This window comes from Pristiophorus japonicus, unplaced genomic scaffold (genome assembly GCF_044704955.1).
Source record: "Pristiophorus japonicus isolate sPriJap1 unplaced genomic scaffold, sPriJap1.hap1 HAP1_SCAFFOLD_1489, whole genome shotgun sequence".
Lineage (NCBI taxonomy): Eukaryota > Metazoa > Chordata > Chondrichthyes > Pristiophoridae > Pristiophorus > Pristiophorus japonicus.
In genome coordinates, this window is record NW_027251164.1 from 1 (window position 1) to 62748 (window position 62748).

The 62748-nt window shown below is 48.0% G+C and overlaps 1 protein-coding gene across 1 annotated transcript; it reads left to right on the forward strand.

Annotated features, from left to right (window-relative positions):
* Positions 1-33: 33 nt before the first annotated feature.
* Positions 34-39075, forward strand: LOC139242830 (radial spoke head 1 homolog; the record flags this gene model as incomplete). Its single annotated transcript, XM_070870514.1, has 4 exons — positions 34-165; positions 10608-10679; positions 24252-24351; positions 38297-39075. Coding segments are annotated over 4 exons (756 nt in total), but the record flags the coding sequence as incomplete, so codon positions are not given.
* Between the last annotated feature and the right edge of the window lie 23673 nt (positions 39076-62748).

The window sequence follows — 62748 nt, forward strand, 5'->3', positions numbered from 1 at the left end:
TCAATGTATTCATTGTTTATCCTCACTAGGCATGGTCAGGGAGTCTATGTGTATGCCCTTGTAGGCTCCAAGTATGTGGGAACCTGGATTCATGGAAAGCAGCTTGAGGCCGGAGAGCTCATTCACCTGAACCACCAGTACCAGGGCAATTTCCTCAATAACAATGTAAGTACCGAGCTCCGCCATATATCGCGACAGTGTCTCTCCTCACCACACACCACAGTTCCCGGAGCAAGATGTGGGCGTTGCTAACCAGACCAGCATTTATCGCCCAGATGGTGGTGGTGAACTGCCGTCTTGAACCGCTGCAGTCCATGTGGTGTTCTTTGTAGCGGTTTGTTACAATTGAGTGGCTCGCTGGGCCATTTCAGAGGGCATTTAAGAGTCAACCACATTGCTGTGGTTCTGGAGTCATATACAGGCCAGACTGGGTAAGGATGGCAGATTTCTTGAGTGAACCAGATGGGTTTTTACAACATTTGGAGAGTTTCATGGTCACCATTACTGATGCTAGCTGTGGTGTTCCACAGGGATCGGTGCTGGGACCACTGTTTAAATAAACAATTTGAACTCGGGAATCAGAAATACAATTTCAAATTTTGCAGACGACAATAATTGGGCGGTATCGTTACAACAGAGGAGGACTATGACAAAATACACTAATAAACTTGCAGAATGGCCGTATAATTGGCAAATGAACTTAAATATAGACAAGTGTTTAGGTAGTACATTTGGTGGGAAAAATAAGGAGGCCACATTCTCTAAATGGGGTTGAGGAACAGAGGAATCTCGATACACAAATCACTAAAAGTAGCTACGCAGGTTATTTAGGCCATAAAAAAAAAACAAGCACCAGGGTTTATTTCCAGAGGGATAGAATTGAAAAGCAGGGAAGTTATGTTAAACTTGGATCGAAGATCGGTTGGACCACACTTAGAGTACTGGGAACAGTTGTTATCTCCATATTATGAATAGGATATACAGGCTCTGGAGAAGGTGCAAATATTTCTGAGAATAATACCAGAACTGAGAGGTAATACCTATCAGGAAAGATTGAATAGGCTGGGTATTTTTTCTCTAGAAAAAAGAAGACTGAGGAGTGATCTGATAGAGGTCTTTAAAATTATGAAAAAGTTTGATAGGGTAGACATGGAGAAGATGTTTTGACTTGCAGGTGAGACCAGAACTAGGAGCCATTAATAGAAGGTAGTCACTTGTGTGGAGGACGAATTCATGGAATGTATACAAGACAGTTTTGTAGATCAGTATGTTGAGGAATCAACTGGGGAACTGACTATTTTAGATGTAGTATTGTGCAATGAGAAAGGGTTACTTAATAATCCTGTAGTAAAGGGACACTGTGGGAAGAGTGGCCATAATATGATAGAATTTTATATTAAGTTTGAAAGTGATTTAGTTAAATCCGAAACTAGCATCTTAAATCTAAACAAAGCAAACAACATAGGTATGGGGGCAAGTTGGCTAAGGTAGATTGGGAAACTACATTAAAAGGTATGAGCAATGGCTGGCATTTAAAGAATTAATATATAATTTACAACAAATGTACACTCCTTTAAGGCACAAAACCCCACGGGAAAAGTGGTCCAATCGTAACTAACGAGAAGTTGAAGATAGAATTAGATCAAAGGAAGATGCTTATAATGTTGCCAAAAAGAGCAGTAAGCCCGAGGATTGGGAGCATTTTAGAATTCAGCAAAGGAGGGCCAAGAAATTGATAACGAAAGGGAAAATAGAATATGAGAGTAAACGAGTGAGAGACATAAAAACAGACTGTAAAAGTTTCTATAGATATGTAAAAAGGAAAACATTAGCGATCTTACAGGCTGAGACAGGAGAAATTATAATGGAGAATAAGGAATTGGAAGAGAAATTAAACAAATACTTAGTATCTGTCTTCCCGGAAATAGTGGAAAACCAAGGATCTAGCAAGAATAAGGAACTGAAAGTAATTAGTATTAGTAAAACAATAGTACTGGACAAAATTAATGGGATTGAAAGCTGATAAATCCCCTGGACCTGATGACCTACATCCTAGGGTTTTGAAAGGTGGCTATAGAGATAGTGGATGCATTGGTTGTCATCTTCCAAAATTCCAAAGATTATAAAATGGTTCCCACGGATTGTATGGTAGCAAATGTAACCCCGCTATTTAAAAAAATGGGGAACTTCAGACCAGTTAGCCTGACATCAGGTGTCGGGAAAATGCTAGAATCTATTCTTAAGGATGTGATAACAGGGCACTTAGAAAATAATAATAGGATTCAGCAGAGTCAACACGGATTTATGAAAATATGTTGATGTTTTTTGAGGTTGTAACAGGCAGAATAGATAAGGGGGAACCAGTGGATGTGGTGTATTTGGATTTTCAGAAGGCATTCGATAAGGTGCCACACACAAGAGGTTATTAAACTGAATTAGGGCTCATGAGATTGTGGATGATATACTAGCATGGATTGAGGATTAGTTAACGGACAGCAAACAGAGAGTAGCAATAAACGGGTCATTTTTGGGTTGGCAGGCTGTAACTGGTGGGGTGCCGCAAGGATTAGTGCTTGGGCCCCAGCTATTCACAATCTATATCAATGATTTGGATGAGGGGACCAAATGTAATATATCCAAGTTTGCTGATGATACAAAGCTAGGGAATGGAAGTTGTGAGGAGGATGCAAAGAGGCTTCAAGAGGATATAGACAGGCTAAATGAGTGGGCAAGAACATGGCAACTGGAATATAATGTGGAGAAATGTGAAGTGATTCACTTTGGTAGGAAAAATAGAAAAGCAGAGTATTTTTTAAATGGTGAGAAATTGCAAAATGTTGGTGTTCAGAGGGACCTGGGTGTCCTTGTACACCAATCACTGAAAGTTAACATGCAGGTACAGCAAGCAATTAAGGAACCAAATGGTATGTTGGCCTTTATTACAAGAGGATTTGAGTACAAGAGTAAAGACGTCTTACTGCAATTATATAGGGCCCTAGTGAGACCACACCTGGAGTAGTGTGTACAGTTTTGGTCTCCTTACCCAAGGAAAGATATACATGCCGTAGAGGGAGCACAACAAAGGTTCACCAGACTGATTACTGGGATGGAAGGATTGTCCTATGAGGAAATTGAGTAGACTAGGCCGATATTCTCTAGAGTTTAGAAAAATGAGAGGTGATATTGAAACATGTAAAATTCTTACAGGGCTTGATAGGATAGTAGCAGGTGGATGTTTCCCCCGACTGGGGAGTCTAGAACCAGGGGTCACAGTCTCAGAGTAAGGGGATGGCCATTTAGGACTGAGATGAGATTAAATTTCTTCACTTAGAGGGTGGTGAATCTCTGGAATTCTCTGCCCCAGAGGGCTGTGGAGGCTAAGTCGTTCAGTATATTCAAGACAACCTGCCCCCACCTCACAGTACTGATCATCAAGAGCCACGACAAGATCTTGGACAGCTTGGGCCTCTTTCCATACCTTGGGAGCCTCCTGCTGGCGAGGGCAGACATGTCTTCAGTGTGCCAGTGCAGCCTTTGGTCGCCTGAGGAAAAGGGTGTTTGAAGACCAAGATCTCAAACCCGGCACCAAGCTCATGGTCTACAGAGCAGTAGTGATACCCGCCCTCCTTTATGTTTCAGGGACATGAACAATGTACAGCAGGCACATGAAAGCACTGGAGAAGTACCACCAACGCTTCCTCCGCAAAATTTTGCAATTCCATTGGCAGGATATGTGTACCAATGTCAACGTTCTCTCTCAGCCCAACATCCCCAGCATCGAGTGTCATGTATCTCACACTACTGTATATAACTGTATCTTACCATGCTATACATGACTGTAACTAGAGATGACCTGTAACCACAAGCTTACCTTACCACCAGGGGTTCACTTGCAGGAGACACTGGATACCTGTCCCAGACAGGTATATAAGGACAGGTCTCAGGCAAGTGTGGCATTCGAGAGCTGTGTAATAAAGGTGCAGGTCCTGAGTGACCTTGACTTCATTATGTGCCTCGTGAGCCTGTACTGCAGGGACAGGACTTTACAGTGGTGACGAGTTACGGGATTACAGAATCCACAGAATGGCGACCAACGGCTCAGATGAAAAATACAATGCTGGAGATAACTGGGAGGACTTTATAGAAAGGCTCCAGCAAAACTTCGTAACCAAAGACTGGTTAGGCGACGATAAGGCAGACAAGAGAAGAGCCCATCTCTTGACCAGCTGTGGCTCGAAAACATAAGCCTTAATGAAGGACCTGCTGGCACCTGAGAAACCAGCAAGCAAGTCGTTTGAAGAGTTGAGCACACTGGTAAGAGACCACCTGAAGCCAGCGAGCAGCCTACACATGGCCAGACACAGGTTCTACAACTACAGACGCTGTGTGGACCAGAGCGTACCCGACTTCATGGCGGAACTTCGGAGGTTGGCTAGCTTATGTGAGTTCTCCGATGAACGAAGGAGAGAAGTACTGAGAGACTTTTTTATTGAAGGAATAGGCCACGCAGGCATATTTCAAAAGCTCATAGAGACTAAGAACTTGACCCTAGAGGCAGCAGCACTGGTTGCTCAGACATTCTTGGCAGGAGAAGAAGAAACGAGGTTGATCTACACTGCGGGTACGACAACTAACGAAACATCGGAACAAGGGGTTCACAGCGTGAAACAAGCCGCTACCCCCACACACAGACAAAGGCAGGAGAGCAGGCCCTCAACAGCAGGCAGTGGCGCCAGAAGCCAGCATGGGGCACATGAACGGCCGTTCACACCTCATCAACCCACAATGCGAGCAATCAACTACAAACTGAGAGAAGCTCAAGAGAGATCAGCCAGACGCAGCTCATCCTTTGGAAACAATGGAAGCGGTCTGTGCTGGAGATGTGGGGGAAGGCACTCATCAAGGGGGTGTCGATTTCAGCATGCTGTTTGCAGAAACTGCAACTATACAGGGCATCTGGCCCGCATGTGCAGAAAAATGGCAGCTCGGCTGGGATACGAATCGGAAAGCGGAACAAAAGACAGTGGGAACACCGAGGTACAGTGGGTCAACACGATCAATGGCCACTGCTCTTACAACAAGACGCCTCCAATAATGATGAGGGTCCTACTCAACCGGATACCCGTCAACATGGAGCTGGATACGGGAGCGAGTCAATCTCTCATGAGCGCTCAACAATTTGAACAGCTGTGGCCGCACAAAAGAGACAGACCAAAACTCACAAGGGTCGACACCAAACTAAGGACCTATACCAAAGAAATCGTCCCAGTCCTTGGCAGCTCCATGCTCTCAGTCACACACAAAGTGAACCGACTTCCCCTGTGGATTATCCCCGGAGATCTCCCAGCACTGCTGGGGAGAAACTGGCTGGCAAAACTAAACTGGAAATGGGATGATGTTCATGCCATGTCGTCAGAGGAACGGACCTCCTGCTCAACAGTTCCAAGTCAATTTGAACATCTCTTTCAGCCAGGTGTGGGCACCTTCAAAGGGGCTAAAGTCAAAATTTACATCACACAGGATGCTAGACCGGTCCATCACAAGGCTAGAGCTGTGCCCTATGTGATGAGGGAAAAGATTGAACAGGAACTGAACAGGCTTCTGCGAGAAGGCATTATCTCACCTGTGGAATTTAGCGACTGGGCAAGTCCCATCGTTCCAGTCATGAAGCCTGATGGATCCGTACGAATCTGTGGGGACTACAAATCTACCATAAACAGAGTCTCCATACAGGACCAATACCCACTGCCCAGAGCGGAGGACTTATTTGCCACATTGGCTGGAGGAAAACTTTTCTCAAAACTAGATCTCACATCTGCGTATATGACGCAAGAATTGCCCGACGAGTCTAAGCTACTCACCATCATCAATACACATCGAGGCCTTTTCATGTTTCCAGTCGAATGGACAAGGGAGAATCAGTTGATGTGGTGTATTTGGACTTTCAGAAGGCTTTCGACAAGATCCCACACAAGAGATTAATGTGCAAAAGTTAAAGCACATGGGATTGGGGGTAGTGTGCTGATGTGGATTGAGAACTGGTTGGCAGACAGGAAGCAAAGGGTAGGAGTAAATGGGTACTTTTCAGAATGGCAGGCAGTGACTAGTGGGGTACCGCAAGGTTCTGTGCTGGGGCTCCAGCTGTTTACATTGTACATTCATGATTTAGACGAGGGGATTAAATGTAGTATCTCCAAATTTGCGGATGACACTAAGTTGGGTGGCAGTGTGAGCTGTGAGGAGGATGCTATGAGGCTGCAGAGTGACTTGGATAGGTTAGGTGAGTGGGCAAATGCATGGCAGATGAAGTATAATGTGGATAAATGTGAGGTTATCCACTTTGGTGGTAAAAACAGAGACACAGACTATTATCTGAATGGTGACAGATTAGGAAAAGGGGAGGTGCAACGAGACCTGGGTGTCATGCTACATCAGTCATTGAAGGTTGGCATGCAGGTACAGTAGGCGGTTAAGAAAGCAAATGGCATGTTGGCCTTCATAGCGAGGGGATTTGAGTACAGGGGCAGGGAGGTGTTGCTACAGTTGTACAGGGCCTTGGGGAGGCCACACCTGGAGTATTGTGTACAGTTTTGGTCTCCTAACTTGAAGAAGGACATTCTTGCTATTGAGGGAGTGCAGCGAAGGTTCACCAGACTGATTCCCGGGATGGCGGGACTGACCTATCAAGAAAGACTGGAACAACTGGGCTTGTATTCATTGGAGTTCAGAAGAATGAGAAGGGATCTCAAAGAAACATTTAAAATTCTGACGGGTTTAGACAGGTTAAATGCAGGAAGAATGTTCCCAATGTTGGAGAAGTCCAGAACCAGGGGTCACAGTCTAAGGATAAGGGGTAAGCCATTTAGGACCGAGATGAGGAGAAACTTCTTCACCCAGAGAGTGGTGAACCTGTGGAATTCTCTACCACAGAAAGTTGTTGATGCCAATTCACTAAATATATTCAAAAAGGAGTTAGATGTAGTCCTTACAACTAGGGGGATCAAGGGGTATGGCGAGGAAACAGGAATGGGATACTGAAGTTGCATGTTCAGCCATGAACTCATTGAATGGTGGTGCAAGCTCGAAGGGCTGAATGGCCTACTCCGGCACCTATTTTCTATGTTTCTATGTACAATCGATGCCCATTCGGCATCAGGTCGGCGGCTGCTATATTCCAGCGCAACATGGAGAGTCTGCTCAAGTTTATCCCGGGGACGGTTGTATTTCAAGATGGGCACGGGCAGGGACACCGACTCCCATCTCTGCAATTTGGAGGAAGTACTAAAGCGGTTGGATTGGGTAGGCCTAAGAGTTAAGAAATCGAAGTGCCTGTTTCTCGCGCCCGATGTTGAATTTTTGGGCAGAAGGATTGCCGCTGATGGAATCCGCCCAACAGAGTCCAAAACCGAAGCAATTCGCCTGGCACCCAGGCCCCGGAATGTCTCGGAACTGCGCGCCTTTCTCGGGCTACTCAATTACTTTGGGAACTTTATGCAGAACTTAAGCAAGCTGCTGGAGCCTCTCCACGTGCTACTCAGGAAGGGGTGCGATTGGGTTTGGGGGGACGCCCAGGAACGCGCCTTCAATAAGGCACGCAACCTTCTGTGTTCCAACAGTGTTTTGGCCTTCTTTGATCCAGGTAAAAAGCTAGTTCTTACATGTGATGCGTCAGCGTACAACATGTCAATAGTGCGGGTAAATTACAACCCATAGTTTATGCCTCCAGGTCACTTTCGCGGGCGGAGCGCAGGTACGGAAAGGTGGAAAAGGAGGCGCTCACGTGCGTGTACGGTGTCAAAAAGATGCACCAATACCTTTTCGGGGCCAAGTTCGCATTAGAAACCGACCATAAGCCCCTCACATCCCTACTATCCGAGAGCAAGGCCATAAGCGCCAACGCCTCGGTGCGCATTCAACGGTGGGCACTCATGCTGGCGTCTTACGATTACACCATAAGGCACAGACAACTGTGCCGACGCGCTTAGCAGGCTACCCCTGGTGACCACGGAAGGGTCTGATGAACAGGACTGTGAGATGGTCATGGCAATCAATGCCTTTGAGTACACAGGTTCGCCCATGATGGCTCGCCAAATCAGAGCCTGGACAACCAGCGACCCCACGATATCCCTAGTAAAAAGATGTGTCTTAATTGGCGACTGGGCAGAGGCTCGCGATGCCTGCCCCAAGGAGATCAAACCTTTCCATAGGTGCATGCATGAGCTGTCACTACAAGCAGACTGCCTGATGTGGGGCAGCTGAGTAGTTATGCCTCTGCGAGGCAGAGAGGCATTTGTCCGGGAGCTCCACCGCGAGCACCCAGGGATTGTTTTCATGAAGGCCATAGCCAGATCCCACATCTGGTGGCCTGGTATTAACGCGGACTTGGAGCTCTGCGTCCAACGGTGCACCATTTGTGCCCAACTCAGTAATGCCCCGAGGGAGCCCCCCCCTGAGCCCCTGGCCCACCAAACCGTGGTCGCGGGTGCAGGTAGACTATGCGGGCCCATTCATGGGCAAAATGTTCCTTGTAGTTGTAGATGCATTTTCAAAGTGGATCAAATGCACCATTTTAAACTTGAGCACCACCTCCATCACTGTGGAGAGCCTTGGAACCATGTTTGCAACGCACGGAATTCCTGACATATTGGTCAGTGATAATGGTCCGTGCTTCACCAGCGCAGAATTCCAAGATTTTATGAGTTACCACGGCATAAATCACGTTAAGACGGCACCGTTCAAGCTGGCCTCCAACGGCCAGGCAGAGTGAGCAGTGCAGATCATGAAACAAGGCATGCTCAAAATACTAGGTTCCACGCTGCAGGGCTGCCTGTCGCGACTGCTGCTGGCATACAGATCTCGTCTGCACTCATTGACTGGGATCCCCCCCGCGCAACCATTGATGAAACGGACCTTAAAGACAAGGCTCTCATTAATCCTCCCAGACATGCATGAAATCGTTGAGGCAAAGCGCCGTAAGCAGACTGATTACCATGATCGAAATTCAAGGGGGAGGTGGAATGAGATAGGTAACAAAGTGTTTGTGCTAAACTATGGCAGGGGTCCCAAATGGCTTGCAGGGACAGTAACAGGCAAGGAAGGAAACAGGCTACTGGTGGTACAAATGGACAATGGCCAAACCTGCCAGAGGCATGTAGACCAAGTCAAAAGTAGATTTACCAACAACACTGCTGAACCAGAGGCAGACTACAATGTGGAACTCACACCACACCTGGTGGACAGACAGGTGGAACAACCTGAGGAAAGGGCAATCCCAACAGACAGCCCAGGCGAGACACCAACAATCATACTGAACGAAACAGACAGCCCAGGCGAGATACCAGCAATCACACCGAAAGAAAAACAGACACCAAGGCAAACGACTGAACCACAACTAAGACGCTCCACGCGAGAGCATAGACCACCTGAGAGACTGAACCTATAAAGACAATAAGACCTTGGGGGAGGGTGATGTCATGTATCTCACACTACTGTACATAACTGTATCTTACCATGCCATACATGACTGTTACTAGAGATGACCTGTAACCACAAGCTTACCTTACCACCAGGGATACACTTGCAGGAGACACTGGATACCTGTCCCAGACAGGTATATAAGGACAGGTCTCGGACAAGTGTGGCATTCAAGAGCTGTGTAATAAAGGTGCAGGTCCTGAGTGACCTTGACTTCATCATGTGCCTCATGTGAGTCTGTACTGCAGGGACAGGACTTTACATCGAGACATTGACCATGCTCGATCAGCTCTGATGGACTAGCCACGCACTAGACTACTCTACTCCGAGTTTCATCACGGTAAACGAGCCCCAGGAGGGCAGAAAAAACGCTTCAAGGACACCCTCAAAGTCTCCCTGAAAAAATGTAACATCCCCACCGACTCTTGGGAATCCCTGGCCCAAGACCGCTCAAAGTGGAGGAAGAGTATTTGAGTCTCTTCATCGGTAGTCGAGTACAAACAGCGGAAGGAGTGCAAGACAAATCAAGTACCACACCCACCCGTCCCTCCAACCACCGCCTGCCCCACCTGTGACAGAGACTGTAGATCCCGCATTGGACTCATCAGTCACCTGAGAACTCATAGTGTGGAAGTAAGTCCTCCTTGACTCCGGAGGAACTGCCTAAGAAGGAGAAGATTCAAGACAGAGATCGATAGATTTTTGGACATTAAGGAATATGGGGATAGTGCGGGAAAGTTGGGGTAGAAGATGAGCCATGATTTTGTTGAATGTTGGAACAGGCTTGAGGGGCCGAAATACCCACTCCCGCCCCTATTTCTTATGATCGTATGTACTAATAAATCCAATCGGGAATTCAGGAGAAAGTTCTATACCCAGAGGGTGGTGAGAATGTGGAACTCGCTACCACAGCGAGTGGTTGAAGCAAAGAGCATAGACGCATTTAATGGCAAGCTAGATAAGTACAAAAGGAAGAAAGGAATAGAAGGATGTGTTGATAGGTAAAGAGGAGTGGGAGGAGGCTTGTGTGGAGCATAAACCCCGGCCAGGAGCTGTTTCGGTGCTTTAAATTCTATGTAAATTTGTAATACTTTGTTGAGTTTATTAAGATATATTTTGCTTCATTTCTGCAGCCTACAGGTAAAGGGAAATACATCTTTGACTTTGGCTGTGAGCAGCATGGTGAATACCTTCAGATCGAACAGGTAAATCCCAGGAAGGAACAGTAGTTGACACCATTCCATGGCAAAGCTAGGTATTTACAGCTGGGACTAACTAGTGACTTGCACAGTCGCCACTATATGTGGTCCTGGGTCAGTAAATGTCTTGTGTTGTCCAGTGATGTGTTGTGAAGAGGATCGGGAAATTAAACCAGTCCATGATTGTTGTGTATGCAATAATTGTTAGACTGAATACTGTTTAACTCCAAAAGGTATGACCTTGGCTCTGCTTTATTAAGACCCAAAGTGACTAATATACAAAATGGCTGGCCTTTTATACTTGGGCTGCACACACGTGCATGCAGCCCAATGGCCTCCAACAGTGACGCCATCTAGTGGCTAGTGAATCCAAAAGTACATACATGACAATACTCTCCTCTGAGATATTAACACAGTCTTTTACAAATTGAGACGGTCCAGTGTTTTATGCTCCCGGGTTGAATGTCTTAGTTCAACTCCAGCCTTGGGTGAGTGTTCAGAGTCTGTTGTGATTGGTGGCTGGGTGGCTGACCTGGTGGGAGTGGCAATGGCCATGTCAGGGATTGAAAGTCCATTTTCATTGAACATGTCAGTGATTGAAAGTCCCGATTCACTGATGACTGGGGGTAGGTTGGTTGGTCGTCGATTGTCTCTTCCTCCGACTGTTCCGGTTCGTCTGTGTGCCGCAGCTTTGTCTGATCCATATGTTTTCTGCACGTTTGTCCATTTTTGAGCTTGACAATAAATATTCTGTTGCCCTCCTTGGCCATGACAGTACCAGCGATCCACTTGGGACCCTGACTATAACTCAGGAATATACAGGATCATTTACAGAAATATCTCGTGACACAGCTGCGCGATCGTGATACCCTTGCTGACTTTGTCTTCTATATTCAACATGATTATTCAAGTCAGGTGTACAAGAGATAGCTTGGTCTTAAGACCTCTCTTCATCATTAGTTTAGCAGGCGAGACCCTGGTAAGCGTGTGTGGTCTTGTCCTGCAACTAAGCAATATGCATGACAGGCGGGTCTGCAGTGACCCTTGGGTTACTCGCTTCATACTCTGCTTTATGATTTGAACAGCACATTCTGCTTGTCCATTGGATGCAGTTTTGAACGGTGCTGACCTTACATGTTTGATACCATTGAGTTTCATGAACTCTTGAAACTCCTGACTGGTGAAGCGCGATCCGTTGTCGCTAACAGTGATGTCGGGCAGACCATGTGTCGCGAACATGAAGCTGAGATTCTCAATGATAGCTGTGGATGTGCTGGATGACATGATTATACACCCCAGGAAGGGACCTGCAAAGTCGATGTGGATCCTGGACCATGGTTTGGACGGCCACGACCACAGACTCAGCGGCGATTCCGCTGGTGCTTTGCTGAGCTGCATGCAAGTGTTGCACTGATGCACACATGATTCCTCAGTCAATTCCCGGCTACCATACATGAGACCTGGCGATGGCTTTCATCATTACAATGCTGGGATGTGTGCTATGTAGCTCACGTACAAATTTCTCCCTTCCTTTCTTGGGCATAACAACATGATTGCCCCACAGTATACAATCCGACTGAATCGACAGTTCGTCTTTGCAACGAATGTAAGGTTTGGTCTCCTCGCACATTTGCTTGGGTATGGCAGACCTTTGAGGATGCAACTCTTCACCACTGATAAAATCGGGTCCTGGCTGGTCCAGGTCTTAACTTGTTGAGCCATGACAGGCGATCCTTCACTGAAAGAAGCATCCATAACTAACAATAGGTCCGCCGGTTGTGGCATTTCCACCTCCGGTGTGGGCAACGGCAGATGGCTCAAAGCATCGGCACAATTCTCGGTGCCAGGTCTATAGCGAATGACAGTCATAACCGGATAATGTCAGCGCCCACCTCTGGATGCATGATGAAGCATTGGTATTGATACCTTTGTTTTCAGAGAACAGTGAAATGAGCGGCTTGTGATCTGTCTCCAGTTCAAACCGAAGACCAAACAGGTACTGATGCATCTTTTTAACCCCATACACACAGGCTAGTGCTTCTTTCTCTACCATGCTGTAGGCTCTTTCCACTTTAGACAAACTTTTTGAAGCATACGCAACTGGTTGTAATTTACCTGACTCATTAGCTTGTTAGAGTACGCAACCAATTCCATATGACGAAGCATCACAGGCCAATACTAAACGTTTACATGGGTAATAATGTACCAGCAGCTTGTTGGAGCAAAGCAGATTCGTGGCTTTCTCAAAAGCTCTGTCTTGAGACGCACCCCACACCCAGTTGTGCCTTTTCTTAGCAGCATGTGCAGTGGTTCTAACAAGGTGCTCAATTTAGGTTGGAAGTTACCGAAGTAGTTGAGTAGACCCAGGAACGAACGCAGCTCCATCACATTCTGCGGCTTGGGTGCATTCTTGATGGCCTTGGTTTTCGCGTCCGTGGGCCTCATGCCATCAGCAGCAATTTTCCTCCCCAGGAATTCGACCTCTGGTACCATGAAGACGCACTTCGAGCATTTCAGTCTGAATCCCAGACGATGTAGAACCTCTTCTAGGTTGTTCAGATGTTCCTCGGAGTCACGACCTGTGATCAGGATGTCATCTTGGAACACGACGGTTCTGAGAACAGACTTCAGTAGACTCTCCATGTTCCTCTGAAATATTGCTGCAGCCGAGTGAATTCCAATAGGGCACCTGTGATAAATAAACAGTCCTTTATGCGTGTTAATGCATGTAAGTCTCTGACATCTCGACCAGCTCTTGTGTCATGTAGGCCGACGTCAAGTCCAGTTTGGTGAACGACTTCCCCCCCCACTAGCGTTGCAAACAGCCATCAGCCTTCGGTAATGGGTACCATGTTGATCGTAGCCTTGTAGTCTCCACAGATTCTGACAGTGCCATCATTTTTCAGCACAGGAACAATGGGGCTGGCCGATTCATTAAATTCAACCAGTGATATGATCCCTTGACGCTGGAGTCTGTCCAGTTCGATTTCGACCTTCTCCCTCATCATATACGGAACTGTCCGAGCTTTATAATGGACGGGTCTTGCATCCGAGTTCATGTGGATCTGCACCTTGGCTCCCGTGAAGTTGCCGATGCCTGGTTCAAACAGCGAGGGAAACTTGCTCAGTACTTGGGCACATGTATCTTTCTCTGACGACAACGCCTTGATGTCGTTCTAATCGCATCTGATTTTTTCAAGCCAGTTCCTGCCGAAGAGCATTGGGCCATTGCCTGGGACAATCCTTCGCGGTAACTCGTGAACCGCACCGTCATACGACACTTTAATTGTGGCACAGCCAATCACCGTTATGAGTTCTTTGCTGTACGTGCGCAACTTGGCATTGACTGGACTCAGCCTGGGCCTCACCGCCTTAGTATCCCACAACTTGTCGAATGCCCTCTGGCTCATTATCGATTGACTCGCCCCCGTGTCCAGTTCCATCGATACCGGCACCCCATTAAATTTCACGTTGATCATTATCGGTTTGCTCTTAGTTAGGAACGAGTACAGTCCATACACTTCCTCCACTGGTATCTCGGATTGCGTATCCGGATCAGCTGTCGCAGCACGCTTGCTCACCTGCGGACACTCTCGCTGGAGATGCCCCACTCTCCGACAACTATATTGCTTAAATCGGCACTGCTGATGCCGGTGATTTCCCCCACAATGCCAACGTGGAGAAATCAGATGCATTCCCGCTGGCGGACTTTGGGCAGCCACAGATTTCATGTACGCAGGCGGGTAGGATCTGCCATGTGCCGCTCTGTTGAACGCCGAATCAATGATTTTACAGTACTTGCCAAGTTTCGCTTTTTCACTGATACCTGCTTTGGACTTCGATTCATCGTCATGCATGACTGAGCAATCATGATGGCCCTGTTCAAGTCCAACGTCTCCACTGCCAGTGGTTTGCGTAGGATCACCTCGTGGTTGATGCCGATTACAAAGAAGTTCCGCAGCATGTCTGCCAACACAGTCCGAACTTACACGGTCCCGCTAGACGCCTCAGGTCGGCAACGAATTCCGCCGCATTCTGACCCTCTGAGCGAACGTGCATGTAAAATCTGTATCTCGAGATGATGATGCCTTCGTCTGGCTTAAGGTGGTCCTGTACCAGTGTACACAATTCTTCATACGTCTTCTCTGTTGGACTCACAGGCAGGAGTAGATTCCTTATCAGACCATAAATTTTTGGGCTGCAAACCGTGAGGAACACCGCCCGGCGCCGATCTGCGTCACCGACCTCCTCCATTTTGTTGGCCACGAAGAACTGGCTCAAACGGCTCACAAAATCTACCCAATCTTCTCGTTCCACAAATCGGCCCAACAATCCAATTGTGCTAATTTTTGCATGCAAAGGTTCTTGTTGCCTCATCGCCAAATGTTGTGTGTGCAATAACTGTTAGACTGAGTACTGTTTAACTCCAAGAGGTATGACCGTGGCTCTGCTTTATTAAGGCCCAAAGTGAGTGATATACAAAATGGCCAGTCTTTTCAGTGATGCCATCTAGTGGCTAGTGATCCCAAAAATACATACATGACAATGATATAAACACACAACCCCATTTCAGGAGGCTGGGAGTGAGCGGGGCAGGAGACCAACAGCGAGAGGGGCAGGGAGAGTGGGCGGAGCGGGGGGAGGCAGTGAGCGCGGGGGGTGGGGGGGTGGGGCATACAGTGAAGGGGGGAGGGCAGTGTGTGGGGGGGTGGACAGTGAGGGGGGGGACACCGACAGCGAGCGGCGGGCGGGGATACCGACAGCAAGCCGGGGGGGGAGGGGAGGGGCGGGGACACCGACAGTGAGCAGGGGGGGGGAGGGGCGGGGACAGTGAGCGGGGGAGGGGGGCGGAGCGGGGACACCGACAGTGAGCGGGGGGGGGAGGGGCGGGGATACTGACAGTGAGCAGGGGGGGGGAGGGGCGGGGACAGTGAGCGGGGGAGGGGGGCGGAGCGGGGACACCGACAGTGAGCGGGGGGGGGAGGGGCGGGGATACTGACAGTGAGCGGGGGAGGGGGCCGGGGCGGGGACACTGACAGTGAGCAGGGGAGGGGGGGCGGGGACACCGACAGTGAGCAGGGGAGGGGGGCGGGGACACCGACAGTGAGCAGGGGAGGAGGGGGCGGCGACAGCGACAGTGAGCGGGGGAGGGGGGGCGGGGACACCGACAGTGAGCAGGGGAGGGGGGCGGGGACACCGACAGTGAGCAGGGGAGGAGGGGGCGGCGACAGCGACAGTGAGCGGGGGAGGGGGGGCGGGGACACCGACAGTGAGCGGGGGGGGGAGGGGCGGGGATACTGACAGTGAGCGGGGGAGGGGGCCGGGGCGGGGACACTGACAGTGAGCAGGGGAGGAGGGGGCGGGGACACCGACAGTGAGCGGGGGAGGGGGGCGGGGACACCGACAGTGAGCAGGGGAGGGGGGGCGGCGACAGCGACAGTGAGCGGGGGAGGGGGGGCGGGGACACCGACAGTGAGCGGGGGGGGGAGGGGCGGGGATACTGACAGTGAGCAGGGGGGGGGAGGGGCGGGGACAGTGAGCGGGGGAGGGGGGCGGAGCGGGGACACCGACAGTGAGCGGGGGGGGGAGGGGCGGGGATACTGACAGTGAGCGGGGGAGGGGGCCGGGGCGGGGACACTGACAGTGAGCAGGGGAGGGGGGGCGGGGACACCGACAGTGAGCAGGGGAGGGGGGCGGGGACACCGACAGTGAGCAGGGGAGGAGGGGGCGGCGACAGCGACAGTGAGCGGGGGAGGGGGGGCGGGGACACCGACAGTGAGCAGGGGAGGGGGGCGGGGACACCGACAGTGAGCAGGGGAGGAGGGGGCGGCGACAGCGACAGTGAGCGGGGGAGGGGGGGCGGGGACACCGACAGTGAGCGGGGGGGGGAGGGGCGGGGATACTGACAGTGAGCGGGGGAGTGGGCCGGGGCGGGGACACTGACAGTGAGCAGGGGAGGAGGGGGCGGGGACACCGACAGTGAGCGGGGGAGGGGGGCGGGGACACCGACAGTGAGCAGGGGAGGGGGGGCGGCGACAGCGACAGTGAGCGGGGGAGGGGGGGCGGGGACACCGACAGTGAGCGGGGGAGGGGGGCGGGGACACCGACAGTGAGCGGGGGAGGGGGCTGGGACACAGACAGCGAGCGGGGGAGGGGGGGCGGGGACACAGACAGCGAGCGGGGGAGGGGGCGGGGACACAGACCGCGAGCGGGGGAGAGGGGCGGGGACACCGACAGCGAGCGGGGGAGGGGGGGCGGGGACACCGACAGCGAGCGGGGGAGGGGGGCGGGAACACCGACAGCGAGCGGGGGAGGGGGGCGGGGGGTGGGGACAACGACAGTGAGCGGGACAGGGCGGTGGAATCGGCAGCATTCTGGTGAACTTGAGTCAGGGTGATGTGGAGAATGTATCTTCGCTGATTGCAGCTTCTCTCGTTGCCAGGCTTGTGATGAGAGCAGGAGGAGTTTGAAGCCAGCAGCTTCCAGTCCTGACACCCTGAGCCCACTCCCCACAGGGCCTTTGATTTTCACCAAGGCCAGTGCAGCATGTGATTGTTGCAGTGTTGCTCACTGTGTTTCTTGCATGTTGCATGAGTCACTGATACATGGGAGGGAGGGCTGATAGCGATTGCTTAGTGCGAGCTGTGATGTCCTGGAGATCCATACTAACAAGGCAGGTGTGCACTAATGTGGTTCACGTTCCACCCTTCAACCCCCACCTCAGCTCTCTGTCCTCTCTGTTCTTTCACCACTGGCTGAATGAAAGCCCAGCAGGACTCTGCCTTCACCCAATGAAAGCCCAGCAGAACTCTGCCCTCGCCCAATGAAAGCCCAGCAGGACTCTGCCCTCGCCCAATGAAAGTCATCAGCCCTCGCCCAATGAAAGCCCAGCAGAACCTTGCCTTTGCCCAATGAAAGCCCAGCAGGTCTCTGCCCTCGCCCAATGAAAGCCCAGCAGGACTCTGCCCTCGCCCAACGAAAGCCCAGCAGGACTCTGCCCTCGCCCAACGAAAGCCCAGCAAGACTCTGCCCTCGCCCAATGAAAGCCCAGCAGAACTCCTCGCCCAATGAAATCCCAACAGAACCCTGCCCTCGCCCAATGAAAGTCAAGCAGAACCCTGCCCTCGCCCAATGAAAGTCAAGCAGAACTCTGCCCTTGCCCAATGGGAACCAAGCAGAATATTTTAGATCTGGTAATGTGTAACGAGTCTGGATTAATTAATGATCTTGTATTGAAGGATCCTCTTAGCAAGAGTGATCATAGCATGGTAGAATTTCAAATTCAGTTTGAGGGTGAGAAAGCTAGGTCTCAAACTAGTGTCCTGAACTTGAATAAAGGTCATCACAAAGGTATGAAGGCAGAGTTGGTTAAAGTGGACTGGGAAAATAGATTAAAGGGTTAGACTGTAGAAAAGCAGTGGCAGACATTTAACAAGATATTTCATAGCTCTCAGCAAAGATATATTCCAGTGAGAAATAAAGATGCTAAGAGAAGGATGAACCATCCATGGCTAACTAAGGAAGTAAAGGATGGTATCACATTGAAAACAAAGGACAGTGGAAGGCCAGAAGATTGGGAAAGTTTTAGAAACCAGCCAAAGGACAACTATAAAAAATGATAAAGACAGAGAAGATAGATTATGAGAGTAAACGAGCAAAAATATAAAAACAGACAGTAAGAGCTTCTACAGGTATATAAAAAGGAAGTGAGTAGCTAAAGTAAATGTTGGTCCTTTTAGAGGATGAGACTGGGGAATTAATAATGGGAAACAGGAAAATGGCAGAGACTTGGAACAAATATTTTGTATTAGTCTTCATGGTAGAGGACACTAAAAAATCCCAATAATTGATAATCTAGGAGCGACTGCGGGACAGAGGGGGAGACTTAAAATCACTATCACGAGAGATAAAATGTTATGTTCTGACCACAGATGAGACTGCACACAGGGAGGTTAAAGTCACAGTGACCTCAGTCTTTATTAAGACACTCCAGAGTGAGGAACAGGCCTTAGGGGCCAGCTTATATATAGTGCTCCCAAGGGATGCTAGGATCCCTTGGGACTTCAGGGGATGCACTCCCTGGTGGCGGAACATGGGAGTGCATGCTTTACAGATACACACCATAAAGTACTCTGCAAACTAATGGGACGAAAGGTAGACATGTTCCCTGGACCCGATGGCCTGCATCCTAGGGTCTTAAAAGGCTGCAGAGATAGTGGATGCATTGGTTGTAATCTACCAAAATTTCCTGAATTCTGGAGAGATCCCAGTGGACTGGAAAACCACAAATGTAACGCCCCTATTTAAGAAAGGAGGCAGACAAAAAGCAGGAAATTATAGACCAGTTAGCCTAACATCTGTCATTAGGAAAATGCTGGAGTCCATTATTAAGGAAGTAATAGCAGGACATTTAGAAAATCAGAATGCAGTCAGGCAGAGTCAGCATGGTTTTATGAAAGGGAAATCATGTTTGACAAATTTGCTGGAGTTCTTTGAGGATGTAACAAGCAGGGTGTATAAGGGGGAACCAGTGAATGTGGTGTATTTGGATTTCCAGAAGGTATTCGATAAGGTGCCATATAAAAGGTTACTACACAAGATAACAGCTCACGGGGTTGGGGGTAATAAATTAGTGTGGACAGAGGATTGGCTAACAAACAGAAAACAGAGCGTCGGGATAAATCAGTCATTTTCAGGTTGGCAAAATGGAATTAGTGGGGTGCCACAGGGATCAGTGCTGGGGCCTCAACTATTTACAATCTATATTAATGACTTGGATGAAGGGACAGAGTGTAACATAGCCAAATTTGCTGATGATACAAAGATAGGTGGGAAAGCAAGTTGTGAGGAAGATGCAAAGAATCTACAAAGGGATATAGAGAGGCTCAGTGAGTGGGGAAAAATTTGGCAGATGGAGTATAATGTGAGGTTATCCACTTTGGCAGGAAAAATAAAAAAGCAAATTATTATTTAAATGAGGAACGATTACAAAATGCTGCAGTACAGAGGGACCTGGGGGTCCTTGTGCATGAAATACAAAAAGTTAGTATGCAGGTACAGCAAGTAATCAGGAAGACAAATGGAATGTTGGCCTTTATTGCAAGGGGGATAGAGTATAAAAGCAGATAAGTCCTGCTACAACTGTACAGGGTATTGGTGAGGCCACTCCTGGAGTACTGCGTACAGTATTGGTCTCCTTATTTAAGGAAGGGTATACTTGCATTGGAGGCAGTTCAGAGAAGGTTCACGAGGTTGATTCCTGAGATGAAGGGATTGTTTTTTAAGAAAGGTTGAGCAGATTGGGCCTATACTCATTGGAGTTTAGAAGAATGAGAGGTGATCTTATTGAAACATATAAGATTCTGAGGAGGCTCGACAGGGTAAATGCAGCGAGGATGTTTCCCCTCGTGGAGGAATCTAGAACTAGGGGGCATTGTTTTAGAATAAGGGTCACCCATTTCAAACGGAAATGAGGAGGAATTTCTTCTCTCAGAGGGTGGTGAATCTGTGGAATTCTCTGCCCCAGAGAGCTGTGGAGGCTGGGTCATTGAATATATTTAAGGTGGAGATAGACAGATTTTTGAGCGATAAGGGAATAAAGGATTATGGGGAGCGGGCAGGGAAGTGGAGCTGGGTCCATGATCAGATCAGCCATGATCTTATTGAATGGCGGAGCAGGCTCGAGGGGGCAGGTAGCCGACTCCTGCTCCTATTTCTTATGTTCTTACGTAATCTGTAACCCTGCCTTTGCCCAATGGAAGCCAAGCAGAACCCTGTCTCCTTCCAATGGAAGCAGCAGAACTCTGCCCTTGCCCAGTGAAGGGCCAGCAGAACTGTCCGTTTGCCCCACCCCCTCCCTGGTGATGCCCAGCCGGCCTCCCAGAGACAGGGAGTGAAATGGACACGGTGAAACAACAGTGGGAAACGGCAGACACATTCCCGCCATCCCATGCAGATCAGCTCAGCTCAGCTCAGATCAGATGAGACAACCATCCAGCATTAAAAGGACAAGCACTGTTTGAACAGTGGGTGAAAACATGCTTTAAATGGAGACAGCTCTGTCGCACACAGTTTGGCCACTGCTTCTGATTTGTCCTTTTCAGATCCTTTTTGTCTTCCGAGTGATTCCCCATTACAGATACTAATCTTCAAAATGTCCTGCTCTCTCCCATTTTTATCACGCTTCTCTTACCCGAATAAATCATCAACTCTCGGGCAAATGTGGTGCTATATTTTTTTCAGCGTCGCCTGGTCCAAACAAATGAATGAAGTGCCATTTTATATCATCTGCTTTAAAATACAGGTATAACAGTATTGTCCTCTGCAGAGTGAAACATATAAATACAGGTACAACAGTATTGTCCTCTGCCGAGTGAAACATATAAGAACATAAGAAATAGGAGCAGGAGTAGGCCATATAGCCCCTCAAGCCTGCTCCGCCATTCAATAAGATCATGGCTGATCTGATCATGGACTCAGCTCCACTTCCCTGCCCCCTTCCCATAACCCTTTACTCCCTTATCGCTCAAAAATCTGTCTGTCTCCACCTTAAATATATTCAATGACCTAGCCTCCACAGCTCTCCAACATCGGGAACATTCTTCCCGCATCTAACCTGTCCCGTCAGAATCTTCCCGTCAGAATCATATATGTTTCTATGAGATCCCCTCTCATCCTTCTAAATTCCAGTGTATAAAGGCCCAGTCGATCCAGTCTCTCCTCATATGTCAGTCCTGCCATCCCGGGAATCAGTCTGGTGAACCTTCGCTGCACTCCCTCAATAGCAAGAACGTCCTTCCTCAGATTAGGAGACCAAAACTGAACACAATATTCCAGGTGAGGCCTCACTAAGGCCCTGTACAACTGCTCCTATAATCAAATTCCCTAGCTATGAAGGCCAACATACCATTTGCCTCCTTCACCACCTGCTGAACCTGCATGTCAACTTTCAATGACTGATGTACCATGACACCCAGGTCTCGCTGCACCTCCCCTTTTCCTAATCTGCCACCATTCAGATAATATTCTGCCTTCGTGTTTTTGCCACCAAAGTGGATAACCTCACATTTATCCACATTATACTGCATCTGCCACGCGTTTGCCCACTCACCTAACCTGTCCAAGTCACCCTGCAGCCTTTTAGCGTCCTCCCAGCTCACACTGTCACCCAGCTTAGTGTCATCTGCAAACTTGGAGATATTACACTCAATTCCCTCATCCAAATCATTAATGTATATTCTAAATAGCTGGGGTCCCAGCACTGAGCCCTGCGGCACCCCACTTGTCACTGCCTGTCATTCTGAAAAGGACACGTTTATCCCGACTCTCTGCTTCCTGTCTGCCAACCAGTTCTCTATCCACGTCAGTACATTACCCCCAATACCATGTGCTTTAATTTTGCACACTAATCTCTTGCGTGGGATCTTGTCAAAAGCCTTTTGAAAGTCCAAATACACCACATCCACTGGTTCTCCCTTGTCCACTCTACTAGTTACATCCTCAAAAAATTCTAGAAGATTTGTCAAGCAGGATTTCCCTTTCATAAATACATGCTGACTTGGATCGATCCCGTCACTGCTTTCCAAATGTGCTGCTATTTCATCTTTAATAATTGATTCCAACATTTTCCCCACTACTGAGGTCAGGCTAACCAGTCTATAATTACCTGTTTTCTCTCTCCCTCCTTTCTTAAAAAGTGGTGTTACATTAGTTACCCTCCAGTCCATAGGAACCGATCCAGAGTCGATAGACTGTTGGAAAATGATCACCAATGCATCCACTATTTCTAGGGCTACTTCCTTAAGTACTCTGGGATGCAGACTATCAGGCCCTAGGGATTTATCGGCCTTCAATCCCATCAATTTCCCTAACACAATTTCCCGCCTAAGAAGGATTTCCTTCAGTTCCTCCTTCTCACTAGACCCTCGGTCCCCTATTTCTAGAAGGTTATTTGTGTCTTCCTTCGTGGAGACAGAACCAAAGTATTTGTTTAACTGGTCCGCCATTTCTTTGTTCCCCATTAAAAATTCACCTGAATCTGACTGCAAGGGACCTACGTTTGTTTTCACTTATCTTTTTTTTTCACATATCTATAGAAGCTTTTGCAGTCAGTGTTTATGTTCCCAGCGAGCTTTCTCTCTATTTTCCCCCTCCTAATTAAACCCTTTGTCCTCCTCTGCTGTATTACAAACTTCTCCCAGTCCTCAGGTTTGCTGCTTTTTCTGGCCAATTTATATGCCTCTTCCTTGGATTTAACACGATCCTTAATTTTCCTTGTTAGCCACGGTTGAGCCACCTTCCCCGTTTTATTTTTACTCCAGACAGGGATGTACAATTGTTGAAGTTCATCTATGTGATCTTTAAATGTTTGCCATTGCCTATCCACCGTCAACCCTTTAAGTATCACTCGCCAGTCTATTCTAGTCAATTCACGTCTCATACCATCGAAGTTACCTTTTCTTAAGTTCAGGACCCTAGCCTCTGAATTAACTGTGTCACTCTCCATCTTAATAAGAAATTCTACCATATTATGGTCACTCTTCCCCAAGAGGCGTCACACAACAAGATTGCTAATTCGTCCTTTCTCATTACACATCACCCAGTCTAGAATGGCCAGCCCTCTAGTTGATTCCTCGACATATTGGTCTAGAAAACCATCCCTAATACACTCGAGGAAATCCTCCTCCACCGCATTGCTACCAGTTTGGTTAGCCCAATCAATATGTAGATTAAAGTCGCCCATGATAACCTTTATTGCACGCATCCCTAATTTCTTGTTTGATTTTACTCTGGATATGATAAAACAGTACATGTAAGACAACTTGCAATGTTGTTGACCTTTATATTGGTTGGTTGAGGTTGAGGTGGAGGGGATTAGCGGGGCGCCAGGTGAACCATTTGCCTCGGGCGCCAATTACCCTCGCGCCGGCCCTACTTACTGTACAGGTTTTTTCATCTTTAAATAATTTAAACTCTTAACACTGGTAAAAGCAAGCCTTCTGCCTTTACCAGGCATGCGAATTTCACGGGCATTCGCTGGGCAGAAATTGGGCAAATAGCCCGACTCTCCGCCCGTGGATGCCCTTTCCCATGGATGCGGATGATCTGTCAAAGTTTGGGGGTTGGCGCATGCGTTTCACGTGCGAAAACCCGGAATGTGCACAGCCCCTACCACGTATGCATCATATACACGCCCACAGGGGCTGCAAATTACGGGCCGATAGAAATGCAAGTTGTTGTTGGGCTGTGTGCTGTGATGTGTTCTGTATTGCTCGGGTTTCTCCATGAACAATGTGCATTCCATCTCGGGGAATAGATAAGCAGACTGAGTCAGGGAACGGAGAGTTTGGCGTGTGGGCTGGAGGGGGTTACAGAGATAGGAAGGGGCGAGGCCATGAAGGGATTTAGACACAAGGATGAGAATGTTAAATTTTAGGGGTTGGTGGACTGGGAGCCAACGTAGGTGAGGAAAGATAGGGTGCTGATTAAGCAGGACTTGGTGTGGGATAGGATACGTACAGCATATACATTATTGAGTGTGGGATATTACTAAAGTTATTACTGATCTCCCTATGGCAGGACAAAGCTGAAGACGAGATGGAGGAGGAAGAATCCGTAACCGTGACCGTACTGAAGTGGAAAGCAGAGAAGATCTCAGACTTGACATTGTATTCCCCAAGTGAGTCCAACAAGCCTCGGTGGCAGGGTGGCTCGGCACCTTGGGTGGGTGTGTGATGTCTACCTGAATCCATTGCCATGTCAAGTAAATCCAATGGGGAATTCAGGGGAAACCTCTTTACCCAGAGAGTGGTGAGAATGTGGAACTCGCTGTTACAAGAGCGGTTGAGGTGAATAGCTTAGATGCACTTAAAGGAAAGCTGGATAAACACATGAGGGAGAAGGGAATAGGAGATGCTAATAGGGTGAGATGAAGAGGGGTGGGAGCATAAATTCTGGCAAGGTCCCACACAAGAGATTAGTGTGTAAAATCAAAGCACATGGGATTGGGGATAATGTACTGACGTGGATAGAGAACTGGTTGGCAGACAGGAAGCAGAGAGTCGGGATAAACGGGTCCTTTTCAGAATGGCAGGCAGTGACTAGTGGGGTGCCACAGGGTTCAGTGCTGGGACCCGTTATTTACAACATACATCAATGATTTAGATGAAGGAATTGAGTGTAATATCTCCAAGTTTGCAGATGACACTAAACTGGGTGGCGGTGTGAGCTGTGAGGAGGATGCTAAGAGGCTGCAGAGTGACTTGGATAGGTTAGCTGAGTGGGCAAATTCATGACAGATCAGTATAATGTGGATAAATGTGAGATTATCCACTTTGGTGGCAAAAACAGGAAGACAGAATATTATCTGAATGGTGACAGATTAGGAAAAGAGGAGGTGCAACGAGACCTGGGTGTCATGGTACATCAGTCATTGAAGTTTGGCATGCAGGTACAGCAGGCGGTGAAGAAGACAAATGGCATGTTGGCCTTCATAGCTAGGGGATTTGAGTATAGGAGCAGGGAGGTCTTACTGCAGTTGTACAGGGCCTTGGTGAAGCCACACCTGGAATATTGTGTTCAGCTTGGTCTCCTCATCTGAGGAAGGATGTTCTTGCTATTGAGGGAGTACAGCGAAGGTTCCACCAGATTGATTCCCGGGATGGCAGGACTGACATATGAGGAGGGACTGGATCGACTGGGCTTGTATCCACTGGAGTTTGGAAGAATGAGAGGGGATCTCATAGAAACATATAAAGTTCTGACTGGATTGGACAGGTTAGAGGCAGGAAGAATATTCCCGTTGCTGGGGAGTTCCAGAACCAGGGGTCACAGTCTAAGAATAAGGGGTAAGCCATTCAGGATCGAGATGAGGAGAAACTTCTTCACTCAGAGTGGTTAACCTGTAGAATTCTCTACCGCAGAAAGTTGTTGAGGCCAGTGCATTAGATATATTCAAAAGGGAGTTAGATATGGCCCATAAGGCCAAAGGGATCAAGGGGTATGGAGAGAAAGCTGGAAAGGAATACTGAGGTTGAATGATCAGCCATGATCTTAATTGAATGGCAGTGCAAGCTCGAAGGGCCGAATGGCCTGCGCCTGCACCTGCACCTAATTTCTATGTGGCCCACCCAACGGAGCTGGTCGAGCATGGTCAGTGCTTCGATGCTGGGGATGTTGGCCTGATCGAGGACGCTAACATTGGTGTGTCTGTCCTCCCAGGGGATTTGCAGGATCTTGCGGAGACATCGTTGGTGGTATTTCTCCAGCGATTTGAGGTGTCTGCTGTATATAGTCCACATCTGAGCCATACAGGAGGGCGGTATCACTACAGCCCTGTAGACCTAAGCTTGGTGCCAGATTTGAAGGCCTGATTCTCGAAAACACTCTTCCTTAGGCGACTGAAGGCTGCGCTGGCACACTGGAGGCGGTGTTGGACTTCGTCATTGATGTCTGCCCTTGTTGACAGTAAGCTCCTGAGGTACGGAAAGTGGGCCACGTTGTCGAAGGCCGCACTCTGGATTTTGATGACCGGGGGGGCAGTGCTGTGTGGTGGGGTCAGGTTGGTAGGGGACCTTTGCCTTACGGGTGTTTAGTGTAGGGCCCGTGCTTTCGTACATTACCATGATTTCAACATCCTGTGCCTTTGATCAGGGATGATTGACAGCTCTGTCCTCTGGAACGCACAGCCTGAAACATTACAGAGGGACTGTCTCATGACTTCAGCTGTTGGTAAGATCCAGACTGCATTGTGAACTGAGCTTTGCTTCACCCATATATAAAATGGCACTGTGAAGAGCTTACAAACGCCTCTTCCATCCAAAGGCCCTGCTACCTGTTAAGCTGTATAAGAAATACAACCTAAAAAAGGTCATTTTATCCTCTGGACCAATTTATTGTTTTAAATACTGAACTCTCACCCTCTGGCTGTGCCTCACTGCCCCTGGGTATTACTCAACCTGAAAATAGATCAATAATATCGAGTGCACAGGACAGAAACAGCCAATTCACGTCTCATACCATCAAAGTTACCTTTCCTTAATTTAAGGACCCTAGTCCCTGAATTAACTGTGTCACTCTCCATCTTAATAAAGAATTCTACCATATTATGGTCACTCTTCCCCAGGGAGCCTCGCACAACAAGATTGCTCATTATACAACACCCAGTCTAGGATGGCCAGCTCTGTATTTGGTTCCTCGACATATTGGTCTAGAAAGCCATCCCTAATACACTCCAGGAAATCCTCGTCCACCGCATTGCTACCGGTTTGGTTAGCCCAATCTATATGTAGATTAAAGTCACCCATGATAACTGCTGTACCTTTATTGCTCGCATCCCTAATTTCTTGTTTGATGCTGTCCCCAACCTCTCTACTACTGTACACAACTCCCACTGGCGCTTTCTGCCCTTTGGTATTCCGCAGCTCCACCCATACCGATTCCACATCATCCAAGCTAATATCCTTCCTTACTATTGCGTTAATTTCCTCTTTAACCAGCAATGCCACCCCGCCTCCTTTTCCTTTCTGTCTATCCTTCCTGAATGTTGAATAACCCTGGATGTTGAGTTCCCAGCCTTGGTCACCCTGGAGCCATGTCTCCGTAATCCCAATTATATCATAATCGTTAATGGCTGCCTGTGCAGTTAATTCGTCCACCTTATTACGAATACTCGTCGCACTGAGGCACAGAGCCTTTAGGCTTGTCTTTTTAACATTCTTTGTCCCTTTAGAATTTTGCAGTAATGTGGCCTTGGGTTTCTCTGCCCTCCACTTTTACTATTCTCCTTTCTATCTTTTGCTTCTGCCCCCATTTTATTTCTCTCTGTCTCCCTGCATAAGTTCCCATCCCCCTGCCATATTAGTTTAAACCCTCCATAACAGCATTAGCAAACACTTCCCTCAGGACATTGGTTCCGGTCCTGCCCAGGTGCAGACCCTCCGGTTTGTACTGGTTCCACCTCCCCCAGAACAGGTTCCAATGTCCCAGGAATTTGAATCCCTCTCTCTTGCACCACTCCTCAAGCCACGTATTCATCTTAGCTGTCCTGCTACTTCTACTCTGACTAGCACATGGCACTGGTAGCAATCCTGAGATTGCTACCTTTGAGGTCTTACTTTTTAATTTAACTCCTAGCTCCCTAAATTCAGCTTGTAGGACCTCATCCCGCTTTTTACCTATATCGTTGGTACCTATATGCACCACAACAACTGGCTGTTCACCCTCCTCCTCCAGAATGCCCTGCAGCCGCTCCGAGACATCGTTGACCCTTGCACCAGGGAAGCAACATACCATCCTGGAGTCTCGGTTGCGACCGCAGAAATGCCTATCTATCCCCCTTACAATAGAATCCCCTACCACTATAGCTCTCCCACTCTTTTTCCTGCCCTCCTGTGCAGCAGAGCCACCCACAGTGCCATGAACTTGGCTGCTGCTGCCCTCCCCTGGTGAGCCATCTCCCCCAACAATATCCAAAGCGGTATATCTGTTTTGGGGGGAGCTGACTGCAGGGGACTCCTGTACTACCGTCCTACTCCTGCTCTGCCTGATGGTCACCCATCCCCTATCTGCCATTGTAACCTTTACCTGCGGTGTGGTCAACTCACTGAACGTGCTATCCATAACATCCTCAGCATCGCGCATGCTCCAAAGTGAATCCATCCGCAGCTCCAGTGCCCTCATGCGGTCTAACAGAAGCTGCAGCTGGATACACTTCCTGCACACACAGTCGTCAGAGGAACTGGAAGTGTCCCTGATTTCCCACATGGCACAGGAGGAGTATGACATGGGTCTGGGCTCTCCTGCCATGACTTAACCCTTAAAATAAGCTAATTTGGCAACAATGCCAAAGGTTTCTTACTGACAAGATAAGGAAAAAAAGATAAACTACTCACCAATCAACCAGCCAATCACTTACCCTCTTGGCTGTGACGTCACACTTCGTTTTCTTTTCCTCCCAGGTCAGGGAGTCAGCACTGGTGGGGAAAACAAGACAAAGCAACACCTCCCGCTCCCACTTGCTCGAACTCTCCCACCTATCAAACTCTTATCTTTGCACTCTGAGCACATTGTCCGCATGCCCGACTCGAGACTCCCAAAGCAAGTGCTCTTCTCGGAACTCCTACACAGCCAGCGAGCCTGAGGTGGGCAGAGGAAACGTTTCAAGGACACCCTCAAAGCCTCCTTGATAAAGTGCAACATCCCCTCTGACATCTGGGAGTCCCTGGCCAAAGAGGAAGTGCATCCAGGAAGGCGCTAAGGACCTCGAGTCTCGTCGCTGAGAACATGCAGAAAACAAGCGCAGGCAGCGGAAGGAGCGTGTGGCAAACCAGACTCCCCACCCGCCCTTTCCTTCAACCGCTGTCTGTCCCACCTGTGACAGAGACAGTAATTCCCGCATTGGACTGTCCAATCACCTGAGAGCTCACTTTTAGAGTGGAAGTAAGTCTTCCTCAATTCCGAGGGACTGCCTATGATGATGATGAGTGGGTACTCGTACATTGTCCGGGTCTCTCAAACTGGTGTTGCCTTCCACCAAGTGCACTTTAGTTAGCACCTCACACAAAGCCCTTGGAACTGACCTGTTCCACATATATCTCCCTGGCCCGGGTCCCATACACATTTTCAAAGCGAAATTGGATTTTTGGCGATAACAAATTAGAAGCCCATTTCCCACACCACCCATGTGGAGGAAGAATTAGGGCGGTAGGGGAAGCGGGTTGTAATATGCTGTCAGTTGTTTCGCACTGCCGCTGAAGTCAGATTTCACCCACTTTGTTTCCCAAACTCAATTTTGAAATTCAGTCGGGAAGGATGGCTTGCAATTTAACCCGAGTTATTTTGAAGTGTGTGAGTATGAGAAACATTCTCCTGATTGCCGGTGCATCCAGTGCTTTAACTTGGGGTTGTTATATGTGTAAACTTGTATTTGCTCTGTACAGCCACCAGAGGGCTCATCCCCTGGAGTACCAAGGGATCCCATAATCCCTTGGGAGCACAGGTATTTAAGGAGGCCTCAAGGTTGGAGAGGCGCTCTGGAGACCTGCAATAAAAGACTACGGTCACACTTTACTTTGAGCTCAGTGTTCAATCTGACTCTTTCTCCATATGTAACAACTGGTGATGAGATACAGATAGCAAACCCAAAGATGCAGAGAACAGTGGACATCCTGGAGAAATTCTCGGAGGGAGAGGATTGGGGAACTTTTGTGGAGCGACTCAACCAATACATCATGGCCAGCAACCTAGATGGGGAAGAGAACGCTGCCAAACGAAAGCTGATCCTCCTCACCGTCTGTGGGTCACCAACGTATGGCCTCATGAAAAATCTGTTCACTCCAGCGAAACCCATGGAGAAATCGTACAACGATTTGTGCACACTGGTCCGAGAGCATTTGAACCCGAAGGAAAGCGTTCTGATGGCGAGGTACCGGTTCTACATCTACAAAAGGTCTGAAGGCCAGGAAGTGGTGAGTTGTGTCGCCGAGCTGAGACGCCTTGCAGGACATTGCGAATTTGAAGGACATTTGGAGCACATGCTCAGAGACTTTTTCGTACTTGGGCATTGGCCACGAAACCATACTTCGCAAACTTTTGACTGTAGAGACCCCAACCTTGAGTAAGGTCAAAGCGATAGCCCAGGCGTTCATTGTCACCAGTGACAATACGAAGCAAATCTCTCAGCACACAAGTCCTGCTACAAGTACTGTGAACAAAGTGATGTTGTTTTCGAATCGTAACGTACAGGTAGGTCACATACCTGCAGCTGCACATCCGCAGATGTCTGAGTCCACCATCAAGGGTGATGAATGCAAGGCCATTAACACCTTGTTGGCGCTGCGGGGGTGATCATCGTTTCCATTCATGCCGATTCAAAGGGTACCTTTGCAAGGGCTGTGGAACAATGGGACACCTCCAATGAGTGTGCAGGCGAGCTGTGAAACCTGCAAACTACCATGTTGCAGAGGAGGACAGATCCACGGAGGATCACAACAAACCAGAGCCTCAGACCGAGGAGGCAGAGGTACATGGGCTGCACACCTTCACCACGAATTGTCCCCTGATAATGATGAATGTTGAACTAAATGGACTCCTGGTGTCCATGGAACTGGATACGGGCACGAGCCCGTCCATCATGGGCAAAAAGACTTTCGAAAGATTGTGGTGCAACAAGGCCTCATGGCCAGTCTTAACTCCAGTTCGCACGAAACTAAGAACTTACACAAAAGAACTGATCCCTGTAATCAGCAGTGCTACCGTAAAGGTCTCCTACGATGGAGCGGTGCATAAGCTACCACTCTGGGTGGTACCGGGCGATGGTCCCACGCTGCTCGGCAGGAGCTGGCTGGGAAAGATACGCTGGAACTGGGACGACGTCCGAGCGCTATCGCCCCGGTCTTAAATAAATTTTCTTCGCTTTCGAACCAGGCATCAGGAAATTCCAAGGAGCAAAAGTCCAGATCCACCTAATCCCGGGGACGCGACCCATCCATCACAAGGTGAGAGCAGTACCGTACATGAGGAGAGAAAGGGTAGAGATCGAGTTAGACCGCTGCAAAGAAAGGGCATAATTTCACCGATCGAGTTCAACGAGTAGGCCAGTCCTATTGTCCAAGTCCTCAAGGGAGACGGCACCGTCAGAATCTGTGGTGATTACAAGGTAACGATCAATTGTTTCTCCCTGCAGGACCAATACCCACTACCAAAGACCGACGACCTCTTTGCAACGCTGGCGGGAGGAAAGACGTTCACGAAGCTGGATCTGACTTCAGCCTACATGACGCAGGAACTGGCGGGATCATCAAAGGCCCTCACCTGCATCAACACGCAAAAAGATCTTTTTGTTTATAACAGATGCTCGTTTGGAATTCGATCAGCGGCGGTGATATTCCAGAGAAACATGGAAAGCTTACTGAAGTCGGTCCCCCACACCACGCTCTAAGTGCATTTTCCTGGCGCCTGAAGTGGAGTTCTTGGGAAGGAGGATTGCAGCGGACGGCATCAGGCCCACCAACTCGAAGACTGAGGCAATCGAGAACGCACCGAGGCCACAGAATGTGACGGAGCTGCGGTCGTTTCTGGGACTCTTGAACTACTTTGGTAACTTCTTACCAGGTCTCAGCACACTGTTAAAACCACTGCATGTCTTACTATGAAAAGGGGATGAATGGGTTTGGGGCAAAAGCCAAGAAAATGCCTTTGTAAAAGTGAGAAAATTGTTATGCTCAAACAAATTGCTTGAGTTGTATGATCCATGTAAGCATTTGGTACTAGCATGTGATGCGTCATCATATGGCATCGGGTGTGTATTGCAACAAGCTAATGATTTCGGGAGACTGCAACCGGTTGCTTATGCATCCAGGACTCTGTCTAAGGCTGAGAGAGCCTACAGCATGATTGAGAAAGAAGCGTTAGCGTGTGTCTTTGGGGTAAAGAAAACGCATCAATACCTGTTTGGGCTAAAATTGGAATTGGAAACTGACCATAAGCCACTTATATCCCTGTTCTCCGAGAGTAAAGGGATAAATATCAATGCATCAGCCCGTATCCAGAGATGAGCGCTCACGTTGTCCGCATACAACTAAGCCATCCGCCACAGGCCAGGCACAGAAAACTGCGCCGATGCTCTCAGTAGGCTGCCATTGCCCACCACTGGGGTGGAAATGGCACAACCTGCAGATCTAGCTATGGTTATGGAAGCATTTTAGAGTGAGTAATCACCCGTCACTGCCCGGCAGATCAAAGCCAGGACCCCTTATTATCTCTAGTCAAAAGCTGTGTGCTTCACGGGAGCTGGTCCAGTGTCCCAGTGGAAATGCAGGAAGAGATAAAGCCGTTCCAGCGGTGCAAAGATGAAATGTCTATACAAGCAGACTGCCTTCTGTGGGGCAATCGAGTAGTGGTCCCCAAGAAGGGCAGAGACATCTTCATCAATGACCTCTGCAGTCGTAATGATGAAAGCGATAGCCAGATCCCACGTGTGATGGCCCGGTATCGATGCGAACTTAGAGTCCTGCGTTCACAGATGTAATACATGCTAGCAGTTAAGCATTGTACCAAGGGAGGCGCCGCTAAGTTTATGATCTTGGCCCTCCAAACCGTGGTCCACGTCGACTATACAGGCCCGTTCTTGGTTAAAATGTTACTTATGGTTGTAGACGTGTATTCCAAGTGGATTGAATGTGAAATAATGTCAGCTAGCACGTCCGCTGCCACTACTGAAAGCCTGCGGGCCATGTTTGGTGCTCCCGGCTTACCCGATGTCCTGGTGAGCGACAACGGGCCATGTTTTACCAGTGCTGAGTTCAAAGAATTCATGACCCGTAACGGGATCAAACATGTCACATCTACCCCGTTTAAACCAGTGTCCAATGGTCAGGCAGAGAGAGCAGTGCAAACCATCAAGCAAGGCTTGAAGAGGGTAACTGAAGGCTCACTGCAGACTCGCCTATCCCAAGTCCTGCTTAGCTACCGCACGAGACCCCACTCGCTCACTGGGATCCCACCTGCTGAACTGCTCATGAAATGAGCACTTAAGACAAGGCTCTCGTTAGTTCACCCTGATCTACATGAACAGGTAGAGAGCAAGCGGCTTCAACAAAGTGCAGACCATGATAGCGCAAATGTGTCACGCGAGATAGAAATCAATGATCCTGTATTTGTATTGAATTACGGACAAGGTCCCAAGTGGCTTCCTGGCACTGTCGTGGCGAAAGAGGGGAGCAGGGTGTTTTGGATCAAACTTTCAAATGGACTCATTCACCGGAAACACTTGAACCAAATCAAACTCAGATTCACGGACTATCCTGAGCAACCCACCTTAGACCCTACCTTTTTTGATCCCCCCAACATACACAGCAGTGGCAACCGGCACCACGGTTGACCACGAAGCAGAACCCATCATCCACAGCAGCCCAGCAGGACCCAACACACCAGGCAGCCCAGCAAGGCCAGCTGCACAGCAGCCCAGCGAGGGCCCAACAAATGATTCAACAATACCAGCTTTCACACCGAGACAATCAACCAGGGCAAGAAGGGCCTCAGATCGACTCACATTGTAAATAGTTACACTATTGACTTTGGGGGGGAATGTTGTTATATATGTAAACTTGTATTTACTCTGTACAGCCACCAGAGGGCTCATCCCCTGGAGTCCCAAAGGATCCCTTAATCCCCTGGGAGCACAGGTATTTAGGGAGGCCTCACAGGTTGGAGAGGCACTCTGGAGACCTGCAATAAAAGACTACGGTCACACTTTACTTTGAGCTCAGTGTTCAGTCTGACTCTTTCTCCATACATAACAGGGGTTACGTTTTATTTTTTTACTGAGAAACCAGTGTGAGGAGCAGGACAGCAGAGAGGTTGTGCTAAATCAGGGAGCAGTGACAGGGGATCGGGCAATCACCTCGACACTGGAACACTCTCCGGGGATGGAGCAGTGTTTATGAGAGTGATATTATTTCTGGTGATCCAAAGTGATGCTCCCCTAGTAATGTGCGTGGGACAGACTTGGGGATGTTTGTTATTTGTTCATGGGATGCGAGTGATGCTGACAAGACAATATTTATTGCCCATCCCTGTTTGCCCTGAGCATTGAGTCACCCATATCGTGTGGGGCTGGAGTTATTTGTCGAAGGATCCCTTCCTTGAAGGACATTACTTGGATTTTTAACAACAATCCCATAGCTTTCGTGGTTATCTTTCTGATATCCAAATATTGCCAGAGTGATTTAATTACATTTCATAATGTGCCATGATGTGTTTGGAAGTTATAACTTCTGGGCTACTAGTCCTGTATAATAACCATGAGCCTCCTGCCAAATAATTTAACCGTAATTCACCAGTAATGTCTGAGTTACACTCCCGATCCAATCTGGCGCTTGTTGGTAATGTGTCACGAGGTCACCTCACATCCTCTCTCCATTTTCCTGCTCAGAAACACAGCCCACATTCTCCACTTGATGGACATTACTGCCAGAATGAGTTCCTGCACCGCTTTCCCCGAAGTAACTTACCACTAAAGCGATCAACCGATCAATCGGGGAGATGGAGCGTCCCATCGCCGCTGTCAATTTTATAAACATCAGTGGAGATGAGGCCAGAGGCTGACATGATTGTAATTTAATTAAATGTCCATTCTCAGGGCGACATTGAAGGTTTACGAACTTGTTAAACTAGGGTGTGGGATTGAGCTCAGCTTTCCAGTAGCCCACTAATGTAACGCCCCTATTTAAAAAAGGAGACAGATAGAAAGCAGGAAACTATAGACCAGTCAGCCGAACATTTGTTGTTGGGAAAATGCTGGAGTCCATTATTAAGGAAGCAATAGCAGGACATTTGTAAAAGCATAATTCAATCAACCAGAGGCAGCATGGTTTTATGAAAGGGAAATCAATTTTGACAAATTTGCTGGAGTTCTTTGAGGATGTAACGAGCAGAGTGGATAAAGGGCAACCAGTGGATGTGGTGTATTTGGATTTCCAGAAGGCATTCAATAAGGTGTCATATAAAAGGTTACTGCACAAGATAAGAGCTTACAGGGTTTGGGGTAATATATTAGCATGGAGAGTAGATTGGCTAACTAACAGAAAACAGAGAGTCGGGATAAATGGATAATTTTCCGGTTGGCAAACGGTAACTAGTGCGGTGCCACAGGGATTGGTGCTGGGGCCTCAACTATTTACAATAAGAACATAAGAAATAGGAACAGGAGTAGGCCATACGGCCCCTCGTGCCTGCTCCGCCATTCAATAAGTTCGTGGCTGATCTGATCATGGACTCAGCTCCAGTTCCCTGCCCGCTCCCCATAACCCCTTATCATTTAAGAAACTGTCTATTTCTGTCTTAAATTTATTCAATGTCCCAGCTTCCACAGCTCTCTGAAGCAGCGATTTCCACAGATTTACAACCCTCTGAGAGAAGAAATTTCTCCTCATCTCTGTTTTAAATGGGCGGTCCCTTATTCTAAGATCATGCCCTCTAGTTCTAATCTCCCCTATCAGTGGAAACATCCTCTCTGCATCCACCTTGTCAAGCCCCCTCATAATCTTATATGTTACGATAAGATCACCTCTCATTCTTTTGAATTCCACTGAGTAGAGGCCAAACCTATTCAACCTTTTCTCATAAGTCAACCCCCTCATCTCCAGAATCAACCTAGTGAACCTTCTCTGAACTGCCTACAAAGCAAGTATATCCTTTCGTAAATATGGAAAACAAAACTGCACGCAGTATTCCAGGTGTGACCTCACCAATACCCTGTATAACTGTAGCAAAACTTCCCTGCTTTTATACTCCAGCCCCTTTGCAATACAGGCCAAGATTCCATTGGCCTTCCTGATCACTTGCTGTACCTGCACACTATCCTTTTGTGTTTCATGCACAAGTACCCCCAGGTCCCGCTGTACTGCGGCACTTTGCAATCTTTCTCCATTTAAATAATAACTTGCTCTTTGATTTTTTTCTGCCAAAGTGCATGACCTCACACTTTCCAACATTATACTCCATCTGCCAATTTTTTGCCCACTCGCTTAGCCTGTCTATGTCCTTTTGCAGATTTCGTGTGTTCTCCTCACACATTGCTTTTCCTCCCATCTTTGTATCGTCAGCAAACTTATCTACATTACACTCAGTCCCTTCTTCCAAGTCATTAATATAGATTGTAAATAGTTGAGGTCCCAGCACTGATCCCTGTGGCACAATCTATATTAATAACTTGAATGAAGGGACCGAGTGTAATGTAACCAAGTTTGCTGATGATACAAAGATGGGTGGGAAGCAAATTGTGAAGAGAACACCAAAAATCTGCAAAGGGATATAGACAGGCTAAGTGAGTGGGCAAACATTTGGCAGATGGAGTATAATGTTGGAAAGTGTGAAGTTATCTACTTTGGCAAGAAAAAAGCAAATTATTATTTAAATAGAGAGAAATTACAAAGTGCTGCAGTACAGAGAGACCTGGGGGTACTTGTGCATGAAACACAAAAAAGTTAGTATGCAGGTACAGCAAGTGAGCAGGAAGGCCAATGGAATGTTGGCCTTTTTCTAGCATGCTGTAGGCTCTTTCCGTCTTTGACAAACTTTTAGAAACATACGCAACAGGTTGTAGTTTAGGTCGACTCATTAGCTTGTTGGAGCACGCAACTATCTCCATATGATGAAGCATCACAGGCCAATACTAGACACTTACACGGATCATAATGTACTAGCAGCTTGTTAGAGCAAAGCAGATTAGTAGCTTTCTCAAAAGCTCTATCTTGAGATGCACTCTAAACCCAGTTGTCGCCTTTTCTTCGCAACATATGCAGTGGCTCTAATGAAGTGTTCAATCTAGGTAGGAAATTACCGAAGTAGTTGAGTAGACCAAGGAACGAACGAACGCAGCTCCGTCACATTCTGCGGCTTGGGTGCATTTTTGATGGCCTTGGTCTTCGAGTCCGTCGGCCTGATGTCGTCAGCAGCAATTTTTCTCCCCAGGAATTCGACTTCCGGTGCCATGAAGACGCACTTCGAATGTTTCAGTCTGAGTCCCAGTTTGTCCAGAAATAGAACCTATTCCAGGTTGTTCAGATGTTCGGCGGTGTCACGACCTATGACCATGATATAATCTTGGAACACGACGGTTCTAGAGACGGACTTCAGTAGACTCTCCATGTTCCTCTGAAATATGGCTGCAGCCAAGCAAATTCCGAAAGGATACCTGTTGTAGATAAATAGTCCTTTATGAGTGTTGATGCACGTAAGTTTCTTCAACGTCTCGACCAGCTCCTGTGTCATGTAGGCTGACATCAGATCCAGTTTAGTGAACGACTTCCCCCGGCTAATGTAGCAAACAGGTCATCAGCCTTCGGTAATGGGTATTGATCCTGTTTCGAAACTCGGTTGATCGTAACCTTGTAGTCTCCACAAATCCTGACAGTGCCATCACTCTTTAACACAGGAACAATGGGGCTGGCCCATTCGTTAAATTCGACCGGTGATATGACCCCTTCACGCTGGAGTCTGTCCAGTTTGATTTCGACCATCTCCCTCATCATGTATGGAACCACCTGAACTTTATGATGGACGGGTCTTGCATCTGAGTCCAAGTGGATCTGCACCTTGGCTCCCATGAAATTGCCGATGCCTGGTTCAAACAGCGAGGGGAACTTTCTCAGCACTTGAGCACATGAAGTATCATCCTCTGACGACAACGCTTTGATACCCCAAGCATACATATATGACACTTGCATTGGAGGCAGTTCAGAGAAGGTTCACGAGGTTGATTCCTGAAATGAAGGGGATGTTTCTTCTCTCAGAGGGTGGTGAATCTATGGAATTCTCTGCCCCAGAGAGCTGTGGAGGCTGGGTCATTGAATATATTTAAGGTGGAGATGGACAGATTTTTGAGCGAAACGGGAATAAAGGGTTATGGGGAGCGGGCAGGGAAGTGGAACTGAGTCCATGATCAGATCAGCCATGATCGTATTGAATGGCGGAGCAGGCTCAAGGGGCCAAATGGCTGACTCCTGCTCCTATTTCTTATGTTCTTAATGCCCAGGAGAAACATCTTGTGCTCTTGTCTATACCAGCACAAAGCGGATGGGAATGGAATTGCAGTTTTTAACTGTCTCCTTTTACCCTTACAGCATTCAAGGCTGAACTAAATGCCGATGAGCTGGTTACCGATGCGACAGAGTCCACTGATGTCCCTGCAGCAGATGCTAGTGCGACAGGCGGCCCTGCCACAGATGCCTCTGCGACAGACACCGTTGGAGCAATCATTCCTGCCACAGACGGACCGTCAACAGACATCGCTGAGACAGCTGCCCCTGAGACAGATGCCCCTGCAACAGACATCGCTGAGACAGCTGCCCCTGAGACACCTGCCCCTGAGACGGAAGCCCCTGAGACAGCTGCCCCTGAGACGGAAGCCCCTGAGACAGCTGCCCCTGAGACAGCTGCCCCTGAGACGGAAGCCCCAGAGACGAATGCCCCTGAGACAGACGCCCCTGAGACAGACGCCCCTGAATTGCTTGCCCCTGCAGCAGAAGGTGTTGAGATGGAGGCAGAGACCCCTGCTGAGGAGATGGCAGACTGAGGTTATGGAGAGAGAGAACAGACCCTGCACAGAGATCACCACCAATTACAGAAAAACACGCCCACAGACTGAAAATACTGACTGATTTACATCACCTGAAAAATATAGATAGCACAAAAAGCATGACTGGGTCTGCAGATTGCTTCTTGAAGGTGTTTTTAACAAGGAGAGCAAGTTTCCTGGTTGAGGTGTGTGCACTCGTGTGATTCATTATTTCATCTAAATTTATATCCTCAAAAATAAATGTTCGATATAAAGGTTTTTGGAAATTTTTCATTGTCATTGCAAAGAAATCCCACTCCTTGTAAATGCTACTCAGATGAATAAATGGAGCTTGTTGTCGCAGTTAGTTAACTGTGAATTTAATCCAACTATATTTTTTCGAACCATTCTCAGCTGGACATTAATGAGGAGAAATTCATAATAGCCCAGGAATGGGCGGTAACTTTAGAACAGTTTGAGGTTTGGCGGCAGGCGCTAACGAATCACGCTGCATGCAAAATTAAGTCTCATTGCTCAAAGTAAGGATTGGAGTGCTAAATCAAGCGCTCATGGCCTTGCTCAGTGGCATTACACTCAAAGCGTTAAGCAATATCAGGTAAGTCTAATTGCAAGTTATCATTGCCACAGGCTCTTTCCAGTTCTTAAAGGGGAGGTTCATTGATGCTGCAGGACCTCATTCTAGTGTAGCACTTTGATATGTTGTGAGAATAAAAATGTCACTTATTTTTAGTAGCCACAACACTCCGGAGACTAAACAACCTTTAAATTACTAAATTCAACTGTTGCACAATGTCAAACTGACATGGAAGCAGTGAAACAGCACGAACCTGACAGCTGCGACTCATTCCTCATAAACCCTTTAAGTAGCGTCCTTGGAGCTGGCATCCACTCGTTTGATGCCCCCTCGCCCTGTCGCTGTCGGGGCGAGGCACTGAGGCAGGGAGCGACAACGAATCTTGTACATCGGGCGCCCAGTGAGCGTTGCACGTTCACTGACGTCACCATCTGCCTGGTGCTGAAGTCCCCGGCGCTAACCTGTAGCGGCGGCCCTATGGGGGGACGGAATAGGCGTGCGCTGCTGGATTCGACTCGCCGCAGCCCTACTGCCCCAGTGCCCCGTTAGTGCCCCCGCCAGACGCTAAGGTACCGAATTTTCCTACCGAATTTTCCCCCCCAAGAGTTCCTGTACTCGGTTACTACCATGGAATGAGAGAGCTCAGCACGCAACTTCATAACACCACCTTGCAAGCATCAAAGGAAAGGTCACTCATCTTAACATCGCCAGCTCACCCTCCCTTATTGTACGGCTGTTCACTTCGAAGCTCAAATCCAGCCTAGACAGAGGGAATAAAAGTCCATCATGCCTATGCTGGCTCTAGTAGAGCTATCCAATTAGTCCCATTCCCCTGCCCTCGCCCCATAGCCCTAAATATTGTTTCTTTTTAAAGTACTTATCTAATTCCCTTTTGAAAATTACTATTGAATCTGCTTCCACCGCCCTCTCAGGCAGTGCATTCCAGATTACAACAACTCACGTAAAATAAATTCTCCTTATCTCCCCCTCTGGTTCTTTTGTCAATTACTTTAAATCTGTGACCTCTGGTTATCAACCCTCTTACCAGTGAAAACAGTTTCTCTATTTATTCCAGCAAAACCCCTCATAATATTCAATCTCATCTTGACCTTCTCTGCTCTAAGGAGAACAATCCCAGCTTCTTTTGTCTCTCCATATAGCTGAAGTCCTTCATCCCTGGTACCATTCCAGTAAATCTCCTCTGCTCCCTCTCCAAGACCTTGTCATCCTTCTTAAAGTGCGGTGCCCAGAATTGTACACAATACTCCAGTTGATATATAGATCAACAGTGTAGTGGTCTTAATACCGACCCCTGGGGGACACCATTGTACACTTCCCTGCAGTCTGAAAAACAAACGTTCACCACTACTCTCTGCTTTCTGTCCCTTAGCCAATTCTGTATCCACTGCAGCCACTGCCTCTTTAATCCCATGGGCTTTTATTTTGCTAACAAGTCTATTATGTGGCGTTTTATCAAATGCCTTTTGAAAGTCCATATACACTGCATCAACCACACTGCCTTCATCAACAATCTCAGTTACTTCATTAAAGAACTCAATCAAGTCAGTTAAACATGATTTGCCTTTAACTAATCCACGTTGGCTGTCATTGATAAATTTTGTCCTGGATTATTGTCTCTAAAAATTTCATATCCTTCCTAAAGTGTGGTGCCTGGAATTAGACACAGCACTGCAGATGGGCTCGAACTAAGTTTCTGTTCTCTACGCCTCGATTTATCAAGCCCAGGATCACAGATGCTTTATTAACTGCTTTGTTAACCAGCACAAGCACCCCCAGGTTTCTCTTCTTGCACCCCCTTAAAATGATACCATTTAGCTTGTATTTGCTCTCATTCTCCCGACCAAAACCTATCACCTTAGTTTTCTGCGTTAAATTTCATCTGCCCTATGTCCACCCATTCCACCAGCCTGCTTATGACCCCTTCACGTCTAGCAGAATCTTTCTCAGTGCTTACTACACTTCCAAATTTCGTGTCATCTACAGATATAGAAATTGTGCCCTGTAGCCCAGGTCCAAGTCATTAATGTACATATAAAAAAGGGAGACTCCAGCTGAATATAAAAAGTGCAGTTGAGAAGTGAAAAGGGAAATAAGAGGGTCAAAGAGATATCATGAGAATAGATTAGCGGCTAAAAAGGAATCCAAATTACATATTAATAGTAAAACGGTTGTCAGAGGAGCAGTGGGGCCAATGAGGGACCAAAATGAAGGCATTGGTGGAGGCAGAAGGCATAACTGAGGTACTAAAAGAGTACTTTGCATCGGTGTATACCAAGGAAGAGGACTTTACCAAAGCAACGGCAAATGAGAAAGTTGTCAGGATATTAGATAAGATAAAAATAGATATAGAAGCACTAATAGTACCTGGAAATGTAGCATAATGGTTAAGTTACGGGACTAGTAATCCAGAGACCTGGACTAACAATCTGGAGATGTGAGTTCAAATCCCACCACAGCAGCTGGGGGATTTAAATTCAGTTCATGAAATAAATATGGAATAAAAAGCTAGTATCAGTAATGGTGACCATAAAAGCCCAGCTGGTTCACTAATGTCCTTTCGGGAAGGAAATCTGCCGTCCTTACCTGGTCTGGCCTATAAGTGACTCCATCCAATGTGGTGACTCTTAAATGACCCAGCGAGACACTCAGTTGCACCAAACTGCTACAACAAACAATAAGAATAAAAACCGGCAACGACCTCGGCACTGGTTACGCACACGATAACAGCACACTCAGCCCAGTCAACCCGGCAAAATCCTCGTCACCAACATCTGGGGACTTGTGCCAAAATTGGGAGAGCTGTCCCACAGACTAATCAAGCAAAAACCAGACATAGTCATACTCACAGAATCATACCTTTCCGTCAATGTCCCAGCCTCCTCCATCACCGTCCCTGGGTATTCCCTGTCCAACCGGCAGGACAGACCCACCAGGAGTGGCAGCACAGGGTATACAGTTGGGAGGGAGTGGCCCTGGGAGTCCTCAATATAGACACCACACCCCATGAAATCTCATGGCTTCAGGTCAAGGATGAGCAAGGAAATCTGCTCATTTTTAAAAATTATTCGTTTATGGGATATGGCCGTCACTGGCAAGGCCAGCATTTATTGCCAATCCCTAATTGCCCTTGAGAAGGTGGTGGTGAGCCGCCTTCTTGAACCGCTGCAGTCCGTGTGATGAAGGTCTCCCACAGTGTTGTTAGGGAGGGAGTTCCAGGATTTTAACCCAACGACGATGAAGGAACGGCGATATGCTTCCAAATCAGGATGGTGTGTGACTTGGAGGGGAATGTGGAGGTGGTGGTGTTCCCATGTGCTTGCTGCCCTTGTCCTTCTAGGTGGTAGAAGCCACAGGTTTGGGAGGTGCTGCCGAAGAAGCCTTGGCGAGTTGCTGCAGTGCATCTTGTAGATGGTACACACTGCAGCCACGGTGCGCCGGTGGTGGAGTGAGTGAATGTTGAAGGTGGTGGATGGGGTGCCAATCAAGCGGGTTGCTTTGTCCTGGATGGTGTCAAGCTTCTTGAGTGTTGTTGGAGCTGCACTCATCCAGGCAAGTGGAGAGTATTCCATCACACTCCTGACTTGTGCCTTGTAGATGGTGGAAAGGCTTTGGGGAGTCAGGAGGTGAGACTCTCGCTATAGAATACCCAGCCTCTGACCTGCTCTTGTAGCCACAGTATTTATGTGGCTGGTCCAGTTAAGTTTCTGGTCAATGGTGACCCCTAGGATGTTGATGGTAGGGGATTCAGCGATGGTAATGCCGTTGAATATCAAGGGGTGGTGGTTAGACTCTCACTTGATGGAGATAGTTATTGACTGGCACTTCTGTGGCACGAATGTTACTTGTCACTTATCAGCCCAAACCTGAATGTTGTTCAGGTCTTGCTGCATGCGGGCATGGACTGCTCCATTATCTGAGGAGTTGCACATGGAACTGAACACTGTGCAGTCATCAGCGAACATCCCAACTTCTGACCTTATGATGGAAAGAAGGTCATTGATCAAGCAGCTGAAGATGGTTGGGCCTAGGACACTGCCCTGAGGAACTCCTGCAGCGATGTCCTGGGTCTGTGATGATTAACCTCCAATCACCACAACCATCTTCCTTTCTGCTAGGCATGACTCCAACCAGTGGAGAGTTTTCCCCCTGATTCCCATTGACTGCAGTTTTACTCGGCTCCTTGATGCCACAATCGGACAAATGCTGCCTTGATGTCGAGGGCAGTCACTCTCACCTCACCTTTGGAATTCAGATCTTTTGTCCATGTTTGATCCAAGGCTGTAATGAGGTCTGGAGCTGAGTGGTCCTGGTGGAACCCAAACTGAGCATCGGTGAGCAGGTTATTGGTGAGTAAGTGCTGCTTGATAGCACTTTTGATGACACCTTCCATCACTTTGCTGATGATTGAGAGTAGACTAATAAGAACATAAGAAATAGAAGCAAGAGTAGGCCATCTGGCCCCTTGAGTCAGCTCCGCCATTTAATAAGATCATGGCTGACCTAATCATGGACTCAGGTCCACTTCCCTGCCCGCTCCACATAACCGTTTACTCCCTTATCGCTCAAAAATCTGTCTATTTCCGCCTTAAATATATTCAATGTCTCAGCCTCCACATCTCACCGGGGCAGAGAATTCCATAGATTTACAACCCCCTGAGAGAAGAAGTTCCTCCTCATCTCAGTTTTAAATGGGCGGCTCCTTATTCTGAGACTATGTCCCCTAGTTTTAGTTTCCCCTATGAGTGGAAATATCCTCTCTGCATCCACCTTGTTGAGCCCCCTCATTATCTTATACATTTTGATAACATCACCTCTCATTCTTCTGAACTCCCATGTGTATAGGCCCAAGCTACTCAACCTATCTTCAAAGTCAACCCCTTCATCTCCGGAATCAATCTAGTGAACCTTCTCTGAACAGCCTCCAATGCAAGTATATCCTTCCTTAAATACGGAGACCAAAACTGTACGCAGTACTCCAGGTGTGGCCTCACCAATACCCTGTACAGCTGTAGCAGGACTTCTCTGCTTTTATTCTCTATCCCCCTTGCAATAAAGGGCAACATTCAATTTGCCTTCCTGATTACTTGCTGTACCTACATACTCACTTTTTGTGTTTCATGTACAAGTGCCCCCAGGTTCCTCTGTACTGCAGCACTTTGCAATTTTTCTCCATTTAGATTATAATTTGCTTTTCTATTTTTTTCTGCCAAAGTGGATAACCTCACATTTTCCCACATTATACTCCATCTGCCACATGTTTGCCCACTCACTGAGCCTGTCTATATCCCTTTGCAAACTTTTTGTGTCCTCCTCACAATTTACTTTCCCACCCATCTTTGTATCATCAACAAACTTGGCTACATTACACTCGGTCCCTTCATCTCAGTCATTAATATAGATAGTAAATAGTTGAGGACCCAGCACCGATCCCTGCGGCACCCCACTAGTCACTATTTGGCAACTGGAAAATAACCCATTTATCCCCACTCGTCGGGAGGAGGCCAGCATCACGAGAGCGGAGCGGGCGCGGGACTACAAAGGCCGGTGGCAGCTTGGAGCAGCGGCAGTCGGTTGGAAGCAGCTGCAGCAGGGGCAGAAAGTAAAAAGAAAATCGAAATCGAAGTGTGACGTTACAGCCAAGCAGGTAAGTGATTGGCTGATTGATAGGTGAGTATTTTTTCTGTTTCTTTTTTTCTTTAAGGAACTTTAAGCATTGTTGTAGGTTAGGAACTGCAATTAAATGTATGTGATCTTTTTTATCTAAGGAGAACCAATTAATTAAATTGGCTGTTTGCTGAGTAGCAGCTGGGTGTGTTGTGCTATGGTTTAGAACTTAGAGGTTCTACTTGATAGTTGCGAGTGTAACTGGAGGGATGGCAGGGCAGCTCAGTCCCGTGGATTGCACATCCTGTGACATGTGGGAAATCCTGGATGCTTCACGCAGCCGAGACAACACGTGTGCAGGAGGTGTCTCCAGCTGCACCAACTCGAGCTCCGTGTTTTAGATCTTGAGCGGCGGCTGGAGTCACCGCGGTGCATCCGCGCGACTGAGAGCTACGTGGATAGCACGTTTCTAGAGGCAATCACCCCGCAGCTTAAGAGTGTGCAGGCAGAGAGGGAGTGGGTGACCGCCAGACAGAAGAGGAGGACTAGGCAGGTAGTGCAGGAGATCTCTGAGTCCACCTCACTCTCCAACCACTACTCTGTTCTGTGTACCAGTAGGGGCGACGGTGCCTCTGGGGAGTGCAGCCAGAGCCAAGGCCACGGCACCATGGGAGGTGGGGCGGAGGAAAACGAATGGAAGAGCTATAGTGGTAGGGGATTCGATATTCAGGGGAGCAGACAGGCGTTTCTGCGGCTGCAGACGTGACTCCAGGTGCCAGGGTCAAGGATGTCACTGAGTGGCTGCAGGGCATTCTGCGGGTAGAGGGTGAACAGCCAGAGGTCATGGTCCACATTGGGACCAATGACATAGGTAGGTAGAGGGATGAGGTCCTGCAGGCAAAGTGTAGGGAGCTAGGAGAGAGATTTAAAAGCAGGACCTCAAAGGTAGTAATCTCCGGATTACTCCCAGTGCCACAAGCTAGTGAGTACTGAAATAAGAGGATAGAGCAGATGAATACGTAGCTGGAGAGATGGTGCAGGCGGGAGGGCTTTAGATTCCTGAGGCATTGGGACCGCTTCTGGGGGAGGTGGGACATGGACAAACCGGACGGGTTGAACCTCAACAGAGCCGGGACCAGTATCCTCGTGGGGAGGTTTGCTAGTGCTGTTGGGGAGGGTTTAAACTAGCTTGGCAGGGGGATGGGTACCTGAAAAAAGATTCAGCAGGGAGGAGAGTAAAGCTGGAATTAGAAAGTAAAAATAAAGAAAGTGAGTTTGAAGGAGAGAGGAAACAAGTAGGAAAAAAGGGCAAAAAAACAAATTTAAAGGCACTATGTCTAAATGCTTGAAGCATTTGTAACAAGATAGATGAGTTGACGACACAAATTGAGACAAATGGGTATGATCTGATAGCCATGACAGAGACATGGTTGCAAGGTGACCAGGACTGGGAATTAAATATTCAGGGGTATTTGACAATCTGGAAGGTCAGACAGAGAGGAAAAGGAGGTGGGGTAGCTCTATTGATAAAGGATGGAATCACTGCAATAGTGAGAAATGATATTGGCTCAAATGATCAGGATGTTGAAACAGTTTGGGTGGAGATAAGGAATAATAAGGGGAAAAAGTCACTGGTGGGCGGAGTCTATAGGCCCCCTAACAGTTGCAACTCTGTTGGTCAGAGCATAAACCAGGAAATAGTGGGGGCTTGTAAAAAGGGAACAGCAATAATCATGGGTGATTTTAACCTCCATATTGATTGGACAAATCAAATTGGTCAGGGTAGCCGTGAGGAAGAGTTCATAGAGTGCAGAAGGGATGGGTTCCTTGAGCAGTATGTAACAGAACCAACCAGGGGCAGGCTATCTTAGATCTGGTCCTGTGTAATGAGACAGGATTAATGAACAATCTCCTAGTAAAGGATTCCCTTGGAATGAGTGATCACAGCATGATTGAATTTCAAATTCAGATGGAGGGTGAGAAAGTTGGATCTCTAACCAGCGTCCTAAGCTTAAATAAAGGAGACTATGAGGGTATGAGGGCAGAGTTGGGTAAAGTGCACTGGGAAAATAGATTAAAGTGTAGGATGGTTGATGAACAGTGGTGTACATTTAAGGAGATATTTCACAACTCTCAAGAAAAATATATTCCAGTGAGGAGGAAAGGGCATAAGAGAAAAGATAGCCATCCGTGGCTAACTAAAGAAATAAAGGACGGTACCCAATTAAAAACAAGAGTATACAAAGTGGCCAAAACTAGTGGGAGGACAGAAGATTGGGAAGCTTTTAAAAGCCAGCAAAGAAAGACTAAAAAAATGATTAAGAAAGGGAAGATAGACTATGAAAGTAAACTAGCACGAAATATAAAAACAGATAGCAAGAGTTTCTATAGGTATATAAAAAGGAAAGAGTGGCTAGAGTAAATGTTGGTCCCTTGGAGGACGAGACCGGGGAATTAGTAATGGTGAACATGGAGATGGCAGAAACTCTGAACTAATATTTTGTATCAGTCTTTACGGTAGAGTACACTAACAATATTCTAACAGTGGATAGTCAAGGGGCTATAGGGTGGGAGGAACTTAACACAATCACAATCACTAAGAAGGTGGTACTCAGTAAGATAATGGGACTAAAGGCGAATAAATCCCCTGGATCTGATAGCTTGCATCCTAGGGTCTTAAGAGAAGTAGCGGCAGGGATTGTGGATGCGTTGGTTGTAATTTACCAAAATTCCCTGGATTCTGGGGAGGTCCCAGCAGATTGGAAAACTGCAAATGTAATGTCCCTATTTAAAAAAGGAGGCAGACAAAAAGCAGGAAACTATGGACAAGTTAGCCTAACATCTGTGGTTGGGAAGATGTTGGAGTCCATTATTAAAGAAGCAGTCGCAGGACATTTGGAAAAGCAAAATTCGGTCAGGCAGGGTCAGCATGGATTTATGAAGGGGAAGTCATGTTTGACAAATTTGCTAGACTTCTTTGAGGATGTAACGAACAGGGCGGATAAAGGGGAACCAGTGGATGTAGTGTATTTGGACTTCCAGAAGGCATTTGACAAGGTGCGACATAAAAGATTACTGCACAAGATAAAAGATCACAGGGTTGGGAGTAATATATTAGCATAGATAGAGAATTGGCTAACTAACAGAAAACAGAGAGTAGGTATAAATGGTTTATTCTCGGTTCGGCAATTAATAACCAGGGATCAGTGCTGAGACCCCAACTATTTACAATCTATATTAACGACTTGGAGGAAGGGACTGAGTGTAACGTAGCCAAGTTTGACGACGATACAAAGATGGGAGGAAAAGCAGTGTGTGAGGAGGACACACGAAATCTGCAAAAGGACATCGACAGGCTAAGTGAATGGGCAAAAATTTGGCAGATGGAGTATAATGTTGGAAAGTGTGAGGTCATGCACTTTGGCAAAAAAAAAATCAAAGAGCAAGTTATTATTTAAATGGAGAAAGATTGCAAAGTGCTGCAGTACAGCGGGAGCTGGGGGTACTTGTGCATGAAACACAAAAGATTAGTATGCAGGTACAGCAAGTGATCAGGAAGGCCAATGGAATCTTGGCCTTTATTGCAAAGGGGATGGAGTATAAAAGCAAGGAAGTCTTGCTGCAGTTGTACAGGGTAATGGTGAGGCCACACCTGGAATACTGCATGCAGTTTTGTTTTCCATATTTACGAAAGGATATACTTGCTTTGGAGGCAGTTCAGAGAAGGTTCACTAGGTTGATTCCAGAGATGAGGGGGTTGACTTATGAGGAAAGGTTGAGTAGGTTGGGCCTCTACTCATTGGAATTCAGTTGCATGAGAGGTGATCTTATCGAAATGTATAAGATTATGAGGGGGCTTGTCAAGGTGGATGCAGAGAGGATGTTTCCGCTGATAGGAGAGACTAGAACTAGAGGACATAATCTTAGAATAAGGGGCTGCCCATTTAAAACTGAGATGAGGAGAAATTTCTTCTCTCAGAAGGTTGTAAATCTGTGGAATTCGCTGCCTCAGAGAGCTGTGGAAGCTGGGACATTGAATAAATTTGAGACAGAAATAGACAGTTTCTTAAACAATAAGGAAATAGGGAGTTATGGAGAGCGGGCAGGGAGGTGGACCTGCTTGTTGTGGACAGGACATACCTGGGCAGTTTTCCACATTGTCGGGTAGATGCCAGTGTTGTAGCTGCACTGGAACAGTTTGGCTAGAGGTACGGCTAGTTCTGGAGCACAAGTCTTCAGCACGACAGCTGGGATGTTGTCGGGGCCCATAGCCTTTGCTGTATTCAGTGCGCTCTGCCATTTCTTGATACCACGTAGAGTGAATCGAATTGGCTGAAGACTGGCTTCTGTGATGGTGGGGACCACAGGAGGAGATCGATATGGATCATCCACTCGGCACTTCTGGCTGAAGATAGTTGTAAACACTTCAGCCTACCTCCCTCCCTTAGCTGATGAATCCGTACTCCTCCATGTTGAACACCACTTGGGTGATGCATTGAGGGTAGCAAGAGCACAGAACGTACTCTGGGTGGGGGACTTCAATGTCCATCACCAAGAGTGGCTCGGTAGCACCACAACTGACTGAGCTGGCCGAGTCCTGAAGGACATAGCTGCCAGACTGGGCCTACAGCAGGTGGTAAGAGAACCAACACGAGGGAAAAACCTACTTGACATCGTCCTCACCAATCTACCTGTCGCAGATGTATCTGTCCATGACAGCATTGGTAGCAGTGATCGTCGCAAAGTCATTGTGGAGACAAAGTCCCGACTTCACACTAAGGACACCCTCCATCGTGTTGTGTGGCACTACCACCGTGCTCAATGGGATAGATTCAGAACTGATCAAGCAGCTCAAAACTGGGCATCCATGAGGCACTGTGGGCCATCAGCAGCAGCAGAATTGTATTCCACCACAATCTTTAACCTCATGGCCCGACATATCTCTCACGCTACCATTACCATCAAGCCAGGGGACCAACCCTTGTTCAATGAGGAGGGTGAAGAGCATGCTGGGAGCAGCACTCGGCTTACCTAAAAATGAGGTGCCAACCTGGGGAAGCTGCAACATAGGACTACATTCATGCTAAACAGCGGAAGCAGCATGCTATACACAGGGCCAAGCGATCCCACAATCAACGTTCAGATCAAAGCTCTGCAGTCCTGCCACATCCAGTCGTGGGTGGTGGTGGACCATTAAACAACTAACGGGAGGAGGAGGCTCCATGAATATCCCCATCCTCAATGATGGCGGAGCCCAGCACATGAATGCAAAAGACAAAGCTGAAGTGTTTGCAACCATCTTCAGCCAGATATGCTGAGTGGATGATCCATATCGGCCTCCTCTTGAGGTCCCCACCATCATCATGGGTGATTTTAACCTTCATATTGATTGGACAAATCAAATTGGTCAGAGTAACCTTGAGGAAGAGTTCATAGAGTGCATAAGGGATGGGTTCCTTGAGCAGTATGTAATGGAACCAACCAGGGGGAAAGCTATCTTCGATCTGATCCTGTGTAATGAGACAGGATTAATAAACAATCTCCTAGTAAAGGATCCCCTCGGAATGAGTGATCGTAGCATGATTGAATTTTAAATTCAGATGGAGGGTGAGAAAGTTGGATCTCTAAACAGTGTAGTAAGCTTAAATAAAGGAGACTATGAAGGTATGAGGGCAGAGTTGGGTAAAGTGGACTGGGGAAATAGATTAAAGTGTAGGACGGTTGATGAACAGTGGTGTACATTTAAAGAGATATAGAAACTTAGAAACATAGAAAATAGGTGCAGGAGTAGGCCCTTCGAGCCTGTGCCGCCATTCAATAAAATCATGGCTGATCATTACCTCAGTACCCCTTTCCTGCTTTCTCTCCATACCCCTTGATCCCCTTAGCCGTAGGGCCATATCTAACTCCCTCTTGAATATATCCAATGAACTGGCATCACCAACTCTCTGAGTGAAGAAGTTTCTCCTCATCTCAGTCCTAAATGGCCTACCCCTTATCCTAAGACTATGTCCCCTGGTTCTGGACTTCCCCAACATCAGGAACATTCTTGCCGCATCTAACCTGTCCAGTCCCATCAGAATCTTATACATTTCTATGAGATCCCCTCTCATCCTTCTAAACTCCAGTGAATAAAGGCCCAGTTGATCCAGTCTCTCCTCATATGACAGTCCAGCCTGATATGTCCTTACAATACAGTATAAATGCACACGAGGCCCATACTTAAGAGAAGGTCACTCTGTGACCAGTTACCTTTATTACCAAGACCTCAAGTGATGAAGGTGGGTGGAGCTTCCCCTTTTATACCTGAAAGTCCAGGTTAGGAGTGTCCCCCACAAGTTCGCCCCTTGTGGTCAATGTTCTCAAGGTGTACAACTTAGGTCAGCTTATACATGGGTTACAATGATAGTTGAATATATGACATCACCTCCCCCCCAAAGTCTTATTGGGATCACAGGTTAAGTCTCTCTGGTGGTTTACGCTCCCTTGTAGAGCGCCTGAGTTGGGGCTCCGGTTGTTGGGCGCTGGCCTGAGTGTCTGCTGTTTGCGGTGCCTCAGGCCTGTCCAGACTGCCCACAATGACTGGGCTCTCCTCCACTTGCTTCCAGTGTTTGGTCACCTGTGGTGGAGTAAACTCTACGTCGTGTTCTTCCTCGGCTTCTTCTATGGGGTTGCTGAATCTCCTTTTAGTTTGATCCATGTGTTTGCGGCAGATTTGTCCATTGGTAAGTTTAATTACCAAAACCCTATTCCCCTCTTTGGCAATCACAGTGCCTGCAAGCCATTTGGGCCCTGCAGCATAATTAAGGACAAAAACAGGGTCATTGACATCAATACATCGCGCCGTCGCATTCCTGTCATGGTAGTCATATTGTGACTGATGCCTGCTCTCAACAATTTCTTTCATAGTCGGATGTATAAGGGATAACCTGGTTTTGAGCGTCCTTTTCATTCGCAGCTCTGCGGGTGGAATCCCTGTGAGCGAGTGTGGTCGGGATCGATTGGACAATAGGAGGCGTGATAAGCGACAAAGCTGCTTATCACGCCTCCTGTTGGCCAATAGATCCCGACCACACTCGCTCACAGGGGTTCCACCTTGGATTCTGGGCATCCCGTTTGATTATCTGCACTGCTCGTTCCGCCTGGCCGTTTGAGGCCGACTTGAACGGTGCCGTTCTGACATGGTTGATTCCATTGCCTGCCATGAAGTCTTAGAATTCAGTGCTTGTGAAGCACAGGCCATTGTCGCTGACCAAGACATCCGGTAGGCCATGGGCGGCGAACATTACCCGTAGACTTTCTACTGTGACAGAGGATGTGGTTGAATTTAAAATGGCACCCTCAATCCATTTAGAGTAGGCACTTACTACAACCAAAAACATTTTTCCCATGAAAGGACCTGCGTAGTCCACATGGATGCGTGACCATGGCTTGGCGGGCCAGGACCAGGGGCTAAGGGGGGCTTCCCTGGGTGCGTTGTCCAGCTGAGCACACGTGTTGCACCAAACGTGTGATCTGGCAATTGCCTTCATCATGACAATGCCCGGGTGCTCATTGTGAAGTTCTCTGATAAACACCTCTCTGCCCATCTGGGGCATGACTACTCGGTTTCCCCACAGTCGGCAATTGGCCTGAATCGAGAATTCATCCTTGCGCCTATGAAACGGTTTAAGTTCCTCAGGGCATGCCCCGTACGTGGCTGCCCAGTCCCCATTCAGGACACATTTCTTAACTAAAGACAGTAGCGGGTCTTTATTTGTCCAGACTTTAATCTGACGGGCTGTCATAGGTGAGCCTTCGCTTTCAAAAGCTTTAACAGCCATGACCATCTCAGCATCATGCTCAGTTGTCCCCTTGGTGGTGGCTAGTGGGAGCCTGCTGAGTGCATCAGCGCAGTTTTCAGTGCCCGGTCTGTGCCGAATTGTGTAGTCATAGGCGGCTAATGTGAGTGCCCACCTCTGTATGCGGGCCGATGCATTTGCATTTATGGCCTTGTTGTCTGCCAAAAGGGACGTTATGGGTTTGTGATCTGTCTCCAGCTCAAATTTCCTGCCAAACAGGTACTGGTGCATTTTTTTTACTGCATATACACATGCTAGCGCTTCCTTTTCTACCATCCTGTAGCCCCTTTCTGCCTGGGTCAGACTTCTGGAGGCATAAACTGTAACTGACCATTGGCATTGACATGCTGCAACACACACCCGACCCCATAGGATGACGCATTGCACGTTAAAATAAGTTTCTTACACGGGTCATATAACGTTAACAGTTTGTTGGAGCATAACAAATTGCGTGCTCTTTCAAAAGCCATTTCCTGGCTGTCCCCCCAGACCCAATCGCGATCTTTGTGCAGGAGCACGTGTAGCGGCTCTAACAGCGTGCTCAATTTGGGAAGAAAGTTACTGAAATAGTTCAGGAGCCCCAGGAATGAACGAAGCTCCGTCGTGTTACGGGGTCTGGGTGCTCTCTGGATCGTTTCCGTTTTGGACGCAGTAGGTCTGATCCTGTCTGCTGCTATCCTCCTCCCCAGGAATTCTACCTCTGGAGCTAAGAAGACGCACTTCGTCTTATTCAGTCACAGCCCTACCCGGTCCAGTCTGCGTAGCACCTCCTCCAGGTTGTGGAGGTGTTCTTCAGTATTGCGACCCGTGATGAGGATGTCGTCTTGAAAAACCACCGTCCTTGGAATTGACTTGAGAAGGCTTTCCATATTTTGCTGAAAGATCGCGGCGGCCGAACGAATCCCGAACGGACATCTGTTGTATTCAAACAACCCCTTGCGTGTCGTGATGATGGTCAGCTTCTTCGACTCACTCGCTGGCTCCTGGGTCATGTAAGCTGAGGTCAGGTCTAATTTTGAAAATTTTTTGCCACCAGATAGCGTCGCAAAGAGGCCCTCTGCTCTCGGTAGAGGGTACTGGTCTTGGAGTGACAAACGATTGATGGAGGCCTTGTAATCGCCACATATCCTGACTGACCCATCCGCCTTGAGCACCGGCACGATCGGGCTCGCCCAGTCACTGAATTCGACTGGCATGATAATGCCTTCCCTCAGCAGACGGTCCAATTTGCATTCTATCTTTTCCCGCATCACGTACGGCACCGCTCTGGCCTTGTGGTGTACTGGCCTGGCGTCCGGGTTTATGTGAATCACTACCTTGGCCCCCATGAAAGATCCAATGTCGGGTTGAAATAATGAGTCAAATTTGTCCAGGATCTGTGAGCATGATACTCGCTCCACAGAAGAAATTGCATTGACATCGCCCCATTTCCAGTTCATGATAGCAAGCCAACTCCTCCCCAGTAGTGCGGGACCATCCCCCAGGACAATCCAGAGTGGCACCCTGTTCTCCGAAGCTTTGTGGGTCACGACTATCGTGGCGCTGCCGAGCACCGGAATGATCTCCTTTGTATACGTCCGTAGTTGTGCGTCAATCGGCAATAATTTTGGCCTCCTGGCCTTGGACACCCACAACCTTTCAAACTGTTTGATACTCATCAGGGACTGGCTGGCCCCCGTGTCTAGCTCCATTGATACTGGGATGCCATTGAGGAGCACTTTCATCATTATCGGTGGCGTCCTGGTATATGAACTGTATATGTGCTCCACATGAACTCGCTGAACTTCAGCTTCCAGCGGTTTCCCCCAGTGTCCATTTGGCCTCGTAGGGCTTACATCGGGTCCGTCCTCTTCGTACATCAACCTGGCTGCAGGCTTCCTGCACATATGCGCCAAGTGGCCGCTGACATTGCAGTTTCTGCAGATATATTGCTGATACCTGCAAGCTCTGGCTGGGTGTTTGCCTCCACACCTCCAGCTTGAGCTGGAGGCCCTGTTGTTGGAAACAAAAGGTCCATTACCAGTCGATCGTCTCTGACTGTCTCTGTAACTGTCCTTAAGCGCACCATTAACAATTGCTGATGGCCCCATTACTGGCTGCATTGTCCATTGCGATGGCATGAATCAGTGTTCAGCTAGCCATTGTCTCTGTTGAATTGCCCCCTATGGGTTCGACGACATGCTGGGGCATGTCCGATTGCCCTTGTCTGCCTGGAGAACTGTGTGCCACGTTAACAATGTTGACTCCTGGTCGTTTGCCGCATTTGAGCCATGATTTTTGTCATACATCATTCTGGTCTCTTCCTCCCCTGAGATAAATGTCTGAGCTATCAGAGCCGCCACTTCCAAGGTCAAGTCTTTGGTCTCAATCAGTTTCCTAAAAACCCCAGCATGCCCGATGCCCTCAATAAAAAAGTCTTGCAGCATCTCCGCTCTGCATGCATCTGGGAACTTACATAGGCTCGCCAGTCGCCGGAGATCTGCCACGAAGTCTGGAATGCTTTGCCCTTCTCGCCGCCGGTGCATGTAAAACCAGTGTCTCGCCATGTGCATGCTGCTCGCCGGTTTAAGGTGTTCCCCGATCAACTTACTGAGCTCTTCGAATGTCTTGTCCGCCGGCTTCTCTGGCGCTCGAAGGTCTTTCATCAAGGAGTACGTTCTGGATCCACAAATCGTCAGGAGATGAACCCTGTGTTTGTCGGCCGAATCCTGTCCCAACCATTCCTTAGTGACAAAACTTTGCTGTAGTCTCTCAATAAAGTCATCCCAATCATCACCAACACAGTACCTCTCTTCTGTGCTGCTAGTGGCCATGCTCGCGTGATTTAAATCCCAGTTTCTCGTCGCCAATGATATGTCCTTACTATACATTATAAATGCACACGAGGCCCATACTTGACAGAAGGTCACTCTCTGACCAGTTACCTTTATTACCAGGACCTCAAGTGATGAAAGTAGGTGGAGCTTCCCCTTTTATACCTGAAAGTCCAGGTTAGGAGTGTCTCTCAAAAGTTCGCCCCTTGTGGTCAATGTTCTCAAGGTGTACAACTTAGGTCAGCTTATACATGGGTTACAATGATAGTTGAATACATGACACAGCCATCCCTGGAATTTAGTCTGGTGAACCTTCGCTGCACTCCCTCAATAGCAAGAACGTCCTTCCTCAGATTAGGAGACCAAAACTGAACACAATATTCCAGGTGAGGCCTCACTAAGGCCCTGTACAACTGCAGTAAGACCTCCCTGTTCCTATACTCAAATCCCCTAGCTATGAAGGCCAACATACCATTTGCCTTCTTCACCGCCTGCTGTATCTGCATGCCAACCTTCAATGACTGATGAACCATGACACCCAGGTCTGGTTGCACCTCCCCTTTTCCTAATCTGCCGCCATTCAGATAATATTCTGCCTTTGTGTTTTTGCCCCCAAAATGGATAACCTCACATTTATCCACATTATACTGCATCTGCCATGCATTTGCCCACTCATCTAACCTGTCCAAGTCACCCTGCAGCCTCTTAAAGTCCCCCTCACAGCTCACACCGCCACCCAGTTTAGTGTCATCTGCAAACTTGCCGATATTACACTCAATCCCTTCATCCAAATCATTAATGTATATTGTAAAGAGCTGGGGTCCCAGCACTGAGCCCTGCAGCACTCCACTAGTCACTGCCTGTCATTCTGAAAAGGACCCGTTTATTCCGACTCTCTGCTTGCTGTCTGCCAACCAGTTCTCTATGCACGTCAGTACATTACCCCCAATACCATGTGCTTTGATTTTGCACACCAATCTCTTGTGCGAGACCTTGTCAAAAGCCTTTTGAAAGTCCAAATACACCACATCCACTGGTTCTCCCTTGTCCACTCTACTAGTTACATCCTCAAAAAATTCCAGAACATTCGTCAAGCATGATTTCCTTTTCATAAATCCATGCTGACTTGGACCGATCCTGTCACTGCTTTCCAAATGCACTGCTATTTCATCCTTAATGATTGAGTCCAACATTTTCCCCACTACTGATGTCAGGCTCACTGGTCTATAATTACCCGTTTTCTCTCTCCCTCCTTTTTTAAAAAGTAGTGTTACATTAGCTATTCTCCAGTCCATAGGAACTGATCCAGAGTCGAAAGATTGTTGGAAAATGATCACCAATGCATCCACTATTTCTAGGGCCACTTCCTTAAGTACTCTGGGATGCAGACTATCAGGCCCCCGGGATTTATCAGCCTTCAATCCCATCAATTTCCCTAACACAATTTCTCGCCTAATAAGGATATCCTTCAGTTCCTCCTTCTCACTAGACCCACTGTTCCCTAGTACATTTGGAAGGTTATTTGTGTCTTCCTTCGTGAAGACAGAACCAAAGTATTTGTTCAATTGGTCTGCCATTTCTTTGTTCCCCATTATAAATTCACCTGAATCTGACTGCAAGGGACCTACATTTGCCTTCACTAATCTTTTTCTCTTCACATATTTATAGAAGCTTTTGCAGTCAGTTTTTATGTTCCCAGCAAGCTTCCTCTCATACTCTATTTTCCCCCTCTTAAGTAAACCCTTAGTCCTCTTCTGTTGAATTCTAAATTTCTCCCAGTCCTCAGGTTTGTTACTTTTTCTAGCCAATTTATATGCCTCTTCCTTGGTTTTAACACTATCCTTAATTTCCCTTGTTAGCCACGATTGAGCCACCTTCCCCGTTTTATTTTTACTCCAGACAAGGATGTACAATTGCTGAAGTTCATCCATGTGATCTTTAAATGTTTGCCATTGCTTATCCACTGTCAACCCTTTAAGTATCCTTTGCCAGTCTATTCTAGCCAATTGACGTCTCATACCGTCGAAGTTACCTTTCCTTAAGTTCAGGACCCTAGTTTCTGAATTAACTATGTCACTCTCCATCTTAATAAAGAATTCTACCATATTATGGTCACTCTTCCCCAAGGGGCCTCACACAACAAGATTGCTAATTAGTCCCTTCTCATTACACATCACCCAGTCTAGGATGGCCAGCTCTCTAGTTGGTTCCTCGACATATTGGTCGAGAAAACCATCCTTAATACACTCCAGGAAATCCTCCTCCACCGCATTGCTACCAGTTTGGTTAGTGTCATGTATGCAACCTTTATGTACTGCCACTGCAATACTGTATATACTTAAGCAATGCACACCTTGACCACAGGGGGTGAACTTGTGGGAGGCACTCCTTACCTGGTCATCCAGGTATGTCCCACGCAGGGTCTTCACTTTTTGGTACTGTGAATAAAGGTTCAGGTCATAGAGTGACCTTGTCTATAGAATGTGCCTCCTATGGGTTTTGTGCCATTGAGTAAGGACTTTACATTGGCGACGAGAAACGGGAATCAACGACCCACGAGAATGGCACAGAGGAACGGTACTGTGTTGGTGAGGACTGGGATGATTTCATTCAGAGGCTCCAGTAAAGCTTTGTCACGAAAGAATGGCTGGGAGATGCAGCGGCCGACAAGCGAAGGGCACATCTGCTGACCAGCTGCGGACCTAAGACTTACGCGCTCATGAAGGACCTACTAGCACCCAAAAAGCCGGCGGACAAAACCTTTGAAGAGCTCAGCAAACTAATCGGTGAGCACTTCAAACCGGCGAGCAGCATACACATGGCCCGACACAGATTCTGTACCCACCGACGTCGTGAAGGACAGAGCATACCGGACTTTGTTGCGGACCTCCAGCGTTTGGCCAGCCTCTGTAAGTTCACAGACGCCTGCAGGGGGGAGATGTTAAGGGATTTCTTTATTGAGGGCATCGGTCATGCGAGGATTTTCCGAAAGTTAATTGAGACCAAGGACTTGACTTTAGAAGTGGCGGCATTGATGGCTCAGATTTTCATGGCAGGGGAGGAGGAAACCAAAATAATATACGCGCGCAATTCTGCCTCCAACGCAGCGGGGGATCAGGGAGTCAATATCAGAAACGCGACTCAGAGCCCTGCAGGCAGGCAAGGGCAGTTCGACACATCCCAGGCAGCAACAGACCCCAGAGTAGGTTTTCAACAGAGACTATGGCAGGCTGAACGGACATTTCCACCATCACAGTGGACAATGCGGTCCGGGATGGGGCCATTGACACCACTAACAGGGTACTCAAGGGCAGTCAAAGAGACAATCAGTGAGGAATGCCGGGTCATAGCTCCTTTGTTCACAACAATGGGAATCTCAGCTCATGCTGGAGGTGTGGGGGCAAACACTCTGCCAGGACTTGCAGGTTTCAACAATTCGTCTGCAGAAATTGCAACCTCAGTGACCATTTAGCTTGAATGTGCAGGAAGCCTGTAACAAGGTTAATTTACGAGGCGGATGGACCAGAAGAAGGGTCTGTGATGCAGGATGACCCTTGGGGCAAATCAATGGACGCTGAAATTCAGCAGGTTCATGTGGCAAACATTCACAGCTCATATACCAAAACACCACCAATGATGATGAAGGTTTTATTAAACGGCGTCCCTGTATGCATGGAGCTGGACATGGGGGCCAGCCAGTCACTCATGAATGCTCAACAATTCGAAAAGCTATGGCCACACAAAGCCAGTAGACCCAAACTAGAACGCATTGAGACACAACTACGGATGTATACCAAAGAAATCATTCCAGTGCTAGGCAGTGCAATGTTGGCGGTCACACACAATGGATCAGTGAACCGGCTGCCGCTCTGGATTGTCCCGGGCAATGGTCCCGCACTGTTGGGAAGGAGCTGGTTAGCTGAGATGAACTGGAAATAGGGAGATGTGCATGCAATGTCATCCGTAGAGCGAAGTTCGTGCTCACAAGTCCTACAGCAATTTGAGTCACTATTTCAACCTGGCGTCAGGACGTTCAAAGGTACCAAAGTAGTGATACGCATCATACCGGACGCCACACCAGTGCACCACAAAGCCAGAGCGGTGCCGTATGTGATGCGGGAGAAAATTGAGAGCGAATTGGACCGTTTGCTGAGAGTGGGCATCATCTCGCCTGTTGAATTCAGCGACTGGGTGAGCCCCATCGTCCTAAAAGCGGATGGTTCTGTCAGGATCTGTGGCGACTACAAGGCCACTATCAATTGGGTGTCCCTACAAGACCAATACCCGCTCCCGAGAGCGGTGGACCTTTTCGCCACGCTGTCAGGTGGCAAGCTGTTTACCAAGTTGGATCTCACTTCAGCCTACATGACCCAAGGACTGGCCAACGAATCTAAACTACTGACCACCATCACTACGCACAAGGGACTGTTCATTTACAACAGGTGCCCGTTTGGCATTCGATCAGCGGCCACGAATTTTCAAAGAAACATGGAAAGCCTGCTTAAATCCATTCCTGGAACAATCGTATTTCAGGACGACATGCTCATCACGGGTCATGACACCGAGGAACATCTCCACAACCTGAAGGAGGTGCTACGCCGACTGGACCGGGTAGGCCTGCGACTCAAGAAGTCTAAATGTGTGTTTTTGTCTCCTGAGGTTGAGTTCCTGGGCAGGAGGGTTGGTGCAGATGGGATTCGGCCCACTGAATCCAAAACAGAGGCAATTCGACGAGCGCCCAGGCCAGGCAACACATCGGAGTTGCGTTCATTTCTGGGACTCTTGAACTATTTCGGGATCTTTCTGCCGAACTTAAGCACGTTGTTGGAGCCGCTTCACGTGCTCCTACGTAAGGGTTGTGATTGTTTTTTGGGTGACTGTCAAGAACGGGCTTTCAATCGGGCACGGAACCTACTTTGTTCAAATAAGTTATTGACCCTGTACGACCCCTGTAAGAAATTGATTCTGACATGTGATGCATCGTCCTATGGGGTCGGGTGCGTGTTGCAGCAGAGTAATGCTGAGGGCCAACTGCAACCTGTGGCTTATGCTTCCAGGTCGCTCTCTCGAGCAGAACAGGGATATGGGATGGTTGAGAAGGAGGCACTCACATGTGTGTATGGTGTAAAAAAAAATGCAGGAGGTTCGAATTAGAAACGGACCACAAGCCGTTAACATCCCTGTTGTCAGACAGCAAGGCTGTCAATGCCAATGCGTCAGCCCACATATAGCGATGGGCTCTCACGCTGGCTGCTTATGACTACTCCATCCAGCACCGGCCTGGCACCGAAAATTGCGCTGACGCGCTCAGCAGACTTCCACTGGCCACCACCGAGAGGGCAGCGGAACAAAACGCTGAGATGGTCACGGCCGTTGATGCCTTTGACAGCGCAGACTCCCCCATCACAGCCCGCCAGATCAAAATCTGGACAAACAGAGATCCCCTCCTATCTCTGATTAAGAAATGTGTCCTGACTGGGGATTGGGTGCCCGCACCAGGAGCATGCCCTGAGGAGGCGGATGGATGAGCTCTCCATCCAAGCCGACTGCCGACTACGGAGCAGCCGGGTAGTCATGCCCCAGAGGGGCAGGGAGGCATTCATCAGGGAACTCCACAGTGAGCATCCAGGCATCGTTCTGATGAAGGCCATTGCCCGGTCACATGTTTGGTGACCGGGAATTGATTCAGACCTGGAACACTGTGTTCGCAAGTGCATGACGTGTGCCCAGCTGGGTAATGCCCCCAGGGAGGCCCCGCTCAGCCCGTGGCCATGGCCCACCAGGCCATGGTCACGTATTCATGTAGACTACGCAGGCCCGTTCATGGGAAAAATGTTTTTCATTGTGCTAGATGTGCACTCGAAATGGATCGAGTGCATCATATTGACATCCACCACTGTGGAGAGTCTACGTGCGGTCTTTGCGACCCACGGCTTGCCGAACATCCTGGTTAGCGACAACGGCCCGTGTTTCACGAGCTACGAATTGCGGAAGTTCATGTCAGGTAATGGCATCAACCATGTTAGGACAGCACCGTTTTTTTCTATGCACCTATTTTTCTATGTTTCTATGTTTCTATGTTCAAGCCGGCCTCCAATGGCCAGGTGGAACGTGCGGTCCAAATCATTAAACAAGGCATGCTCAGGATTCAAGGACCCTCCCTTCAATGCCGCCTATCGCGCTTCCTGATGGCCTATAGGTCCTGACCGCACTCACTCACGGGAGTCCCGCCTGCTGACCTACTTATGAAATGAACACTCAAAACTCGGTTGTCCCTTATTCACCCAGTCCTGACCGACATAGTTGAGGGCAAGCGCCAGTCCCAAAACGAGTTCCATGACCGAAACTCAAGGGGGAGATGTATAGAAATAAATGACCCTGTATTTGTCCTCAATCACGCCGTGGGGCCCGAATGGCTTGAGGGTACTGTAATAGACAAAGAGGGGAACAGGGTCATCGTGGTTAAACTTAACAATGGACAGATATGCCGTAAGCATCTGGACCAAATAAAAAAAAGGTTCAGCATGGACACTGAGGAACCCGAGGAAGATCATGAGATGGTGCTCACACCACCACCAGTGAACGAGCAACAAGAACATTCAGCAGCATGCACAGTCCCGGCGGTCAGCCCGGACAGGCCGGAATAACTACAGGTGACAGACACTCACGCCAAGGCTCAACAACCAGAGCCCCAACTGCGGCGCTCCACGAGGGAGCGTAGACCACCTGAAAGACTTAACCTATGATTCCAATAAGACTTTGGGGGGGAGGTGATGTCATGTATGTAACCTCCATGTAACACCACTGCAATACTGTATATACATAAGCAATGCATACCTTTACCACAGGGGGTGAACTTGTGGGAGGCACTCCTTACCTGGTCATCCAGGTATATAAAGGGAGGTCCCACGCATGGTCTTCACTTCTTGGTCCTGTGAATAAAGTTTCAGGTCATAGAGTGACCTTGTCCATAGAATGTGCCTCGTGTGGGTTTTGTGCCATTGAGTAAGGACTTTACAGTTAGCCCAATCGATATGTCGATTAAAGTCACCCATGATAACTGCTGTACCTTTATTGCACACATCCCTTATTTCTTGTTTGATGCTGTCCCCAACCTCACTACTATTGTTTGGTGGTCTGTACA